The sequence below is a fragment of the Hyperoodon ampullatus genome (genome assembly GCF_949752795.1).
Source record: "Hyperoodon ampullatus genome assembly, chromosome: 4".
Lineage (NCBI taxonomy): Eukaryota > Metazoa > Chordata > Mammalia > Artiodactyla > Ziphiidae > Hyperoodon > Hyperoodon ampullatus.
Genome location: NC_136917.1, coordinates 7,819,092 through 7,891,180, shown reverse-complemented (window position 1 = coordinate 7,891,180; position 72,089 = coordinate 7,819,092).

Sequence of the window (72,089 nt, the reverse complement as noted above, 5' to 3'; positions counted from 1 at the left end):
TAATTAGCAATGGTATTTTTCACAGAAAAAGAACAAAAAATTTTTAAACTTGTATGAAAAAGCAAAAGACTTTAAATAACAAAAGCAATCCTGACAAAGAAAAACGGAGCTGAAGGAACCAGGCTCCCTGACTCCAGACTATACTGCAAAGCAACAGTCATCAAAACAATATGGTACTGGCACAAAAACAGAAATATAGATCAATGGAACAGGATAGAAAGCCCAGAAATAAACCCACACCCCTACGGTCAATTAGTCTACGACAAAGGAGGCAAGAATGTACAATGGAGAAAAGACACTCTCTTCAATAAATGGTGCTGGGAAAAGTGTAGAGCTACATGTAAAAGAATGAAATTAGAACATTCTTTAACACCATACAAAAAAATAAACTCAAAATGGATTAAAGACCTAAATGGTAAGACTGGATACTATAAAACTCTGAGAGGAAAACATAAGCAGAACACTCTTTGACATAAAGCACAGCAATATCTTTTTCAATCCATCTCCTAGAGTAATGGAAATAAAAACAAAAATAAACAAATAGGACCTAATTAAACTCAAAACTTTTTGCATAACAAAGGAAACCATGAGCATAACGAAAAGACAACCCTCAGAATGGGAGAAAATATTTGCAAATGAAGTGACCAATAGGGATTAATTTACAAACAGCTCATGCAGCTTAGTATCAAAAAAACAAACAACACAATCAGAAAATGGTCAGAAGGCCTAAGTAGTCATTTCTCTGAAGAAGACACACAAATGGCCAAGAGGAACATGAAAAGATGCTCAACATCACTAATTATTAGAGAAATGCGAATCAAAACTACAATGAGATATCACTTCACACCAGTCAGAATGGCCATCATCAAAAAGTCTACAAGCAATAAATGCTGGAGAGGGTGTGGAGAAAAGGGAACCCTCCTACACTGTTGGTGGGAATGTAAATTGATACAACCACTATGGAGAACAGTATGGAGGTTCCTTAAAAAACTAAAAATAGAGCTACCATATGATCCAGCAATCCCACCCCTGGGAATATATCCATAGAAAAACATGGTTCGAAAATGTACATGCACCCTAATGTTCATTGCAGCACTGTTAACAATAGCCAAGACATGGAAGCAAACTAAATGTCCATGAACAGATGAATGGATAACGAAGATGTTGTACATATATACAATGGAACATTACTCAGCCATTAAAATGAATGAAATAATGCCATTTGCAGCAACATGTATGGACTTGGAGATTATCATACTAAGTGAAGTAAGTCAGACAAAGACAAATATCATGTGACATTGCTTACATGTGAAACCTAAAACAAAAAGATACAAATAATGTTTTAATTGATACCTCTGTGTTCCTAAAGAAAGTATTTGTACAATTGCTCTATCAAATCAGAAAGGGCCATTGATACATTTGTGGACTGGGAAAAAATGTACAACCTAAAAGTTGAGAATTATGTTTAATTTGGTGGATTTTCTGAGGATTTCAAGCCCAGAGGCAGCCTCTCAGATAGTTCTGAGGGACTGCTCTGAAGGGGGAGAGGAAGAGCCAGGATATATAGGAGTTTTGCAACAGAGACCAAGTAGTCGGAACATCAAAAGATTATTGTTAATTAAAGAAAACCAGATATTTCAAGTTAAGGAATTTAGTGCTTTTCTAGGTATGGAAGGATGCAAGGGTCTGGGTGAATTGAAATCATTCCTTTGATATGCACCTTAGTTATCCAGGGCCAGTATCCTGTTCTTTTCCATCCTGAGTTCACTCACGGCTCAACGTTGGGGTTGACCATAGTGGCTTAATGGCTGCAACATCGTTTGTTTACAGATATGGCAGGCAACATTTTTCATTCATATATTCCACTTCTTCCACATGCATAATGGGGGAAAAGTCAATGAATCTACTAGATTTCTTATCTTTAACAAATATATAGTATTATTTTATTTAAATATTGAATCCAAGAAAGCTTTTTATGCTTAGGATAACATGCTCTGTTTTGGGAGTATGATAGGTTGAAAGGAGACACAGGAGATGAAATTGGAAAAGTATGTCGAGGCTTAATTATGAAAGGCTTTGAATGCTAAAGAGTGAGAAAGTAGCTTTATACATGTAATCTCATTTTTAATTTACTCTCTTTGAATAAAATATTAGAAAGTTAAAAAAAAAAAGCCACTGAGATCAACTAGGTTCGGAGTGTCAAAACTCTTCCACTAGGGCTTTCCTGGTGACGCAGTGGTTGAGAGTCCGCCTGCCGATGCAGGGGACATGGGTTCGTGCCCCGGTCCGGGAAGATCCCACATGGCCGTGGAGCGGCTGGGCCCGTGAGCCATGGCCACTGAGCCTGCGCGTCCGGAACCTGTGCTCCGCAACGGGAGAGGCCACAACAGTGAGAGGCCCGCGTACCGCAAAAAAAAACAAACAAAAAAACCCTCTCCCACTGTGCAGTGTTTTGCTGGAGCTCTTTGCCCCCTTTTTATAGAAGGAATACTCTTCAGAAAATGTACTAGAATGTGTAATTGTGTTACTGTGAGCCATGGATAGGGGAAGGCAATGGACCCTATGACAAGACTGAGCATTTCTTCAAAATAAGGGTACGGATCTGCATCTTTGAGGATGGAAAGATGAGGAAGGACTTACAGAGAAACAAAGATAGAGACTGTGGATCATCCTTTAAGAGAATCCCTGTAAATATTCAATAGCTAACTTTTTATTTAAAATTCTTTCCCTTAGACTCCGCAAAAAATTGTATTGAGTATCCATGTCTAAATTTCTTTTTCTTTACAGTGACTTACTTTAGTTGTCTCTGGAACTTCAGAAAAAACACACAGACTTGTGTTAGTTGTTGGGAATGTATCTGTGGTGGTGATGGGGATGTAGGGAGAGCCCATGGACCATCTAACATGATTAGTTCTACTATCATTTTTTGGCTTTTATGTTTTTGAAGTAAAATGCACCTCAGCAGTTAGGAAAAGAAAATCATAAACAGAGTTGTGCAGCAACATGTCAGACAAACTGACTTTCCTAAAACCTTTGAGTGTTAGGATTTTGGCTTTGACATTAATATTTTGGAGACATAAGGACATTTAATGGCCAATAAAAAGACAAACCCATGGGATTATTTCGCTGATATAATAATTTTATGTACCAACATTAATGACTGGTCTATAGGGTGCCCAGATATTTGGTCAAACATTATACTGGATGTTGCTGTGAGGATGTTTTTTGGGTGAGATTAACATTTAAATCAGTAGACTGAGTAAAGAAGATTGCACTCCATAATGTGAGTGGGCCTCATCTAATCAGTTGAAGGCCTGAATAGAACAAAAAGGCTGACTTTTTCCTGTTCAAGAGAGAATTTTTCCTGCCTGGAAGGAAGAATTTTGAACTTGGGCATTGGCTCCTCTGGTTCTTGGACCTTAAGACTTGGACTGGAACTAAACTACCAGCTCTCCTGGGTCTCCAGCTTGCCAGTTCATCCTACAGATCTTGGGACTTGCCAGCCTCTATCATCACATGAGCCAGTTCCTCAAAATAAATCTCCCTTTGTCTCTATCCTATCGGTTCTGTTTCTCTGGAGAACCTTAACTAATAGGGCTGCCATCATTAGTTGATCTTTTAATATACTTGCTTCCTTCATTAGTGAGTTTTCTAAAAATGCTGTATTTACTGTTTCTCTACAAAGTACATTCCAAGTAGTTTGCTAGCTGCAGAACATTCAGTAGATGACACTACAGACATTGCCTCTGCTTCTGTTGATGCTCACAGACTAATTAGGAAGCTCACAGCAGAGGCACACCTTGGAGGTACTGTAGGATCAGATGCAGACCACTGCAGTAAAGCGAGTTTTGCAGTAAAACAAGTCACGCATTTTTTGGTTTTCCAATGAAAATAAAAGCTAAGTTTACACTATACTGTAGTCTACTAAGTGTGCAATACCATTGTCTAATAAAACAATGTACATACCTTAATTAAAAAAATACTTTATTGCTTCTAAATGCTAACCGTCATCTGTGCCTAGATGTTGATAGCTGCTGACTGATCTGGGTGGTGGTTGCTAAGGCTGGGGTGGCTGTGGCAGTTTCTTAAAATAAGACAACAATGAAGTTTGCCACATCGATTGATTCTTCCTTTCATGAAGTAGAACTTCTTTCAAAATTGGAGTCAGCCCTCTCAATCCCTGCCACTGTTTTTTGGGTTTTTTTTTTTGCGGTACGTGGGCCTCTCACTGTTGTGGCCTCTCCCGTTGTGGAGCACAGGCTCCGGAGGCGCAGGCTCAGCGGCCATGGCTCACGGGCCCAGCCGCTCCGCGGCATGTGGGATCTTCCCGGACCGGGGCACGAACCCGTGTTCCCTGCATCGGCAGGCGGACTCTCAACCACTGTGCCACCAGGGAAGCCCTGCTGCCACTGTTTTATCAGCTAAGTTTATGTAATGTTCTAAATCCTCTGTTGTCATTTCAACAATCTTCAGAGTATCTTCACCAGGAGTAGATTCCATCTAAAGAAACCACTGTCTTTGTTCATCCATAAGAAGCAACTCTTCATCTGTTTAAGTTTTATCATGAGATTGCAGCAACTCAGTCATACCTTCAGGCTCCACTTCTAATTCTAGTTCTCTTGCTGTTTCCACCACACCTGTAGTTATTTTCTCCACTGTCTTGAACCCCTCAAAATCATCCATGGGGGTTGAAATCAACTTCTTCCAAACTCCTGCTAATATTGATACTTTGACCTCTTGCCATGAATCATGAATGTTCTTAATGGCATCGAGAATGTTGAATCCTTTCTAGAAGGTTTTCAATTTACTTTGCCCACATCCATCTGAGGAATCACTATCTATGACAGCTATAGCCTTATGAAATGCATTTCTTTTTTTTAAGATTTTTTTGATGTGGACCATTTTAAAAGTCTTTACTGAATTTGTTACAGTATTGCTTCTGTTTTATGTTTTGGTTTTTTGGCATGCGCTGTGAGGCATATGGGATCTTAGCTCCCTGACCCGGGATCGAACCCACACCCCCTGCACTGGAAGGCGAAGTCTCAACCACTGGACTGCCAGGGAAGTCCCATGAAATGCATTTCTTAACATTGAAATTCTTGTACTTTGAAATTACTCCTTGATCCACAGGCTGCAGAGTGGATGTTATGTTAGCAGGCATGAAAACATTAATCTTGTACATCTCCATCAGAGCTCTTGGGTGACCAGGTGCATTGTCAATGAGCAGTAATAATTTGAAAGGAATCTTTTTTTCTGAGTAACAGGTCTCAACAGTGGCTGAAAATATTCAGTAAACCATGTTGTAAACAGGTGTGCAGTCATCCAGGCTTTGTTGTTCCATTTATAGGCAGGATAGATTTAGCATAATTCCTAAGGGCCCTAGGATTTTTGGAATGGTAAGTGAGCATTGGTTTCAACTTAAAGTCACCAGCTGCATTAGCCCCTAACAAGAGAGTCAGCCTGCCCTTTCAACCTTTGAAGCCAGGCATTGACTTGTCCCCTCTAGCTGTGAAAGTCCCAGATGACATCTTCTACTATAAGGCTGTTTCATCTACATTGAAAATCTGTTGTTTAATGTAGCCACCTTCGTTAATGATCTTAGCTAGATCTGCATAACTTGCTGTGGTTTCTACCATGAGCACTTGCTGTTTCGCCTTGTACTTTTATGTTGTGGAGATGGTTCCTTTGCTTAAAGCTCATGAACCAACCTCTGCTAGCTTCAGACTTTTCTTCTGCAGCTTCCTACCTCCTCTCAGACTTCATAGAATTGAAGAGAGTTAGGGCCTTGCTTTGGATTAGACTTTGGCTTTGGGGAATGTTGCGGTTGGTTTGATCTTCTCTCCAGACCACTAAAACTTTCTCCATATTGGCAACAAATCTGTTTCACTTTTTAAAAATCATCTGTGTGTTCACTGGAGTAGCACCTTTAATTTCCTTCAAGAACATTTCCTTTGCATTCACAACTTAGCTAACTTGTTTGGCACAAGAGGACCAGCTTTCAGCCTGTCTCAGCTTTTGTCATGCCTTCCTCAATAAGCTTAATCATTTCTAGCTTTTGATTTAAAGTGAGTGAGAGATGTATGGCTCTTCCTTTCACTTGAACACTTAGAGGCCATTGTAGGGTTATTAATTAGCCTTATTTCGATATTGTTGTGTGTCAGGGAATAGGGAGGCCTGAGGAGAGGGAGAGATGGGGGAACGGCTGGTTGGTGGAGCTGTCAGAACACACACAACGTTTATCTATTAAGTTCATGGTCTTATATGGGTGAGGTTTGTAGCAATCCAAAACAATGTTGATGTTACAATAGTAACATCAAAGATCACTGATCACAGATCACCATAACAAATATAATAATAATAATATAATATATGGTATAATATAATATTAATGAAAAAGTTTGAAACAGAGGGAGAATTACCAAAATGTGACACAGACATGAAGTGGGCAAACGCCGTTGGAAAAATGGTGCTAATAGACTTGCTTAACACAGAGTTGCCACAAACCTTCAATTTGTAAAAAATGCAATATCTGCAAAGCTCAATAAAGCAAAGTACAATAAAACGATGTATGCCTGTACACAAAAATTGTATAAAGAATCTTATATTTACAGTATGGGAAAAGGAGAAGGAAGCTAAGCTCATACTTATCCTGGTCCAGAACATGGAGAGAGCTTCCCAGAGGCAGTGGCATTTAAATTAGGTCTTAAGAGATGAGTAGAAGTTACTCTGTAAAGGTGCTTGAGGGTTAAGGTGGAAAAAGAATGTTTGCAAAGGCCCTGCACTCAGGTGGGTCTTTGCATATTTAAGGCACTGGTATATCTGGAGTTTAAGAAAGGAGAGGAAAAGTGTTAATTGAAAGGGACCAGGTTGTTCTGGACCTATAGACTGCATTAAGAATTTGAGATTAGATTCTAAGAGCAAAGGTAAACCATGTAAAGCCTTTACTCAGGAATGTGACACTATCAAACACCACTGAAACACCTTGAAAGAAAAAAGAAGTCACTGTGGCAGCAGTATGGAAAATGGATGATGGGAGGACAAAGATGACTGTCAAAAGGAAGACCATTTCAGGTGACAGACACAGTTGTCCAGACAAGGTAGGACCGTTACTTCAACTTGGATGTTGTCAGGGAAAATAGAAGGAAGTAGATACTAGCATTATCTACTAAGTCAAGGAAAATTGAAGTGAAGAAGATTTTGCAGGATGATCAAGGTTCTGCACTAGAGCGGGTACAGTTAGGTGGCTGAGATATTCACATTGAAATGTTAAGTAGGCAGGTGGAGCTTAGAAGATAAACATTTGGAGTCATCAGGGTTTATAAATTAATTGAAGTCATGTGACTGGACAAGTTTTCTAAGGGCAGAAGGACTATAGAAGGGAGAGAAAAGAGGACCCAGGATTGAACCCAAGGGACTCCCAACACTGTCAGTTTAAGAATGCTGGAGCATCGGGCTTCCCTGGTGGCGCAGTGGTTGAGAGTCCGCCTGCCGATGCAGGGGACATGGGTTCGTGCCCCGGTCCGGGAGGATCCCACATGCCACGGAGCGGCTGGGCCCATGAGCCATGGCCGCTGAGCCTGCGCGTCTGGAGCCTGTGCTCCGCAACGGGAGAGGTCACAGCAGTGAGAGGCCCGCGTACCGCAAAAAAAAAAAAAAAAAAAAAAAAAAGAATGCTGGAGCGTGTTTTAAACAGGTGCACTGGCTCTGTCCAAAGCAGGAGCTTTTCTGGATTTGTAACTTGGAATAATTAGCAATGTTTGATTAGAACCCTTACACAAAGTGACCACTGATGACCTTCCCCTCTCTCTGTGCCCTTCACCTTAAGCTTCCTTCTCTTCCTCAGTATTGCAACCTCATCTTATCACCCACTTTTCTGCCCCTAGATCAGGATAAACACTTCTTCCTTACTCTCCAGGCAGGTGTTAGATTATCTGACTTTAGTCAACCTCTCCCTGCTCTGCAATTTAGCACACATCTTCAAGGTTTGCTGAATTTTATCTAGGCCGGATAAGTCCCCAAGGCACCTTTAGAAACAAGTGGGAGGTGTTCAAAGCTCTTAACTAGGATGCAGTTTCATTTGCTGATTTTTGGTCCTGGAGTTGAGTCAGGATCCCGAAGGAGAGAAGTGCTAACCCTTTCAGGACCCGCAAGTCAATGCAATCTATGAAATATCCATGAACATAACTTTAAAAGTAGTTCAGTGCATTCCCCCACACTGTAAAAGTACATTTTCAAGGGAAACAGAATTAAGCCTGTTTCTTACCACAATCAGTCCTATTATCAAGGTGAAAGCTGAATTTAAAATACAGGGATTTTTAGATGTAGTAACCCTGAGAAATTTTTTATTTTAAACCTTTCTGTTTCTCACCCTTCTGGCCCTGAAGATAACCTTCAGAATGTAAATTGATGGACTTCCCTGGTTACACAGTGGTTAAGAATCCGCCTGCCAAGGCAGGGGACATGGGTTCCATCCTTGGTCTGGGAAGATCCCACATGCCGCGGAGCAACTATTGAGCCTGTGCTCTAGAGCCCACGAACCACAACTACTGAGCCTGCGCTGTAGAGCCTTCGAGGCACAGCTCCTGAAGCCCACGTGCCTAGAGCCCGTTCTCTGCAACAAGAGAAGCCACCACAATGAGAAGCCCGCGTATCACAACGAAGAGTAGCCCCTGCTCGCTGCAACTAGAGAAAGCCCACGCGCAGCAACGAAGACCCAACGCAGCCAAAAATAAAACAAATAAATTAATTAACTTAAAAAAGAAGAAAATGAATGTAGGTTGATGCAGCAAGGTTTGGAGCCCAGAACCAAAAATTCTGATGCAATATCTCAAAAAATGTTGCAGCTTCTTTTTTCTATACCAACTACTAAGAACTTAAGATGTAATATCAGTTAGGTTTTGTTAGACATTTACTCAGTACTTGCCTTGAGATTTTAAAGCTCCTCTACCAGTTAAAAAACACTGCATAGCCTGTTTACAAATGCCTCTTTTTTTCTGGCATTTGACTAAAGGTTTCAGAGGGCAATATATCTTACGCACTTCAGCTACATAAAACAGAGTAAAGAGCTGCATAGTTCTACATCCTAGAAGGAATAATGGACTTGTAGGAATTTTTAGGTTCAATTCTATTTACAAGTAATTATTTAAGACCTAATATGTGCCAAGATCTGAATTAAGGATGAAAAGGTAAGACAAAATCACTACCCTCAAGGGGCTCACTGTCCAGTGAGGGTGGGTAGGACAGTTATGGAAAAATAATCACCATATATATTATAAAAGCTATATAATATATAAGCTCAGATGTAGGAATGGCCCTACTTTATTTATTACGTGATTATTTTTTACATAATGAATTCTTTCTCAACAATGGCTACCAAATTGACTGCATATTTTTTTGTGTAGGTACCATCTTTTTTTTAAAATTAAACTTTATTTATTTATCTTGGCCATGCCACGCGGCAGGTGGGATCTTAGTTCCCTGGCCAGGGGTTGAACCCATGCCCCCTGCGGTGGAAGCGCAGAGTCTTAACCACTGGACCACCAGGGAAGACCCTGTAGGTACCATCTTAAGTGCTTTACACACTTTATCTCAGTTAATCCCCACAACAACTCATAAGGTAGGTACCCATTTTATAGATGAGGAAACAGGCTGAGGGGAGTTAAGCAATTGGCTTCTCCACAGCCAATAAGTGGAGAAGGAGGAGTTCAACCTCTACTCTGTCTGATTTTACACTCCCTGCCTTAACTACTTTGCAAAAGTAGTTTTCCCCAGAAAGATGAATGTCGATATGGGACCTGGTAGATGTAAATTCCAGAAGGACAATCCCAGAAATCTCAGGGAACTGGATATAATGCATTTTCTGGGGGATTCTTAGGAATTTTTCTTTTTTACTTCATGCACTAGAGATTTCACATCAACAGGCTTATTATGAGCACAACTAATCACCCTAAACTGACAAAGTTAAGGAAAGATTTAAGATTTAAAAGAGGTATTATTTCATTGTATTCTATTGATAGCTACCCACCCCATGTAGGAATATAAACTTCTATATACACAGTCATAAAAACAAATAGAAAACATTTGGTAGATTTTCTATTGCTGGATGTTCTAAGTGTTGCTATATAAATCAGTTTTGTTTTTCCCTCTTCTGGAAGGTACTGTTGAAAATAGCATTGGGCTTTTCTTGGTGCTGGTTAATTTTAAATGGAATATTGAAAAGTAACATACACCAGAATCACACATTTCTGGGTGGTTGATTCAATTTACTCAAATCTAATGGGAAAAATGTGTTCGTTTCCATTTTTTTTTTAATATCAACAGACTCAGAGCAAAGGAAAATATAGCTAAAATGATAAAAAATAACCCTTCTTTTACTGTCAGTGAATTTTTAGAAGCTGAGACATAATACATACTGTATTGCTGTTTTTGAAACCACATATTTATTTAAATAGGTATTATCTACTGTTTTAGTATGAACTCCAATATGAATTTTAAATATATATCAATATTAATATTTTAATATTAGAGATTGTTAAATCTGGTGGGAGTCAAAAGTTCATTACTTTTATTATCCCTTAAAACTCCAACCTCTACCGAATAAAACCATTATTACATAATTCATAATATTAAGCATTTTTAGTAACCTTGCTTTAAGATAGATGAACGAAATCCTTATTTTATTCATAGATGATCTCATTCTTTATCATTTTCCTTAAATGAAAACTTGGTTTTGACATGACAAATAGAATGAAATTCTCATTATTAGAGTATTACTTTCTTATTTATTTCCACTTGTGTAATTCTCATATAGTTGGTGTAAAATTCAGAGTTAAATTTTGTATCAAATTGCATTAAAGATGTCAATAATTTCCTCTTTGCCTCCACAACTACCTTCAAGGATCCTGCCCAGCACCTAGCTCCAGAATGAGAGCTCCTTTGAACTATGTAGTCTTCATTTTCAATGCCCCCACTACTATTCCTACTTCAGACAACTCATCTAGGGGTCCCACAATGGATCTCTGACCTCTGCTGGCCCATCAGATCTGAACTAGAGAACTGATATTTTTGTGGGCAGCAGAGCTAGAAGTCCCTGTGCATTCTGTTGTTAAGTTCTCTATTTCTGGATGGCCTAGATGAGGCCATATGTAAACCTTGGAATAAATAATGTAAGTGACAAGCTGATTTATAGTGAAAAAGACATACAAATGCACAAAGACATATCTTATATAAAAGACATATCCTATCTTCTACCCAGTAGACCCTGCCCCAACACTCCCATACACATATGTAGTTGCCTGACAACCTTCAGGTTTTCTGGAGACCCTGCTGTAATTCTTACAGTGAGATTGCTTGAGAATGAAATAAAACCAATTTTTACTTGAACTATACTGATGAGTGCCTTGTAATCAAGTGGACCCTGTGTAAGACAGACACAAAATGGTTCTTTATCTTTAGTCTTGAATGAGAGAGGATGCTATATCAACCAAAGAGTGTTTGCTATGTACTTAAAGCTAGTAAACTCTATGTAGTAGATATATGTTTTTTTTCTCCTTTCCAGTTTCCTTCTCATAATTGCCATTCTTTTGATAATCACACTATGATCTTCCCTTGGGCAAGTATCTCTTATCAGTTCTTTTCTTTTTTTAAAAAAATATATTAAAGTATAGTTGACTTACAGTGTTGTAGGTTAGTTTCTGGTGAACAGCAAAGTGATTCAGATATATATATATATATATATATATATATATATATATATATATATATATAAAATATTCTTTTCTGTTATGGTTTATTACAGGATATTGAATATAGTTCCCTGTGCTACACAGAACTTGTTTATTTTATATATAGTAGTTTGTATCTATTAATCCCAAACTCCTAATTTATCCCTCCCCCTACCCCCTTTCCCCGTTGGTAACCATCAGTTTGTTTTCTATGTCTGCGAGTCTGTTTCTGTTTTGTAAATGAGTTCATTTGTATTATTTTTTTAGATTCCACAAATAAGTGATATCATATGGTATTTGTCTTTCTCTATCTGACTTACTTTACTTAGTATGAAAATCTCTAGGTCCATCCATGTTGCTGCAAATGGCACTATTTCATTCTTTTTTATGACTAAATAGTATTCCATTGTACCACATCTGTCCACATTTATCCATTCATCTGTCAGGACACAGGAGGTGTCCACCAGGAAATGTGCTGTGTGGTGTCATCTGTCACCACCCATTGTGTGGGATCACAAAGTACACTGTTGTTGGCACTGTCCTTGGACCTGCCTCAACTGTGGGAATGCTGGCAATCAGCCCAGGTGTCCCTCAGGTGCTGTGCTCAGAAAGCCACCAGTGCAGGTCCCCTGAAGTCAAGCACTGGGACCTGCTGTAGTCATGTGTAGTCACGTACCTGGCCCCGCAGTGGTAGTTATGATATCAGCCCAGATCCTGGCCCCGCCTCTGTCAGCCTGTGCCCACAAAGCCTGCAGCTACTGATGCCAGACCCTCCCCAGACATGGGAGCAACAGTAATTGGCTTGGATGTCCCTCAGATGCAGAGCTTACATAGCCACAGGTGGCAGCAGTGTAAATCCGTGGATCTCAGAGCTGCTGTGCTCAGATTTCAGCCCTGTTTCCTAAGTCACTCAGCCCCTGAGATTGGCTCAAATTTCAGCCCCGCCTTCACGTACAGGCAACCCCTGGTGCTTGCACACTCCCAGAGCTCACAGAGGCAGAGCCGTGCCCTCTGTGAGCACGTGAAGAATGAGGCTGCTATGGTGGGGCACCGCTCCTCCCTTCGCATGTGAGTTAACAACAGGGCTTCTATGGTGGACCCAGGTTCTGTCCTGCATATACCCCTGGTTGTGGGTTGGCCCACACTCCCTCCCCTTCAGGCTATCCCCACTCAGCCAACCACAGTCCTCTCCCCAGGTCTGTCCGCTGAAGTCCAATTTTCAGTACCCAGCCCACACGTGCTCTAGCAGATGCATTTCTTGGGCTTGGGAGTGCAGTGAGGTGGCCAGGACAGGCTGTGCTGGTCTCTCTCTGTTCTGCCTGCCACAATCCAGCTGCTGCACTCTTCTCTGAGCCTCTGAAGCTCCCTTTCTGTCCTGTCTGATCTCCCAGCTGGTGAAGGGGGTTCCCAGGGTAAGGGAACCTTTCCTCTTTCACAGCTCTCTCCCAGGGGGCAAAAGTCCCATCGCGATTCCTGTTTTTCCCTTTCGTCCTACCTGGTTATATGGTGATCTTGCAGTTTTCGTTGTCTGAGGTCTTCTGCCAGCATTCAGTAGGTGTTCTGTGAGACTTGTTCCACATGTAGATGTATTTTTGATATAGTTGTGGGAGGAGGAGAGCTCCATGTCCTTCTATTCTGCCATATTGATCTCTCCCTCTCTTCTCAGTTCCTACTCATTTAATTTGCATAGAATCAATCCCTATGTCCAGACTGGTTCAGAGATGAGTACATTAGTCAAGTTGGGTACATGGCACTGAATTCCAGAAATGTGCAGAAATGTATAATTGGGAAGTAGAATGCAAGGGCAATGTAAGCCTGGAGGTGCTGAGAGCCACCACATGGAAAGAACCCATCAAATGATGAAGCTAACACAGAGAAATACTGTGCAAACTATAGAAGGAGTGATCCTTGACATCATTGTTTGAACCCCTGGATCCAGCTGTGCCAGAAGGAAGAATCATCATTGACCTCCTCAGTTTTTGAAGACAATAGCACTCCCCTTCCTTTTTTTCCCTAAGGCGGTATAAGTTGTCACTGTCACATGCAACTCATAATGTTGACCAAAATATTTTGTGAAAATTACCTGGGAAATAGGAGACCTGAAACCTGCTCATAAGTAATTTGCTATAATAAGATAAAGAAGTTTAACAAGCATGTAGTTATTAGAAAGCAATATAAAATATATTGTTAAATGTCAGACTATGAAATAGTCTAAAAATTGTCTCATGAGATGCTGGTTGTAAAGACAGTTTAGAATCTCTATTCAATATGTAAAATCTATACTCTATTCAATCTTGAATTATCTATTTAATATTTCAAAGTGCTGCCGCATTTTCACAGTCAATAGATATGAAGACAAAGTACTTGGAATGTGGCAAGTAAGCACCTATATTTTGCATCAGAGATCACAAGGAAATCTGAAGAAAAATCATGAGAAAAGCATTTGCATTTTACATTAGATGAAATGAATATACTAAGTAATCATAAGAAAAATAAGCAAGCAAACACTTCCACCAACAGCAATAAAGAAAGCAAAAACTAAACCAAATAAAAATTAGAGAGAAGGAAGATGTTTTTAAAATTGGTTATGTTAAGGTTTTTCTTGATTCCTAATTACCACTGGGAACTCTCTCATTTATTTTATTGTCTACCATCTCCAACCTGAAAACTAAATAAATTTCAACTCTCACAAATGTCACTTTACTTTATCCATTTTTATGTACACAGGGAGGCTCGTGTAGCAGATGTGTGAAATAGAACCAAAACAAGCCTCATTGAGCCCAGGGATTTCTAAGAGGTCCATGAATGGGCTTCAGGAGAATCTGTGATTCTCCAGAAATTGTAAAAATTTGTGTGAATGTGCTTTTATTTTTTTTTTTGCCCCAAGGGAATCTTTAACTTTCATCAGTTTCTCAAAAAGATGTATGACCTAGAAAATGTTATAATTTTCTGTCATTTTAGGGTACTTTATAAGAAATTATTTATCTTCACTACATATTAATATATGCTATCATATTAAGGTATTATCGGCATTTTGAAGTAAACTGTGAACAACACTAAAGTCCTAAATAAATCTTAGAATTAAATACATTTTTCCTAATAAAATTTGTCCATGTAGTCCTCAGTCTACCAGTCATGTAATAATTCTTTCAGAATATTTAACTTAAAAATGTATGGTAGTTATCATCTGTATCAAAATTGTATTTTGGGGCTTCCCTGGTGGCGCAGTGGTTGAGAGTCCGCCTGCCGATGCAGGGTACACGGGTTTGTGCCCCGGTCTGGGAAGATCCCACATGCCGCGGAGCGGCTAAGCCCGTGAGCCATGGCCACTGAGCCTGCGCGTCCGGAGCCTGTGCTCCACAACGGGCGAGGCCACAACAGTGAGAGGCCCGCGTACCACAAAAAAAAAAAAAAAAAAATTATATTTTGGTCAATTCACATTTATTAACTATCTCTGCTCCTTTGTGAATGTTAGCTTTACTCTGTTTGACGGCCTTCCTCCATTTTCAAGGAACAAGTCTTTACATAGCTCCTGTCCTTTACATGTTTTTAGTCTTTTCACTAGTAAAGGTCTATCTCTTTTTAAAATTTCCAGTTTGAAAAATCCCAGGGAAAATGTTTTGTTGGTCTCACATACCTACTCCTATTTCCCTGCGGCTGGGGGAGTGGATACTGTGGTTAGCAGACCCTATGAAACATGTTTAGAATGAATGAGTGGGTATGAAAAGCATACCCCACCCCCCTCCTAAGAGCCTATTATTCCCAGGAGGTAAGATTATTCCAAGGATGATGGGAACATAAAATAATAAATATTGGCTAGAGACATGTATCCCAGGAAATAATGTGAAATATGGCATGCATTTATGAAATGGCATGGAAATTTGCAAGTTCCACTAGAGCAGTGACATTCACTCTGGGACGTAAGAAGTATAGATTATAGAAGTAGGCAAGGGCCAGATTAGGAGGACTGTGTATGCTGTGATAAGGGACTGATTTTATCTCACAGGCTAGTGTGTTATAAATATTGTGATGGCATCATAGGATGGAGGGGATTTGTTAAAAAGCAGATCCACAAACTCAACACTAGAGGTAAAGACTCCAAATCATTAGGGGCTTGAGGTCCTGCATTTTAGAAAAAGCATCCCAGGTGATACTTAAGCCAACTAAACTCTGAGAGTCACTGACAAGGAGAATAGAAAACTAGTGAAGAAGCAAAATGGCACAACTAAAACATCTGTTAATGTGGCTACATACTGCAGACTAATTAGGTTTTGTGCTGTATGGCCTTGTGTGTGTTTGGGGCATGAGACAGGTGTGTCTCCTATGTGTACATCTCAGAGTGATTTTGGTCTAGCTAAACACTTCAAGGAGAATACCATGCTCAATGGCATAGAGTTTCAAAAATGAAGACGATAGTGAAATATCCCTACTTTAAGCCACTCAAAGGAAGCTTTAAAACCCTAGAAAATGTTTTATTCCTGTAAGGATGGAAAGTCTCTCGTCCAAAGAAGATGCAGAGATTCTAAATGGAACATTAACGAAGGGGACTGTAACCTTTCTTTAATCCGGAAAATTCAAGTGTTAGGTAAGTATCCAGTTTGCCTATGTGTTCTGATCACCTTCATTAGTCAATTTTGTTTCTCAGAATCTATTAAATTAGAAAAAGTGTTTTGTTTCCGTGGTTTTTGCCTACCAGTGTAGAGAAGATGGATAGGGCCAGGACAAAGAATTGCATCAGGGTCTTTGGAAATTAGCTTCATTATTCTGTGGTGGATTTGGGACAGTTTCTTAACAAACTGTCCTCTCTTCCAATCAAGTCAGTGGGTCTCCTAACCTTTTCAGGCATTCGTCTCTGCCAGCTACAATCTTGCAGGAGGATAATATATTCCATGAGAGTAACACACACACACGCACACACGCAAAATGCATCCTTAGTTTGTCACCAGAATGACTGTATATGGTTTCATGGTTAAATAAGCTAAAGCTTGACCTCTGAAGGAAAGGTTAGATGTGTGGCTTCTTTAGTGTGGAAAAGGATAGCCAGTTGGGTGTTTTTAATTTAATTTTAAGTTTTGTTAATGTTGTTTTAATTTTTTCAGGATCTGATTTAAAGACTCATACAGCTCTCCAAGGCTATTTGGAAGAATATCTGTCCCCAGGTTCTTCTGCCCATTTTTTGCATTCCAGAGGGAACTATTTTCAACAGCCTCTTATGAAAAGTACCTCCACATTTCTGAACAATGGTTTATGGTACTTCTCTTTGATTTTTCCATTTTAGCCAACATCTATTTACTTCTCACTTTGGTAGAGGAAAATTTACCTCTCTTTCATCACCCCTCCTAGCACAGGCAAGCATAAAAACATAACTGCCCATCAGTGAACATAGTTAAATAATTATTTGGAGTAGATGAATATTCACCTTTTGTATTTACTATGATCACGTAAGTCATAGGCTCAGTGGAGACGTGGTATATTCCAAACACTATTCCTTTGTTGCATAACTTCCTTTTTCCCCCTTTAATTGCTAATTGTCCTTTTTAAAATTAAAACGTATATATACACACATATATGTAAAATGTATTTATACATATGTATAAATATATATAATGTATATATATATATACATATGTATAAATAAATAAATATATATTTAACCATTTCTTCTACATTTATCTAAATCTCCTTTCAATCAGTTCAAATGCATCAGGTATTCTGTTTTTTCCATCTTGACAGTATATCCCTCAGAACCTCTCTGACCTGCTTCAATCTGTTCAGCTATACAGCTGTCAGCCAGAGATTTCTCTTCATTCTCATCTTTGACAAGGGGATTCTGTTTATCTCCCGCTTGTTTCCTGGATCCTATGACTTTCTTGTTTGGGGGGAGTATCTCCTCTAGTAATTTTTTTGAGAAATGTTATGTAGGATATTTTTGGAGATCTTGAATGTCTGAAAATGTCTTCAGTCTACCTATGGATGATAATTCAGTTGGGAATAATATTCTAGGTTGGAAACAACTTTCTCTTAGAATTTTGAAGGTGTTGTCTTTTTGCTTTATGGTACTGATTTTGAGAAATCTGAAGTCCATCTTAAACATGAAGTTAATAAGTAACCTGTTTTTGTCCCATCTCTGGATGCTTTTAGTATCTTTTCTTTTCCCCTAGTATTCTGAAATTTCAAAGAAGTGTGCCTTGATTTTTTTCCTTTAGTTTTTTTTTCTGAACAACTGATTGGCTCTTTCAATTTGAAGTTCAAATTTTTCAGTTCTGGAAATTTTCTTGAATTATTTTGTTCATATATTGCTCTGTTCCATTTCTTTATTCTTCTTTCTCAATTTTCATTTCTTGAATATTGGATCTCATGAATTTATTTTCTAATTAAAAAAATTTTTTTTTCCTCAAATTTCTGCCTTTGGGAGATTTCATCAATATTACTGTCCAACTTTTTACTGGGCCTTTCATCACTTCTGTTACCATATTTTTGATTTCTAAGAGTTCTTTCTTGATCTTTGATTGCTCTTTTTAAAAATAGCATTCTATTCTTTTTTCATGAATGCAATATCTTTTTATCTCTCTGAGGATATTAATTATAGTTTTTTAAAGGGTTTAGTTCTCTGCAGAGTTTTGTTTCCTTCAACTAGCCCTTTTTCAGTTTATGTGTTTTGCTGTATATATTTTATATTTGAAATTTTCCTCAGATGTTTGGCTAAATGTGGGCTTCATTATAGGGTAGTATACCTGGGCCATTTAATTGGGGGAGTATGTCATATTGGTGAGTTTAGATCTTGTTTCTTCGGCTGGTTGTGTCACCCAGTGAAGAATCCTGTCTCCTCTCTTGATGGCTTCCAGTATTTTGAAAACTGAGCTGGGGAGGTGGCTCTACCTTTTAGCGTTTCCATGAAAACTTTTGGTTTTCCTTACTTCTGCCTTTTATTATGACCTATCCAGAAGCTCAATTTTACCCTTCATTAAAATGAACTTCCATTTTCTTTGTTAGACTGGGGAGGAATCTGAAGTTTAATAGCTTTCTAAAAAGATTTTATACCTATTCTCTAATTTTTAGCCTTATTTTTACATTCACTTCTAGAAGTAATGTGCACCAACAACATATGTGTCTTTTGATTGATTTTGTAGTAGAAATCAGGTTGCATCACAGCTTTCTTACTCTTGGCTTAGGACTCAGTTTTCTTGTGTATACTATTCATCCTTCTGCTCTCCAGTTTCTAGAATTTTATTACCATCCCTTTATTTTTAATCCTTCTGTGTTTATATTTTAGAAATTTTCTTTACTTTCTTTTTTATTTAATGGAAGAGGGGAAAGAAGAGGTAAATGCATGTTTTCAATTTATGGTCTTTATAGTTTTCTGATACATTTTATTAGTCAAGGTGTCACGAAATGAGTACTGCGTTTGGAATAAGAACAAGTAGGTTCACATTCTAGGTCTAGTACTGTTTAAGGGTATGACTTTAGACAGGTAACTCCTCTCAATCTCAGTCTTCATTGGTAAAATGGGCATAAGATCTAATTTATTAGTTGGAAGACTTTGGTTTCAAGGAACAGAAACTTTGAGTAACTCAAGGAAAAGGCATTAAATTAAAGTCTACCTAGAGTTCAGCAATCAAAGGGAAGATTGAAGGATGACTTGAAGCAAAGCCTCTTCTGAAGGCTAGAAAGGAAGAACCACAGGAATTTCTGGTAATAGGGACAGTCTAGTTAAGGTTACACGATCAGGGCGAATAACATCAATGATCTTTTCTTCTTCCATTTGTGCCCTAAATAGTAAAATTTCTGTCAGGAAACTTTGACAGGGTTCAGGTTATATGTTCAACTGCTTGATATACTAGGACAGTGCAGAATAATCCAGTCAATTTGGGTTCTGGTGGCAGACAGACACCTGGATTTATAATCTCACCCAGACTACAAGCAATGGGAGACAGATAACTCCCCAAAAGGAAATAGGGTATGGTTAGGAAGGTGTAAATGAAGCAGGGTATCCCCCAAATAATAAATATCTACTCTGCTTATCTACTAAGGTGTGAGGATTTAATGGGACAATGTATGTGAATGTAATCTCTAAAGTGTTAAATGACATTAAAATGTTCTCATATTATATCCCTGAGACAGTGAATTATAGTGCCTTTCAGTCATCAGAAAAGGTTAGGCTGAGGCAGCTGCAGGGAGCGGAAGAAGATAAGAATTTAGGTTAGAGATACAGGCAAATACCAGGCTATCTACATATACCTAGCCAGACTATTCTCTGTCAAATTAACTTGTCATAAAAAGGTATCATCCCTAGAAACATTCCTGTTCATTTGTTTACATTTTTCTCACCTATTTACCCCAACTGGATTGCAAGTTCTATTAGATCAAGGACCTTCTCTGTCTTGTTCATTTCTCTATTCTTTGTGTCAAGGACAATGCCTGGAACACTGTAAGTGTTCAGTTAATATTTTTTGAATAAATGTTGAATACTTTAATTATGACCAGATTTTGGCCCAGTGGGAAAAGAATGTCTCCCTAGGAAGGGCAGACATGGGATTTACCCCATCCTCTTTCTACTCAGCAGGGCCCAGTGATTTGTACTGACTTCATATTCACCTTGCCTTATTCCTGGTTGAATGACTGCACTGGCACTTCATTTAGACATTTACTAATTTATGTACATGTTGAGGTTCAAAGGATGCACAGAAAAATGTTTTGACTCGTCCATGCCTTTGGATTCTTGAATCTTGTGCTTATTATGTTTAGATACTTCTTATATTTTTTCCTTGGAAATACATTAATACTCTCACTATGTAAGCAGTGTGTTTAGGTATTATATCTCACTCAGTGTTTTCAAGATGGGTTTTTTTTTGAGGTGTTTACTTTTATTTTGGAGAATAATATGTAACATCCTATTGAACAGTGAATGGAACACTGAGGTAATCATCTAATGGACTTAACAAGTCAATATTACTTATACAATTTTTGATTGATTCAGTTGATAGATATTTTAACCTGTTTTGTAAAGTTCTTTACCTGGTGGCATTTTAGGAGCTATAACTTACTAAGAACAGGATTTTCAGTATAGTGCCTTTTAGAAGAATTAAGGACAAATCATTATTTGGGTTGCAGGGTCACAATCTCAAATGACAACAGAGGCCACTTGGTATAAGGAATTGGTGCTAAGCTGCTTGTCTATTATGGCCATGCATGACACCTGTCTTATAGTGTGACTGTCTCAGTCTGCTTGGGCTGCTATAACAGAATATCATAAACTGGGTGGCTAAAACAACAATTTTAGATATGAGAAACAATAATTGTTTCTCAAAAATATTTTGAGAAACAATTTATTTCTCACAGTTCTGGCACCTAGAAATCCAAGATCAGGGTGCTAACATGGTCAGTTTCTTGGTGAGGGTCCTCTTCCTGTTTATGTCTTCACGTGGCCTTCCTGGGTGTGTGCCCTAAGAGAGAGCTCTCATGTCTCATCCTCTTTGTATTGATATAAAGGCATTAATCCCATCATGAAGGTCCCACCTTCACAGCCTAATCTAACTCTAATTACCTTATTACCATATTCCTAATTACCAAAGACCCCATATCCAAATACTATCATGTTGGGGTTATGGTTTCAACATACGAATTTTGGGGGCACACAGACATTCAGTCCATAGCAATGACCTTTGCTTTATTTTATATTTAAGCTATTCAATAGACCATCATATTAATTAAAACTTCAACATACACCTAATCAAAATTAATTTCTTCCTCAAAGAAAATAGCTTACTCACATTTCTGCCAACTGCCTAAGCACTTTGTTATACTGCCCTTCATAACAATATCTGGGCTAAACAACAAGTTCTGAAGATTTTGCTCATGGGTTCCCAGAGTTTGACGCATGATTTAGGCTGAATACACTTAAGAGGATTACATGAAAATCATTGCTGCCTTTTCCTTCTTGGGAAAAGAAAAATAGATCTGAAAATTGGGTTCATTTATCCTTAGATCAGAAGATTCAGGTTCTTGCCTCAACTCTCTGGCTGAATAATTATGTGTTCTTGAGAAACTATTCTTTTAAAATTTAACTGCAAAATTGGGATAATGCCATCCTGCTCTTCCCCACAAGACAATGAGAGTCAAACAAAATGATATAATGGAAAAACTCTATTGAAATATATAATCTGCTTTATAAAGGCAATGAGTTATTATTTAAAAGAAAGTGCAGCCAGTTACATAAAAGTAAGTGTAAAACATATCATTGCCTCTAAGAGTTTAAGATCTAAGACAATATATAGGCAGGAAGATAAGAGCTCCCTGCAAATTCTATTGTAACTGGGAAAAATTGTGAAATCTGGACATAAAATAAGTGTCAAGATTCTGGAAATGTGCCCATTTACAGCACAGTTGTTGACATCAAGTAGAATAATGATTTCATTTAAGTTCTGATAACTGCTATTACCTGTCTTTTTTTTTATTGAGGATATTATTTCCTGCTCTTTCTGTTTTTCATACTAGGCAAATAGCAAAATTTGAAAGTAGGTGTGTAACTGTGTGAATTCGTAAATGAAATGAAGCCATCAGAAAGGGATCTGCTCTTTCAAAGCCTCTCTTGGAGTTTTTCTGATGTGACCTGATCTTAATGTTTAGAGCTTAGTCCCAATAAGCCACCTTTGGTTTACTGGCCTCAGCAGTGTAGCCCTCATTCTGCAATTCAGTCACTTATCCTGTTGCTTCATGCTGCCATTACATCCAACTTGTTTGGCAGCTTCATTATTCTTACCCTTGAGTTTTCTGGCTCCTTTGCATACAAAAATATCTGGATGGAACTATTGCTACTTTGGTGGAGTTGTTTGGCCAGCTTTTCCTCAAACCTAGTGAAATATTAAAGAAACAAGTAAAAGAGAGTCTTTGGTTTAAGGATTTCTTTTCAGCGGCCTCTGGTGCCCAGTTCAGTTCAGAGTGTTAGCCATGATGGATAGATTGTGAGTGTGTTTATTGCTGTCTTTTTAGCAGGATAGTGCACATTTATCTATGCACTTACAGGGGTGGTGTCCGTCCAGGTATCCAATATTTGATCTCCTTTAAGATAGCCTAACTATTTTGGGGGGAGGAATGGCCCATCCTCTCATAACTTTCTAGATATATAGGACTGCTGTCAGTTTGATGATAATAATGCTGCTGGTTGTGTGTGTGTGTGTGTGTGTGTATTTGTGTAACCTTTGCAGGAGTACCCCTTAACAGAGGAACAAATATGAGACACCTGTAAACCTCCATTCCCTAATATGTGCATCTAGCTTCAGATCCTCCAGAGAGCTGAGATTGGCAGTGGTTCTTCAGCAGGATTGGGTAATACTCAGTATAACTCCTGATCATTTTAAGTGTTGAGTTTCCTTTCAAAGCATAGCTTTGGCCATCTGTATGTCTTCTTTGGAAAAATGTCTATTTGGGTCCTTTGCCCATTTTAAAATCAGACTGTTTGTCTTTTTGATATTGAGTTGTATGAATTTTAAAATATATTTTGGATATTAACCCCTTATTGGAAATATGATTTACAAATATCTTTCTCCATCCAGTATGTTGCCTTTTCATTTTGTTGATGGTTTCCTTCACTGTGCAAGAGCTTTTTAGTTTGATATAGTCCTATTTGTTTATTTTTGCTTTTGTTCCCTTCGCCTTTTGAAACAGATCCAAAAAAAAAAAATTGTTAATACTGATGTCAAAGAGAGTACTCCCTATGTTTCTTTCCAGGAATTTAATAGTTTCAGGTCTTACATTTAAGTCTTTAATTTATTTTGAGTTTATTTTTATACGTGGTATAAGAAAGTGGTCTAGTTTCACTCTTTTGCATGTAGCTGTCCAGTTTTCCCAACACCATTTATTGAAGAGGCTGTCTTTTCCCTATTGTATATTCTTGCCTCCTTTGTCATAGATTAATATCACTAATCATCAGGGAAATGAAAATCAAAACTACAATGAGATATCACCTCACACCTGTCAGAAGGGGTGTTGTCTGAAAGACAAGTAATAAGTGTTGTTGAGGATGTAGATAAAAGGGAACCCTTGTACACCATTGGTTGGAATATAAATTGGTGCAGCCACTGTGGAAAAGAGTATGGAGGTTCCTCAGAAAATTAAAACTAGAACTACCATATGATCTAGCAATTCCACTTCTGGGTATTTATCTGAAAACAATGAAAACACTAATTTGAGAAGATATATGCACCCCAAGGTTCATTGCAGCATTATTTACAATCGTAAAGGTATGGAAGCAACCTGAGTGTCTGTCTGTAGATGAATGGATAAGGAAATGTGGCATGTATATATAATGGAATATTACTCAGACATAAAAAAAATGAAATCTTGCCATTTATGACAACATGGATGGGCCTAGAGGGTATTATGCTAAATGAAATAAGTCAGACAGAGAAAGACAAAAACCATATGATTTTACTTATTTGTGGACTCTAAAAAAATAAAATAAATGAACAAATATAACATAACAGAAACAGATTCATAGATACAGGAAGCAAACTAGTGGTTGCCAGAGAGGAGAGAAGTGGGAAGGATGGGCTAAATAGGGGAAGGGGATTAAGAATTACAAACTTTCGGTTAAAAAATAGATCATGAGAATGTAATGTACAGCATAGAGAATAGAGTCAATAATATTGTAATAACTTTGTACGGTGGCAGATGGTAACTAGACTCACCATGGTGAGCCTTTCATAATGTATAAAAATATTGAATCACTATGTTGTATACCTGAAACTAATATAATACTGTAAGTCAATTATAGTTATATGCATACATATATGTATATACACATATATGTATATAAGAGAAAAGCATAGTTTTGGAATCTTGGGTTCAAAACTGAGTGCCTCTTGCAGCTGTGACATGTTACACATGCTACTTAACCTCTCTGAGCCTTAGCTTCTGCACCTCTAAAGTGGGGACTTAAACTTGTCATAGATTTGCTATAAGGTTTAAATGTATAATATGTAAAAAGCCCAATATAGTACCTGACATTAGAAGGTATTCAGTAAATAATAGAGATCTATCTCTTTGTCAGTCATTTTTTTCCCACCTCGAGTTCATTTGTTGTGATGGCATGAGATACATCTTCATATTCTTCATTGGTCAATATTTTACTTTAGAGGATTTTGTAACTTCAGTTTCTTGAGAAGCTTTACATTTTATGCATCTTAGTTATGCATCTTGGAGAATGTCGAAATTGCTCTGATTAGTACATAAACAAAAAGCTAAACTAAACCAGCCAAACTCCTAGTTCTTTTAATAAATCTCTTTCAATAAGACTTTGTAGATTTTAAGAGTTACCTGAGGATAAAGTATTAATTTGTTTTTAATTCAGTGCACTGCAATGAAGTGTGCGGATACTGTTAAACTCAACTGTCCTCTGACGTGGGGGTGAAACTAAATCACTACATACTGAGGCCACATACCACAGCAACACATATGCTGAAGGGCTTTGCAAACACTACAAATTAGGATAAACTTTTATATAACCAATTGGAGCAATGCTAGATTAGATGCATTAGATGCAATGCATTAGAACGTCATCAGTGAGTGATATTAAGTTCAGAGTTTGTTTTGATTTGGATTGTTTAAGGCACTCAGCACAATGAAGTAATTTATCTTCTGTGGCTTTGTGGGGATGGGCTCCATGATTTGAAAATTATTTTACAAAAGGAGAGAAAAAGAAGGTTTTGGTAGTAAGAGTTGTATTTCAGAGGTCCATTTTACGTACTATTGAAAATTGCGTAGACAACAGTGAGTTTTAAACTATTAAAATGCTGGCATTAGTAGAATTTCTGTGATATCCCTTCTTTTTTTGCTCGCAGTGTTGAGCAGATAATGAATTCGATCTTATCGGTAATTCCTGTAAAACACTTTTGTTATCTTTCCATCACTGAGTGCTGGAGTGAAAAACTCACATGACTTCCAGGCTCTGGCAGGAAACAAAACAAGTGACATGCACTGGGCAGGGTCCGTAGCCCACTGGATCCCACGTGGCTCTAAGAGGGCCACGTGATCACCTCACCTCTGAGATTATCACCACATCTGAGTTTTCAAGAAAGAACAAAAATATGGAATTTTTTGTAAAGATGATTATGTAATCTACAGGAAATTGAAAAATGCCCTTTTGGGGAGCAAATTTGAGCTGCTTGGGCACATAGTTTGTCTGACCCTTTACTTATGCATAAAAAGCCATACCCAGTCTGGGCTTAACTTTCTGTCTCATTGCTTTCCTCACTCCTACCCCTACCACCCACTGCCCTCACCTCTCCCGCACATGGGAGCGCTTGCACTTCAGTTATGTCAAATTGTTTATCTTTCCCAGAGCACTTCAATCATTTTCTTACCTCCTGCTCTTCCGTTGGCATGCGTGCTCTCTCCTTGACTCCCCGCTTCCACACACCAGGTTCACAAAATTTCTATATCCTCCTCCAAGTATCACCAGGTGACAAGTCTTCTGAGCTTTCTGTGAGCATCTGATCCCAGGACTGAGGTGAGTTCATTGCTCACCAATCTGAACTTCCACATTACATTGTATTATAATTACTTGTTTGCATGTCAGTCTCACTACTACTCTACCACCTCTGTTCACTCAGCTGTTGTAGGGAACACAGTGACCATAGACAAAGTGTACCTGGTTGGGTTTGGTAACCAGGGAGGCTTCTGATTTGTCACCAGGACACAATTGCCACTATTTCTCCTTGGGAGAAGGTCACCTCATGGGGACACGAGCTGGGTTCACAGGCTGCCCACCTGGACTGTTGGGCAGAGTGGACATTTGGAATTTCTGAGTCAGGCTAGATGGGACACGTTATCCATAGTTCTTTGTTTTTCCTCAGGCTGGTTTCATAATCTTAGTTCAATCCAAGCCTGGGTCAACTTCTCTCCCTCGCTCCAGTCTCCTAGGTTTGGCGCTCACACAGAGAAGCTGGATCAGGGAGGCAGGGGAGGGGGAGACCTTTCACATTATAACTTTGATTAATAACTTGAGCCGCAGAGCTTTTATTTTCCACGTTCTCATTCTGCACTCACCTTGCTGCTCACCATGGTTGCTCCAGCAGTCAGATTTTATATTTTTTTAATTTTTTAATTAATTAATTAATTAATTAATTTTTGCGGTACGCGGGCCTCTCACTGTTGTGGCCTCTCTGGTTGCGGAGCACAGGCTCCGGACGCGCAGGCTCAGCGGCCATGACTCACGGGCCCAGCTGCTCCGCGGCATGTGGGATCTTCCCAGACCAGGGCACGAACCCGCGTCCCCTGCATCGGTAGGCAGACTCTCAACCACTGCGCCACCAGGGAAGCCCAGCAGTCAGACTTTAAAGGTTTCTCATTCTAACCACAGTGGGAGATCTCACGGGGGCAGGAACTGTATCTCATTAACCTTTGTATCCTCCGTGCCTAACAAACAGAAGGAGCTGAAATACTTGTCAGATGAACAGTCTTGAGGGAAGAATGGATAAAACGAGGGTATCGGATCTTGTTTTTTATTTATAGGTAACCTTTTGTGACCCACGCTGCCAGATGTACCATGGGCTCCTTGACCACTCTCACATTTACTAAACAAATAAAGAGAAGGCTAACAGGACACCCCATTTGCACTTTCTCCACATTTTAGGCAGGTGGAGCAAACAGTACTTGCTGTGGTTTTATTTCATTTTCACTCACTCCTCATGGAACTTGGAGTTTACCCAGTGTGTACTCAGCTCAGTCAGGGATCTCGTCATGATCAATGGCTGCTCTCACCACAGTTTTCTGGCCTCATACTTAAAGATTATAGGTTGTAAAAGAAGATTTAATTTTGAGGCCAGAAATTCATTTTGAGTAAGTGTGAAACTGGCTGAACATACTGTGATTTTTTTTCTAGCTTTGTCTAAAGATACTTAAAAATAAGATAATATATCAAAATGATAAGCTAATAAAAATAGCCGTCATTTATTGAACATTTAATATATGCCATAGTCTGTACCGACACTTTAAAAAATGGTATATTTAGTCTGCAACTTCTCTATGAGTTATAGATGAGACCCTAAAGCTCAAAGATGCTAAGTAAATCACCCCAGGTATGATTTACTGGTAAATGTTCATCTGGCTTTAAAGCCTGAACTCTTTCTATGATACCAAAGTCTGAGAGTGCAGTTATACTTCATTGTCCTCAGAATTCAAAATCCTCACTGAGTCATTCTAATAGTTCCAAAGTTCTTTAAATTAGGAGTAGTTTGAGGATTACTGCATCCTCAGAGATAAAGGGATGAATGCAAGGCCTGCTCCCAGGAAATACACTCTCTGAAAGTCATTCATTTTATACTTTAATGTCTGTTTTGGTCTCTGTTATTTTATATCCACCTTATGGCCAAATAAAAAGTAAATCTTTTGCTTATTCCATCTGCTAATTCTGCTTTTCTTGGTGATCATTGTACTAAAATCAGCAATCAATTGATTTCAGTTTATAACCAGCACCTTACATGCACTTGGAATCTAGGAAAAGATTGGTGTTGGGAAGTTTTGGAGAGATTGCTGATAGAATGTTTACTTCAATATTGAGTACAGAGAGAGGTAGTACTGAGCTTGCTTAAGAACATGGGATTTGATAACAAACAGAAATACAAAGCACCTTCCCAGACGTAAGGACTTAGGTATATGTGTGAAAAACAGACGAATGAATATAAAGTGTATCTTCTGCATTGGGTATTTTGCATGGATATTTAATTTTTTATTTAATTGTTTACATTTTTAAATCTATACTTTTAATATAGGATATTAAATAGTATAGGATATTTACTTGTTATTTTTCAATTATGACATCATAGCTTCTATTTGTTTCTAGCTAAGTATGAACACCTCTTTGCATATTTTGTGTATATTTTTGAATGAATGGGTATTCAAAATTAAGAGATTGCTTTAATGCTTGAAGTTACTAGGATACCTATGCACAGCCCAAGAGGTTGCTTTAATGCTTGAAGTTACTAGGGTATCCATGCACAGCCCAATTTCAATTTGTTGAATGTTAAACAAGGCAAAATTAAAACCTACCTGATATGTTTCATATTTAGATATTATATAAATTTTTAATGGAATATGTGGATTTATTTTGGACTTTAGCATTACTGGAGGTGAATTAAAGAAACTAATCTACAAATTGGCAAAAAGAAAAACATAAAACAAAAACAAACAAACATGGGATCTGAAATTTCTATTAGGAATGTTTACAAGTTGAAGTAGTGAAACTCTTGCCTAACAGTGACCTGAATAAGTAGAGGTTTATTTTCTCTTTCATGATGAGAAATCTGGAGGTAGAGGCTCTTGGGATTGGTTTAGTGGTTCAGTATTAACAGGGTTGGCATCTCTGTAATCCTCTAGGCCTTTTCCATGTGGTGACAAGATAGCTGCCACAGCTGTAGGCGTCAAATCTGCATTCAAGGCAGGAAGAAAGGGGGAAAAGTCATGTCATTCGTGACTGTCTCTTTTGATTAAGAAAACAAAAGTTTTCCCAGAAATCTCCTGAAACAACTTCTGCTTATATATACTTGGACAGAACATTATCTCATGGCCATCTCTTACTACAAGGAAAACTGGAAAACTGAATATTTCACTTTTCTAGCCAGAGTAGTAGAAGGTAGTATGAGAGAAGGGAGAGAGAAATGGCTCTTGGATCTGCCAACTACTTGTATTTGCCATTGAATCATATGGTTGTTGTAGCATTAAATTAAATGTTTGGAAAGCACTTAGCAGAGAGTCTGACTTAGAGTAAGAAGATATAGCAGTTTTTATCATTCTCAGTAACGTGTTTTATCATTATCAATAAGTGGCCATTAGCTTGGCAATCTTACATCTCTTTGTTTATTTCCTACACTTTCATCACATGCTATAAACCCACTAGAAATAAAGTATCTTACCTTTATTTTAAAACTTTAAAACCTATAACTTTCTCACATTAAATTTCCACACCTATGCCTTTATTTGGGTTGATGGATTTATGATAAAAACAAATCATTTCTGTTTTCTGGTTCTGTATTCTCTATTCCCACAGAAATATGGAGGAAAATAGTTATTTGAAGACAATCAAATTGCTCAAAATTTTCTGTGCCCAACAACTTCATTTGATTTGTGATAAAAGAAAAAAACAAGATTCTGAGAGGCTGAGCAAAAAGCAAGTGACCTCGCCTCTTCCATGGCCCAGGTTTCCTTTCTGTAAAGAAAAATCGATGATTTCCAATCCCTCAGTGCAAAGCCGTATGATAAGCATATCATACTAATGTTGATACAGTACTGTCCTTAGGAAAGGTATGGAAAACTTGTCAAGGAGTGGAGGGTCCCTTTAAAATGACCTGAACTTTGACTGATAACAACAAGAAATAAATAGATTGGTTCTTTTTTTTTTTTTTTTTTTTGTGGCACGCAGGCCTCTCACTGCTGTGGCCTCTCCCGTCGCGGAGCACAGGCCCCGGACACGCAGGCTCAGCGGCGATGGCTCACGGGCCCAGCCACTCCACGGCACGTGGGATCCTCCCAGACTGGGGCGCGAACCCGTGTCCCCTGCATCGGCAGGTGGACTCCCAACCACTGCGCCACCAGTTGTTACTAAGCTGACCTTTATTTAAAACTCAAAAGAGAAAAAAATGTAGCAGCAAGGAATTGCATATACTCCAAGTTTTTTGTTTTTTGTTTTTTTGATTTATTTCCTCAAAGACCTTTAGGAAATTTTTTTTCTCAGATTAAGCCTAATCTCTTTTAGAAGTGTCCCTTCAAGTTTTAAGACTTCTTTTAGGTAGAAGGCATATTGGAAAACTGCAGAAATTTGACCTGGAAGTTGAATAGTAATTTTAGATAACTGGTATACTGCACTGGAAATGCAAGTACTGGTAATAACAGAGAGACATTTCATTATGTAATGAAGCGTTTAATGTCAATTTATCGAGGGAAAGAGACAAATGGAGAAAATTACTGTGTTCAGCAAATGAACAGATTCAGGCAAAAAGGTGGATTTATAAGTTTTCAGAAAGATTTTCAGACTGTAACAAGGTGTATCAATAATCTATTGCCATAATAATACTGTGTAATAAATCACCTCAAAACAAAGATGTTTAAAACACACATTCATTATTTCTCATAAGTCTGTGGGTTGGCTGCTGGTTTTATTGATAGAGGCTGGGTTGATCTGAGGTGGGCTGGCTCATGCATCTCTGGTCAGCTGGCAGGTAAGCAGAGGGCTGTCTTAACTAGGATGACTTTAGCTTGGACAGTTTGGGTTTAGTCCATATGTTTCTCTTATCTTTTCATCAGACTAGCCTAGGAATGTTCATCTGGTAGTGGTAAGGGTCCAAGAGTAAGCCAGCCCCTCAGTCACACCAGAGAACAGCAGAAACATACATGTCCTCAAGTCTCTGCTTGCAGCATGTGGGCTAGTATCCCATTGGCTACAATAAGTTAGTTGGCCACAGCGGGAGACAGAGTGGGAGAGGATCACACAGTTAAGGGCCACAGTGTAGGGAGGCATTATTTGGGACCATTAATGTAACCAATCTACCATACTAGGCTTGGTTTTGTTTTGTTTGGAGAGTGTAACAAGAATAATCTCTGTTCTCTGAGTACTTCAAGTAACTTTGGCTGTATTGTTACTAATTGGCTGCAGAATTATCAAACTAGCTTATGTGTAAACTGGTTTGCTTGTATCTTGGGATGGTAATTATGATATTTTCAGACCTGCTACCAATCTTCTTTTTATTGTTTTGAGAACTTTTATGAATATTGCAATTAACTGACCACATCGCCGCAATATAAGCCTTTATGTTACTTCCCAACAGACCAAGACTCGGGTTTCTCTCATATAGCACTTATTATCCTTGATTAAAGGAAAGCTCTATCCATGAGATAAAAAAATTCTTTCAAGTATTTCTAGAACTAAATTAGGCTAGACAAGAGGAGAAGAAGTTTCAACTAATTGGGATAAATTCCATATTGCTGTAATGTGCCACTATGATACTTGCCAAATTGTCCTAGATTTAGGATGATGTGTATATTGCTTTCAGCCATTGGAAAACTTTGCCCTGTAAGCACTCAGAGATGTGACTTTGTCATAATTGCTTAAATATCTGTTTGTAGTTACAAAAAGTCACTGTCACTATTAGAAAAAGTCACCTTATTGCCTTAAACTTTCTCTAACTTTGAAAAATTGTCTTATATAGGCAGATGCTGACTGGCAAACACAGAATCTCTCATTTTGCAGCTGAAGAAATGGGTGGGGGTGTTTTCCTAAGGCAGCTTGAGTTTCCAAGGCATATGTCGAAAATTACATATGCCTCTGACCCACACTTAATTATTACTAACTTATTCTAACCTTGCCACTATAAAGTGGAAAAGCCCAGACCAAAATTTCAACATAAAAAATTCAACTTAAATGCATAAGGGAATAAAAGTGAAGCACCACAGCAACTGTTTTCTAAGATGTAAAGAAAATGCAGATGAGCACTCTTTGTGAGCTTATGAAAGAAGATAAAGCAGCCATCTGTTAAAATAACTCAAAAGCAAAAATTTGGTTAGTTATTGACTGGTCTTAATAAGCTTGAATGTTGTTAGTTCACCCGCAAAGAATTTCAATCTGAAGTCGACTCTTCATTATTTTTCAATCAGCATTCCATGATCAGTGTCAGATCACCATAGCCCATGCACAGCAACAGATGGACCAGATGCTGAACGTTAAATTAGCAAAATAACGAGGCAAAATTCTCCTTGCAAGCTTTGATTCCCTCCTGCCTTCCTCCTACACATAAAAATTGGAGACAAAAAAGAGAGAGAGAAGGATAGGGGCAAACTGCAGTTATACGGCACTGGGTCCTTGCTAATGTATTTAACCTTGTTTTGTTTATGTATTGACTTCTGTTCTAGCACGGTATGTGGTCAATAGCTGGTAGTAGATGTCTCTATCACTTCTCTAAAGGTTATTTGTACTTGCTCAAGGCGAGATCACTTGACAAATAACTCAATTCATAACTCAGATGCTGCTGCTTCTATTTAAAAGAGATTTTTCTGGATTCTCTCTTTTCTATTCTACCTTCTCCACAATATACATATCTGCCTCTTTTCAAAATGGCTGTTGACCTAGTTACAGACATGGTCAGGAAAGAAAGTTGTTAGTCTTTTTTAAAAAAAATAATTAATTAATTTACTTATTTTTGGCTGCGTTGGGTCTTTGTTTCTGTGTGCGGGCTTTCTCTAGTTGCGATGAACAGGAGCTACTCTTCATTGTGGTGCGCTGGCTTCTCATTGTGGTGGCTTCTCTTGTTGCGGAGCACGGGCTCTAGGCATGCAGGCTTCAGTAGCTGTAGCGTGCAGGCTCAGTAGTTGTGGTGCACGGGCTTAGTTGCTCCGCGGCATGTGGAATCTTCCCGGACCAGGGCTCAAACCCATGTCCCCTGCATTGGCAGGCAGATAATAACCATGCACCACCAGGGAAGCCCAGAAAGTTGTTAGTCTTTTATGAGTGGCAAATAGCTTATGTGTGCAGATACTGAGAAGTCAAGTCTTTCATTCCAACTCAGCCATCCTACCGTCAGAAGCTAATCAACCTAATCCTTATACTAAATGGTTGAAGTTCAGCTACTTTCCCATTGTTAATGAGTACACTCTGTTGAAAATAACAAAAGAGGGACAGAAATATACATGTTACGACTCCCAGAGCAGTTATAGCTTGTCCTAAAGAAAACAAGTCTGCTACACTTTCCTAGATCACTTAGCAGCAGGTGGACCCCAAGTCAGTTAAAATTCTATCTTGACTTGACAAATCTCACAAAAATTACAGCAATCAAAAGCCAACTTTTCCCAAGAAAGATTGTTGTGCATTTATTTATAGGCACTGCATTATTTATTATTTGTGGCAAATTATAAGAAAAGTTGTAGTTGCAGTTGAAGTAAATTTTATTGCTGCATTTTGAAACATAAACAATTAACTATTTAAAATAATAATAACACCACTGAATATATGTTTTTAGTGTTACATTAAGTGCAAAACAGATTACTTATAGTATTGTTACTGAGAATACATGTTACTATTTTAACTAAAATTTGATTAGTATCTTAAAAATGGAATACACATTGCTACTGTAAACTGGCCATGGAGATAAGACTGAGTTTATAGCACTCTTTAAAAAAATGCTAGGGTTGTTTCCCGTGCTACTGATGGCAACATGACACGTGGAAACTCTAGAAGATAAAACTTTCTAAAGTATAAAATATGAGACTATTTAAGAGGGCAATAAAGTACCTAATCTTTTTGAGCAGCCTAGATGAAGCCATAGCCTGAAGACACCTGTATTTGGAGCACTGCTTGTGTTGCATTAAGATGTGCTAGGTTCCCCACACAGGGGCTCTGTGGGTTGTGGGAGGTCCCCCCAATGCTGGAGCAAGAAGGATCTGCTTAACTGTTGGCTTGTAAGAAGAGTGCATGGGTTCAGTTTCATGATTATAATGGATAACTTTTTGCTATGGAAATAAAAATATGAAAATATGAATGTAATTGGCAGGAGTGTTATGCTTTTCTAAACAAAATTCTGAAAGCAATATTGAATGAATTTCTTTGAAGTCAGTGACATTCACAAAGACAACTTTATGAACTCCAAGTATTCTCTGATGATGTCTTCATTCTCTAGAACAGAGGGCAGCAAACTATAGCCCACAGGTCAAATCTGGCTCATTGCTTGTTTTTGTTTTGTTTTGTTTTATTAGAGCAGTTTTAGGTTCACAGAAAAATTGAACAGAAAGTAGAGAGTTCCCAACAGAAAGTGTGCTCTCACCCCACCCACAGTTTCCCCTATTATTAACATCTTGCATTAGTGTGGTACATTTGTTAAAATTGAATTACCAATATTGATACATTTGTATTAACTAAAGTCCGTAGTTTACATTAGGGTTCACTCTTCGCCTTGTACATTCTATGAGTTTTGCCAAATGCATAATGTCATGTATCCACCATTACCTATCATAGAGAAGAGTTAGTTCCACTGCCCTAAAAATCCCCTGTGAGTATTCTAATGAACAAAACACATAAATTTTCAATTCTTTTGAGTAAATTCCAAGGAGCATCATTGCTGGAACATGTGGCAAGAGTATGTTTACTTTTGTAAGAAACCACCAAACTGTCTTCCAAAGTGGCTACCATTTTGCATTCCCACCAACAATGAATGAGAGTTCTTATTGTTTCACACCCTTGCCAGAAGTTGGTGTTGCCAATGTGTTGGATTTTGGCCATTCTAATAGGTGTTGGTAGTTACCTGTTTTCATTAATAAAATTGTATTGGAACATAGATGTGCTTGTTCCTTTACCTGTGTTCTGTGGCTGCTTTCATGCTACATTGGCAGAGTTCAGTAGTTGTGACAGACACCATATGGCTCACAAAGCCTGAACTATTAACTCTCTGGCTTTTTATGGAAAAAGTTTGTGGAGACTTGCTTTAGAATATTTTTCTTCAGTGCATTCCCTGATGACTGTTTTAGAATTTATACAGGTCCATCCTACAAAGAACTTGGCAAAAATGAGACTTTTGTGTTCCTCTCTTTGTTGAACAAAACACCTTTTGGGGGACATTGTATAAACAGAGGTTGCCCCAGACCAATAAAATGTCATCACAAACTGTATAACTACAAAAAGAATAATCTTGAAACCATAGATGACCTTCGTAGGATGCATATATATGAAAGTGTATGTATATATGTGTACATATGTGTAAGTATTTACTAATTAAGAATAGTTTTCATGATTGAAAAATCCCACTTGTGGTCAGGTTGCTTCTCCTTCCCAACCTTCTTATTATACTTGGCAATAAAACGGAATGCACTACTTATACACACCATGACGTGGATTATCTTGAAAGATGCCAGATAGAAAAGAATGCATGGTTTTCATATGTGCTTAGTATCAATATTAATATAATTATCACAAAAGATAGAAATTGGTTGCTTGCAAAAGAATGTGGCTTGGAATGAATTTGAAGATGTAAGTTATCATGGCATGGAGAGAAAAACTAGTTTCTACTCATGGATTCAATGTGAGCTATCTATTGGTCACAGTGTCCCCTGGAGCAGTGTTTTCCAAATCTGGTTGCAACAGATTTCCAAACCTGACTCCATTCTGCCTGATTTATAATCTGAATTATGGGTCACCCAAGGTGACTCTGATAGAGTTGTCAGAGACTCCACAAAATAAGACCCTTATTTTTTAACTCTACCAAGTATCTAGGAAATGATTTACAAATTGAGAACCAGTGTTCTTCATGCAAGTGATGCTTGGGGTAGTTAGTCTATTTTGATTGGTAACTTGTCCAACATCATTAGATGAAATTTCTTTTGATGATGTGTGCATGCCTAATCTCCTTCAGAAATATTTTATCATTTGAAATAGGAATGTGGAATTCCAAATCACCCTAAACACAATTTTGCTAACAAAGTAGCCAAAATTCTGATTCACCTCTCATCCCATGTCACTCAGCCACCTGTCTTAGCTTTCTGATTACATGGCACAGGCTGGGCACAGAGATAATGCCTTTACAAACTGTCACTGCCACGAAAATTGTCAACAACTACGTAAGGTTGAACAGCTGAGTCGGTATAGCCATCTTTGTTTAGCAAAGCACTGCACCCTGTATGCTCACAGTGCTTTTAATATCTTTCAAGTTGAAACATCCAATTCATCCTAAAGCATTCATTCTGTAATTTCTGATCAGAGACCTATGAAAGGTAGGTGATGTGCTGAGAAGAGAACGGCAGATCTGCCCTCTGGGGTGGTCGAATCTATCTAGTGTTAAATTAATTAAACAACAAGGCCCTTAGACTGCGGAGGCGCTAATGCTGTGGCCTACGTGAGCAAACCAAAATGTAAGCCTACAAATGCTTTAGCGTTCCAAAATCAATACACTCAGGACAACCAATCACAAACAGCCAGCCAGGCTTTAAGCTATAGCCAAGTTATGCTTTCCTTTCTCAGCTTCTGCACTTTCTCCAGACACGTCTCCCCCTGTTCTTCTCGGCAGAGCCCTCTTAACCACTGAAGGTTTGAAACTGCCTGGTTCCAATTGATTTTTGCTCAAATAAACTTAAAATTTTTAATATGACTCAGTTTATCTCAACACGATATACAGTAAAAAAAAAAGTCATAAATTTTCTCTCTTGGCTTCTTCCTCTTTAAAATCTGAATAATTCTTTTGATGTCACATTATTACAGATTAATTACGAGCATGTGAGTAAAAGCACGCTAAAGGGAGAGAGACACATCCATCTCTCTTCAACTCACCTTTTCACCTCCCTTGTCTGGTTTGGCATATCTTGCCTGGAGTATTATGGAAGATTCCCTACTGCTCTTCCACTCTGCAGGCTAGCCTCCCTCCAGTTCACTGTGGATTTTTGTTTTGTTATTCTTCCTAAACAATGTGTGTTGTCTACTTTTGAAGCTTCCTAGCTTCTGACAAGGCAGTGTTTACAATCATTTATTTAGCATTTAAAACCCCTTACAACTGGGTCCAATATGAACCTCCTTCAGTCAATCTGAATGTATGGCTGCCCCTCCGTGCAAAGTAATTTTTACTCTGTACGTGCTATTTCATCTGCCTGGAATGCATTTCTTACCCACCATTTGTACTTGCCTGGAATTCCTTTTTTTTTTTTTTTACCCGTCATTTCCATTATAGACTTTCTGTTGCTTTTTTTAAAAGCCCAGCTGAAATGTTAACATCATCTGGATTTTGCTAACCTCTCTGACCCAGTGGTAATACTTTTTCCTTTGTGCGCCTATAACATCCTGTTATTTCAAAAACCATCTTTGACACTTATGCTTCTTCTTAGTGTAGATATTTATATACTTGATTTTATATATTAAGGTATGTATTTCTTTCAAACTTCAATGTTTTTGATATCGGGTTTATCTTAAAAACTATGTATATTTATTGATTTTCTTTTTTCCTATAAAATTATTATTTTAATTTAACTCCAATTGATGGTGTCTTATGTTCAGTGAAATAGACACTATGCCTTGTGTCCCTTTGTTATAACATGGGTTTCTTGGGTGACAAGGACCATGTGTTACACAATCTTCTATTTTCCACAGCTCCTTGCACATAATAGGTAATCAATAAATGCTTTTTAAAGGAATGAAATACACAAAATGATATAAAAATGAAAGATAACAATATACTGTTCCTTGGCTGTGTGTGAAATGAGGTTCTGCACTTTGAAGGTTCTCTGGGAGTTCAAATCATAAATCCTTCTCCAATATTTATATCATTTATGCCTGTTGTACACCTGTCATGATATACTGAGAGAGAGAAAATGTACTTTGCCTCTCATGACGTTTTAAGCATGATCTGTTTATTTTTTCTCCAGTCCAGCTACTGTAATAATTTTTATGCCAGACTGCTTAGGTAGGCAATAATACCTTTTGCTTTGCTTTATTTTGTTTCAGTAATCTTGCTCAGCCAGCAGGGAGGCCTATTAGTAGCTTTCTTGGAATCTATTTACAATAAATTCTTTCTATTTACTGTGTATAGCTCTTTGCCAAAAGTCATCCAGACAGTTTTGATGCTTCTTCCTGGCCCTAAGTTGGAAGAAACATCAATTCAAGTGGCTTCAAGTAGATTTCCAATTATTTCTGTGCTTAGAGCATTGAGAGATTTACCTGGAAAATTTAATATCCTTCTGTTTTGTACTTTAAGTTTTTTCTTCCATTTTTTAAAAAAGGCACTTAAATGTATCAGAAATTATCTTCACTTGATCTTTGAACCAAAGCATCTCTTCATTATTCTTCTTTCCCTCCTTGGATTGTTATTCGGAGTTTTTTAAGGATAAAGACAAAATAAAAAATAAGAAGCCTAACCCATGCAATGACTTTCATTTTTTATTATGTGTTCCTAATCCCTGTCTGAATAACAAAAATAATTATAGCAGCTAACATTTTATGTTTACCTTTTGCTATGTACTGTGGGAAGCATTTTATGTCAATTATCTTAGTTAATTTTTTAAAAAAATTTTTTGAGAAGAGGGCTTTTTTTAATTTTTAATTTTTATTTTTATAAGGGAGACTTTTTTTTTTTGGCTGCATTGGGTCTTCGTTGGTGTGCGCGGGCTTTCTGTAGTTGTGTTGTGGCTAGCAGGGCCTACTCTTCGTTGTGGTGTGCGGGCTTCTCATTGCGGTGGCTTCTCTTGTTGCGGAGCACGGGCTCTAGGTGCACAGGCTTCAGTAGTTGTGGCATGCAGGCTCAGTAGTTGTGGCTCGTGGGCTCAGTAGTTGTGGCTCGCGGGCTCTAGAGTGCAGACTCAGTAGTTGTGGCACATGGGCTTAGTTGCTCCACGGCATGTGGGCTCTTCCTGGACCAGGGCTTGAACCCATGTCCCCTGAATTGGCAGGCGGATTCTTAACCAGTGCGCCACCAGGGAAGTACCTATCTTAATTTTTACAGTAAACTTATGAGGAAGAATTATTATTCCTGTCAAATGTAAGGCAGATGATATAATTTCTTTTCTCAAAATCCTCTAATAGCTTTTTATTCTCTCTAGGGTCCTTGCTATAAACTAACAGGTCTGTTCTCCAGCTCTGACCCCCTTTACTTCTTGACTTCCTCTTCTGACACCCTACCCTTCATCTCTCTGCTTTTGCTGTCTTTTGCTCTCTTTTCTTGTCAGGCATAGTCTTGCCTCAGGGCCTTTGTACTTGCCACCCATGAAATGCTGTTTCTTTCCATGGATATCCACACTTGTTCCCTCACTTTCTTCAGATTATCATCAAGGTCATCTTCTTGGTGACATCTTACCTGTCCCTCTCTAAAATATCTATCAAATACCTATGTAATACCCCTCCAATAGTTCGTATCCCATTATTTTATTTTATTTTTCTTTCTAACATTGTCATGTTCTAATATATATTTGTCCTCAGTCTGTTTTGCTTCTCTCATTTCAAAGTGTGAAGGCAGAGATTGTAGCCTCTTTTGTGAACTTCGGTATTTTCAAACCCTAGAGCAGTGTCTGACACGTAACAGGAACACAGTAAATATGTGTTGAATGTATAAGTGTATGAATTAGAGACATTAAATAATTTAAATTCTTTTAACTAGTAATTAGTGGAGCCAAGGTTCCACACAGATCGTTTTATTTTTTCACATTCAGCTTTTGAGTATCCTTCAGGAATTTGTTGTATAAACAGTGGAAGTTTGTCTGTAGCTTCTCCATAAGTAATTCTTCTACATTATATTGTTTGACAAAATAGACCAAAACTCCCTGTTCAGAGTTGACTTAGATTCCTAAATGTCTTTTGGAAGCATTTTTAGATACATCATGCATACAAGTTGTCTTCTTTGAATTTATTTTTTAACTGAAATGTGTCCATAATCTTCTCATCTCTGAACTGCCAAATTATACCACAGTCTGTTGATCAAGATTGATTCTGAGCATGTGGGACACATTTTAAACAAGAAAGAATCTTGTTTGTCATTTGGAATGTGATAGTTAATGCACTGGAAACAGATCGCATGGCCATTAAACTTCTGTCCACACATCTATGTTCAACAACTCAAACAATACATATTGCTTGCTTTTGCTGCTTGATGATTGCTTTTGCTGGAGAGATGCAAACTGCCATGGCTTCAAATTTTTTTGTATTCCTGTTCTTTTCTAAAGAAACTTTGACTTGAATATAAACACTGGCAAGGAAAATGTATCATTTTTAATACACATTTTGGGAGACTAGTTTGGTGATATGCTTCTGGAACAAAAGCTAGAGTATAATCAGTCTACTAATAGGAGCAGAAAGTCATTTCTTAAAATGACTCTACAGCCACCTTGTTAATGTGGAGGATGATTTGAGCTGACTGATTATATTGCTGCTTTCTTCTTACAAGAGGTCTCAGTGCATGAAGTGGTTGCATATGTTATTTAGGTTTCCATGATTTCCAGCAACCTAATGATACACAGAAAGTTGAAATAAAATTCCCACTTTTTCCCAGATAAAATAGGCACATTTTCACTCTTTGAACATCTGTCTTTTAAAGACAGAAGGATATTGTGGTTGATGGAAAGATGATAGTTTAATGCCTCTTTGGTGATTTGCTTTTCTAATAACTTATTTCAAAGTTGTCCTGCTAGTGCTCTGGGGACCCAGCAACATTATTGTATATAGTTTCAGGATAGAAAGAGGGTAGGAGAGGCAACTTAGTCTAGAGGCAGCTTAGCCTAGAGGCAGCTTAAGCTATAGTATCTCAGACAATACTATACTATACTAAACTATACTCTACTGTACTATACCACACTATACTTTAAACTTATACTTCCAGACAAGTATTTTAGTGGTTTATATTTGAATCACAGCTCTGTAATTCAATAACACTTTATAAAACCCCCCTTCCTCTCTCATTTTTTAATATACCATAGTATCCCTGAATGTTTCATTCTCTCCCTTTATTTCCTGTCTTACCAAGCCCCAAACCATGTGTCCCTCGTTTTTGGAAGCATCCTCATTCCTCCAATCAGATACCACTATACCTGTTCTCCAAATTCAGGATGATAATATCCTGGGGACTGGGTTTTCAAGAGAGCAGAGAAGAAGGAAGAGAAAGAGAATGAGCAAATTCTTTATAACTGGAGGTGATGTAAGAAGGCTAGGATCAGTCAAATGTTAAATTTCTTTTGTCTCCATCAGAATATTTTTACCCAAGATCAGGTCTATAAATATGAAGGGCTCCACAATGGTCAGGTAAAAGTAGCATGCCTGTAACCTACAGTGTGTTCATGAGTGATTCAGAGATATGAAAATAGACATTTGGGAAGGTATAATTTTGACTTTAACACATGAGGACTAAGATATTACAACAGTAATTAATTCTTTAGTCATTCTGGATATAACATTTTAAGTTTGCCTTTGGTTTGGACTTTATAATGAAAACATAATTGGGATGATGGACGTTTCCCTTTCTTCCTTTTGGAGAATGTCCACCCCCCTTTCTATCATTATCTCCAAGCTCCTAAAAGACAGTACATGTGGAGTTTTTGATCATGCAGGCTTCCTTCCTAACTTGATGAGCTGAAGTGGGATGACGTTTTAGTTTTCCTTCTAACTAGTCTTGAGCTAGTTATAGGGGATTAACTTCCTCTTTCTTAGTCTTTAAGGCTTGCCTGATCCATCTTGGTTCTCACCATACATTTACAGATACATAGTAAACTCCTACTACATTCCAACTACTGTGTTAGGTACAGGTTATATCCATGATGTGTCCCTGCCACAATTTTGCTTTCAGACTCAGAACTAGTGTTCAGCAGAATGAACCCTTAACTCATGTCTACCCTGCTAAAATATGCTTGTGTAAATCTTTATCATCAAAATTCTCCTGAGAGTAGGGAAAACAGTCATCAAAGGGCTAATCCTCTTCCTTCCATTTCCCCATCCTATGATATCTTCATTTGAGCAAAAGGTTTCTGTCATGTTCTTTGCTCCCGGGGTGGGTATCAAGTTGTGCCTCCGTATGTGTTTTTCTTTTGGAAGTGGGTATTGCTTTCTTGATTGCATATACAGGACTGCTGCCCAGTTTGTTCCTAATTTGGGGCAAAGAGCATGACTGTATATTTAAGTGGGGTGGTGAAGGACAAAATCATAACTGACTTGAAGATTTACTTGCACAATGAGAGCAATCTGCTTCTGGTAGTCAGTCTTAGTTTGGGTCCCCCCAGGAGCAGATCTTGAGACAATAGAAGGACTTGAGTGCAAGTAGTTAGCTTGGCAGGTGCAGGAAACATGAGGAGGGGAGTGGGGAAGAGACACAAGGAAGGTGGGGTAGCCAGTGTGCTAAGAACTATCAATGCAGCCACTGCTATTGGTAACTAGATCTTAACACCTCTGGGAAGTTCTGAAAAAAATGGTGTAAAACACACACCTTGCCTGTGGGATGAGCAAGCTGGGCATTTACCAAGCAACTCCATTCAGCCCTTGGTTTAGACTGCTCCCTGGGGTAGAGATGTTAGTTCCCTCCACCACAGGTCTGCTGGGTGCAAGGTGTGGCAGCCTTCCAAGTCTTCAAAGGCTCCTGGGCAAAGAGATGCAGATTTTGGCCTTTGGTATTTGTACAGGAGCAAACTGAAGTAACAAGACCAGAGGGATATGGGCAGGGAACCAGCAACATCTGCTCTAGACTGATAGTCCACAATTTTTATTTTCATGATTTCCAGTTATTTGGCACACGTAAAACTCTTAGCACGTATTTCTCAGCCCATTTAAAGTACTCAAAAGTTTACTTTCTTCTTATTCTTTTGGGTAAATAAAATTTCTGCATCATGAAATAACTTGACATGACTAATCTTCATACCTGAACACTTAATTTATCAATGACAGGATTAGTGCAAAACTAGTCTTATCAAGTAATACTTCAGGGTGTTGTATATTTGATCAAAGCTATTTTAGTAAGTTCTATTATAGCCCTGCTATTTGTGATTGGATTTCTTCATACATTTTTAATGCTTAGAATAGACACATGTTAACCTGCCTGTACAATTTAAAAATGCTAGAGCTAAAAATAAACATACAGATTATATAATCAGGGCTCTTGCCACCTGATAGCTATTCGGCAGATGAGGAAACTAAGGGTCAGCGAGAACCACTTGCCTAAAGCTGTGAAAATAGTCTTTTCTTTCTATAACCCTGCATAAAACTGGAGAGAACTCTAGATCCAGGGTAAAATGTTTTGTTTTCCTGGGACTGAGGATTAGATTATAAACTTCTAGAACTAATGTGGAAGTCTCTGCATTTAGAGTTGTTGGCTATGTCTTGGAATTTAAACCACTTGTTCCTGGGGTTTCTTTTCTCCTTGAGGTGGAGCTACAGCAGTGATAAGGTTTCCTTATCTTTGTGGATCATACATATGGCTCAGATGGGGTACTTATTATTTTTTTAAACATAGGCTTGACTTTGATCATCTATATACTCCTTGCACCCAGTCTGTTGGCTTCATTTTATGTTTAACACTGTGCTTTGATGCTTGACTTCTTATTAATTTTACTTCCAGAAAATTCCCTGGACTGGCTTCTATTATAAAGGCTTTTTATTAAAACTGAGAAGAGTAAAGTGTATAAGCAAGTGGGAATACTTTAAATTCTCTCCATCTTGATTCCTACTAGATATTTAAGATTTATAATAAAGCAAACTACATTGAATGCCCAGACATTTAAATATGGACTTTCTTTTGCTTTTACTCATTGTTGCATGCTTCTCAGTATTGAGGCTACAGAAACTGTGAAATTTTTCTTGGGAATTTTTAAAGGGCTATCAAAATTATTAAATAAAAACAGATTCCCTTAGATGATAATGAAATTTTAACTAACTGTTAGGACAGAAATCTCTTTTTTGTAAAGATGATTCTAAATTAAAAGGTATTATCAAATAGAGTAATCCAAAAATTAAAAGATGATCAAAAAGAATCTCAACTACATGGAAACTAAGAAATTCACTCCCAGATTATTCTCGAATCCAAGAGAAGACAGTGAATATTGCAAATTCTTTAGAAAGCAATTTAATGAGACACATCACATACAAACCTACAGGCTATAGTACAAGTTGTAATCAGAGTCCTAATGCTTACCTTAGGAGAGAAAGCAAAAAATAAAAGATTTAAGAAGTTAGAAAAAAGAAAATATAAAGCAAGAAGAGGGACTTCCCTGGTGGCACAGTGGTTGAGAATCCGCCTGCCAATGCAGGGGACACGGGTTCGATCCCTGCTTCAGGAAGATCCCACATGCCGCAGAGCAACTAAGCCCGTGCACCACAACTATTGAGCCTGTGCTCTAGAGCCCTTGAGCCACAACTACTGAGCTCACGGACCACAACTACTGAAACCCATGCACCCTAGAGCCCACGTGCCACAACTACAGAGCCCACGTGCTGCAGCTACTGAAGCCCGTGCGCCTAGAGCCCGTGCTCCACAACAAGAGAAGCCACTGCAATGAGAAGCCTGCACACTGCAGTGAAGAATATCTCCCGCTCACTGCGATGAGAGAAAGTCTGCATGCAGCAACGAAGACCCAACACAGCTAAAATAAATAAAATTAAAAAAAAAACTTAAAAGAAAAAGCAAGAAGAGACAAATAGAAATAAAAGATGTTATTTATGAAAAAGAAGGCAAAAAATTTAAAAATTCTAGAGAAGATAAATAAATACTAATCTGGTTCTTTGAAAATGACAGTAACATCATTACCCCTTAAAGTCTATTAAGGAAAATAATAGAGAGTAAAACTATTGAAAATGACCAAAGAGTAGCACATATTTATTTGTTGAATCATGAATTTATAGAGTGGGAACTATGTGCAGGGCATTGTACTGATAAACACCTTATTACATTTAATCTTCACAAAGACCCTTTTGTGATGGGCACTACTTTTATCCTCATTTTACCTCTGAAGAATCTGAGGCTTAGCAAGATTAGAGAAAGTAATGTGTGCAAGATTACACAGCTGGAAATCAAACCCAGGATATCAAATCCAGCACCTTCATTCCTCACCGTTTTGGTTGGAGATGGCAGTTCTTATTTACTTATCTTTAGTTACAGTTCTAATGGAAAACCCCAGTGTGGGTTCTATAAGTAAGTCACCCTTCTAAGAATTTTATTGTGAAGTTTAAAGTACTTTTTGGTTAAAGAAAATTTCCAGGAAAAGTCCTACAGAATAGCATCAAACTTTTTTTTTTTTTTAAGATGTTGGGGGTAGGCGTTTATTAATTAATTTATTTATTTTTGTTGTGTTGGGTCTTCATTTCTGTGCGAGGGCTTTCTCTAGTTGTGGCAAGCGGGGTCCACTCTTCATCGCGGTGTGCGGGCCTCTCACTATCGCGGCCTCTCTTGTTGCAGAGCACAGGCTCCAGATGCGCAGGCTCAGTAGTTGTGGCATACAGTCTTAGTTGCTCCGTGGCATGTGGGATCCTCCCAGACCAGGGCTCAAACCCATGTCCCCTGCATTAGAAGGCAGATTCTCAACCACTGTGCCACCAGGGAAGCCCCAGCATCAAACTTTTAAAAGTTTGTTTTGCAAATGCATAGAAGTATCTTTTGGATAATCCCCTACTACAAATGTGGGAAATTTAGTATCAGTTGTGGGTAGTGAATCTGAACTCTTTCAGCCCCAAGGTTCTGTCCTTCCTCTGGTTAACAGGACGAACTTTGTAGGAGGGACTACATTCTCTCACCTGTAGAGTCTGACCATGGCGATTAAAGTAACATGAGTTCTTCAAAACTGGATTTCTTCCACTCTCTACTGAAAAGTCTTTTTAGGACTAAGAAAAAACTAAGATTTAATGAGAACAGAAATCCCATGGCCATGGTTGAGACTTTAAAGTAGAAAGACTATTTACTAAAACTACATTATTTTTCTCTTCACACTTAAAATGCTCATTGCTTTAAACATGTACAGTTTCTGAATCTGTTCAACTGTCTGCTTATTTTCTTGTTAATGCAAACCATGAATATGTTATCTGAATCTAATTTAACAATTTGAACTTCCGTTAACACCACAAATAAAATTGATTCACTGTCTCAGCACAACGTATAAATCCTTTCAGGGTAAGGTATGGTGCTTTAAGTTACACAGGTACAAATTTCTAATATTTAAATAAAAATATTCTCCTCAGGGCTTCCCTGGTGGCGCAGTGGTTGAGAGTCCGCCTGCCGATGCAGGGGACACGGGTTCGTGCCCCGATCCCGGAAGATCCCACATGCCGCGGAGCGGCTGGGCCCGCGAGCCATGGCCGCGGAGCCTGTGTGTCCGGAGCCTGTGCTCCGCAACGGGAGAGGCCACAGCAGTGAGAGGCCCGCGTACAGCAAAAAAAAAAAAAAAAAAAAAATATTCTCCTCAGTTCCAGCATTTCATACACTCTTTGATAAAAGAAAGGATGTTATATTATGGAAATAAAGTCAAATAATTTTGGAAGGAACATAGGGTCTGTTCCTTTGTTGGGTGCCAGTGATAATCTGGCCTCAGTGAAGGGAAATGTCCAAATATTTCCCTTGGAGGGTAGTAAAACATTTAGAGGAAAATAGTAAAATGCATTAATCAGTATTAATAGGGTAGCAAATAGCATGGGTGTTAAATCAAGCATCTGATTAAGTAATAAATACTGAGTTAGCAAAAAATATTTAAGGAATCCTTTTAGAGAGAGACCTTCACTGTAATGTAAGCTACTTATGTCAAATCCTTGTCTTGATTTTCCTTATGCACTTGAAGTGCTTGGCAAGCACTGGCACATAGTAGGTTCTTGAATACTTGGTTGAAGGAAAAAAAAGCTTATTTACTTATACTAGTGAAATATGTTAATGCAGAACAAACGTTTTAGATAAAAGACAGAAAGGATTTTCTCTATTTGGGATCTGTTGAGAACCAAAGCATGTAATCAAATTAGTTGGGTATTTCTCAGGATGCTGAATGGCTCTGCAGAAAGGCACGGATGTAATTGTGGGTTAGAAATTCTTTGCAACAGTAATGAAGCCAATAAACTTGGAAGATTAAAAGAGATTCACTTCCAAGGAATTACAATGGACTTTGTTAACTTAATTAAATTGTATGTCTAATCTTTTTTAAGTCTAGTGGCAAAAGGCTTCTTTTTATGAGACTGAGTTGGAAAATTCTCATTTAGACCACCATAACATATTAGATTATGAAATTATTTCTTTCAGGCTTGTGAGAATTTTAAATCTAGGTTCCTTTCAGTGGAATATAGGTTTTTAAAGGGCAAGTAAACATTCTTCTTAATTTTGCAGCAATGTGCAAAAATCAAATCACTGGGGCATTAGTCATTAGAGATTCATTTCAGTTATAACCCTAAAGTTGTCCCATGGAAGAAGAATGGGTGGATAGGAGAACTAAAATCATAGAATTTTAAATGTCACATTGCAGGTGATTATAATTCAGTATATTTTTAGCTGAGTTCTCCATAATCAGAGCTCATCAAACTATTGACTATATTGAAGAGCTAAGTAATTAAAAGGAAGAAGTCAACATCACAAGTTAAATTTACCTAATCTCCATGATTATTCTGGCCCATGTTGTTAACTTTTGTGACTTCCTGGGATGTAACTTTTGGACCCTACCATCATGTACTTATGACTTGCTGGAGCTTTGCAAATACATGTATTTTCTAACAAACTTCAGATGTAGATAAAACCAATCTCAAATGATAGTATTGGAGTATTTTGTCCTTGAAGGGAAAATCTTAGCCAAAAAATGTAATAATTCAACATTTAACTTAATTTGACTTTAAAAATGGTATTTCAATAAATGATTAAGGCTTTAAAGAAGAAACCATTGTTTCTCCACACTTAAAATTTAAAACACAGTGGAAAGAAGGATTGGAATAAACTACCAGTCGACAATTTTTTTTTTTTTTACATCTTTATTGGAGTATAATTGGTTTACAATGGTGTGTTAGTTTCTGCTTTATAAGACAAAATTTTTAAATTCAGTAAACTGTGCATAGACTTGTATTATAGCTGTTGACATCTATATAGTTTGCTTACAGTGACTGTAACCTTTTCAGAGGGTCCAATGGATAGGTCTTAACTTTAACTATAAAGGCAGTTTGGAGAATCCAGAGAAATTGTGCTTTTGAGCCCCTTCATGCAAAATGCAAGAATCCGTGCTCTGATCCACCTACCTATTTAATAGTTTGCTTAGTAAAGGATTATGCCAGAGCCATCACTAGCTAGGTCTTAAGACCAATTAAGGCTTGGTGAAAGGAAGATCTAACCAATTGATGTCCACATAGCTTAGAGTCTATTTGATCTAGGTCAGGTGAAAATCTAGGCTCAATGACCATTTTTTCTTTAACTTATTATTTAAATGTCTTTTTTTTTTTAATTAGGAAAGTAATATATGCTCACTGTTTCCAGTGAAAAAGGAAGCAAAGATACATGAAGAGAGAGGTTATTTCTCTTTCCCTACTCCTTTCCTACCTTAAAAAATGTTATTGGCACAACTTTATGCTTTCACATACAAAAGTATGAGTACATATCAAAAAAGTGTATGCTTTATAGTTGTTTATTTTTATAAAAATGCGTCACATTAAATATATTACTCAGAAATTTAATTTTCCCATTTAACAATATGAATAGACTTCTCAAGACAAGTGATATAGATCTAACCATGTATCAGAAACACATGGATAACTTAAGACACAGATTACTGGGCCCCATCCTCACAGATTCCAATTCAGCAGGCCTGGCGTGGGACCAGAGAACATGCTTTTCTATCAAGTTCCTGGGTGCTGCTGAGGCTGCTGGTCCAAGGGCCACACTTGGAGAGTCATTGGCCTAATCTATTCTTTTTGATAGCTATGGACTGTTGCATGGAGTAGATGTACTGTGATTTATCCAACCATTTCCCTTGTTGGTGTCCCTTTATTTTTTCTTTTATTCTGCTACTATAAAATAGTGTTGCAATAGACATCTTTGTTCATAGAACACAGGGTTTTTATTTCTAATGGATAGATTTCCAAATCGAGATTAATAGGTCAATCCAAGAGGTCATTGCAATTCACAAATTATTTCCTATCAGAGGTTATGTCTCCCTGTTTTTTCATCAGTGCTTTATTCTCACTATATTATTATTTCTATATGAGATTAATGAAAAAATGACATCTTATTGCTTTTACTTGCATTCCTTTAAACCCTAGCAAGGTTAAGAGAATTTTTGTGTATTTATTGGCCATTAGAATTTGTTCTTCTGTCTTTGCCTTTTCATCCATTTTTCCTTCAGTTACTTCCCTTTTTCTTAATTATTTCTGGAGATCTTTTATTTTATTTTTTTTTATTTTTTTATTTTTTTTTATTTTTTGCGGTACGTGGGCCTCTCACTGTTGTGGTCTCTCCTGTTGCAGAGCACAGGCTCTGGACGCGCAGGCCCAGCGGCCATGGCTCACGGGCCCAGCCGCTCTGCGGCATGTGGGATCTTCCCGGACCGGGGCACAAACCCGTGTCCCCTGCATCGGCAGGCGGACTCTCAACCACTGCGCCACCAGGGAAGCCCTGGAGATCTTTTAATACAAGGAATATTAACCCTTTATCTAACATAGGCTTTGAAAATATTTTCCTCAGTTTCTCATTTCTCTTTAATTCTGCTTATGGTATATTTGCCATGAAAGGTGTTTAATTTTTATATAATGAAATATTACATAAGGCTTTTAGGTCTCCTCTCTTGCCTAGGAATAATCTTGTATAATGCAACGTTATACAAATACTCTTCTTAAATTTCTTGTTATGTTTTAACCATTATGTATTTTGCATTTAAAAACTTATTTCATCTGGAATTAATTTTAAGATAGCATGTGAAATTGGGGTACAAGTGGCAGGCCTTTCCCCATTTCAGGGACAGGGCATTTTTCTCCTCTGTGTAATTTCTTCCAGGCCTCTGGGTCAGTGGGACCACATGCAGCAAATGGACAGGTGCAGTCTTTCTGGAAGAGAAGCCCAGGCTTCTGCTTGCTGACTTCCTTCAAGAAACAAAGAAACCTGAGTCATCATTGGAGACCCCAAACACAGGTAAGCCCTTTCCCTTGGGTCTGATCCCTTGGCTTAGATCACAAAAGAGAATAGTTTACAGCTGATTCTTGGTCCCTAAAGACACCTTTGGAGTGTTATATGTCCTGCTCACCAGCCTCCCATCCCAATATGGTATTATTTAGAAAGAGTATTTAGAGTGAATCAGGAATCTGTGTTCAAGCTGCTCTCTTCTCAGAACACAAACATTACACAGTTAATACGTGTTTATACTCATTGGGGGAAAATTAGTAAATAGAGGTTAGCAAAAAGAAGGCAGGAAAAATCACCCATATTTCATCCATCCTGATATTCCTAGTCTTTTGGTATATATCTTTTCAGATTATATAAATAAATAAATAACAGACAAATAAACACATAAATTTTAAAATAGTACTTTGCATGCTTTTTTTTAATCTCCGCTATTTTTTGACATTTAGGTTGCTGCCAGTTCTTTGTTGTCATATATACAATGAGAGAAACATCACTTTGGTCACATTTTTGTGATGATTTATTATTGTTCCTTTAGTATAAATTTCTAGAATGGTGTATATTCATATTTAAGATGTATATTCATATTTAAAATGTTTCCAATTTGCTCTTCAGGAAAATTCTAAAGTTTACACTCCCACCAGCCATGTACGAGAATGCCCATCAGTCCATATAACTCTACAGAAAAAAGTTTGTATGACCAAATGCAAACCCAGTTTCTCTTTAAAAATCATTTGTTCCTTCTATGGTAGATAAATAGTTTATTTTTATTGTTTGGTTGCTCAGGATTGATTTTTCCTTTTATGTGTAAAAAAGCACCACAATATCCCACTCTTGTATATTTCACATTTGGGTGAACTACTTCCCCCTGCTCCAGGTCTGGGCTCGTATGAACACATCAATATACATATCCTCATCCTCTAAGACTGAGTAAGTAGTCCAAGCCAGGTTTGTATCAATTTTGGGATTTACTACAATGAGACAAAAGAAGTTCTCTCTCTTAATCTCTCTCTCTCTGTGTTATTCTCCAGGATTTTGAAAACAACAGAGAAAATTATAGCAAAGAAATGGAGGGAGAAGGGGGAAATGGTAAAGAGAGGAAGAGAGGGGGACAGGAGGAGCAAGACAGAGTTAGCTGTGCCTAAAGCAAGAGCTTCTGCTGGACTTTATATCAACATGAGCCAATCACTTCCATTGGTGAGTCTACCTTTCCTCTTACTCCTTTTTAAAGCACTGATCCAGCGATTTCTTTTCTATTGTATAGTCATTATTCAATCATCTAGAATGGATTCTTAATCTTTAAAGGCAAAATAATTATTTTTCAGTCATCACAAATAATTTGGAACCAAATAAACATGTTTTTCATTTTCTTAGCATTTACTATTACAAAACGTTTACTATTACAAAAAGGTTCACACAAGGTAGGTTGTTTGTCTCCTTGATAAAGTAGAGAACAGAGATAAGAGAAGACTTTTTTTCTCATTCCTTCCTCACCTTTGAGCTTTGGCTATTATATTAGCAATCTAATGGTGACAAGTGACTTTGGTTCCCTGGTCACCTCATTAATCACATTAATGATGTCAGACACCAAAAGGAAGGTAGAGAAATCACTTGCCTTATCATCTAATGTCTTTCCATTAGGGACCCATTCAAGGAGTTTTAAAGACATTGACATTGACAGCAAATAGGCAGTTGATATTAAATCGGCTGAGAGCAATAATAAAGCATCCAGATTCCAAACAAGCTAGCAGTAACCTAGTGGGACTAGGTTAATCATTTCATTTATCAATGTTTAAATTATTTTCCAAGAAAACTCTTTAGGAGGTTGGAGAATAATATTATTTTTGAAAAGATAATCATAAACTCTGGTATTTATTTGCACAACTCATTCCTAGGCTTGATGGAGCTCCCAAATTTATTACCGGATCTAGTATGAAAAAAGGGTCATGTCTTTTGTAGGAATGGCCAAGGGTTACATCTTGGAATAAGAATAACAGGTTAATACTGAAGAGAAGTTGAAAACCATGCTGAAACATAGACCACCTTCCCAGAGAGATTCCAACGGGAATTTAAACTTCGGGTCAGTGTAGCATTTAGCTGATAAGGTATAGACTTGGCTCAATTTGATTAGAAATAGATGAGTACAAAAATGCTAAAACATACCTCAGTATAGCATTAAATTAAGTGCTGGGAGCCAGTTGTCAAAAAAGATACACAACCCCCACTGAAAAATGTAAAAATATACTACATATGCCTTTGGTTTTATTCATGCTACGTGAATAGCAATAATGCACTAAAGACAGTGGAGGTACTTTAACATCTTTTTCATTATAGTGATCAGCATTTGATTAAATTGTCTTTTGCATCCTGTTCTAAGAAAATGTTCATGATATGTTCCAAGTATGAGGCACATACCAATACTGAAGAAACAACATCTTTCTTTAATTTTTCTTCCTTGGAAAACCACTATACTCTGCATTCAGTAATTCCTTAACAAATATTCTAGACATTCTTGTAGAAAATAGGAATCTAACAATAAACATGATATACAAGTTTCCTATCCCCAATCCAATCTATATTGTTATAGTGACAAAAAGACAATAAGCAACTAATCTAGATAATTTCGGATAGGAGTAAGAAGCATGAAGAACATAAAGCTTTACCTGGGGTATAAAGTTACCTTAGATTGGTCAGTTAAGAACATTTCAAAAGCTAACATTTGAGCTGAAACCCGGGTAAGAACGAGTTACCTCTGTGATGACTGGGTGAAGGAAGAAAATTTCTTGTAGAGGAAAGTGAGCAAAGTCAGAAGAGACTTAAGTTTTGGGGCTATGGTCATAGGATAAGGGACTCGACAGATAGGCAAGTCCAGTTCATGTAGAATCTTCCAAAAGAGGATAAGGAGATTATACTTGATTCTTAGCATAATTTATCTTCTTCATTATAGTCCTCTCCTTTCGTAAAAATGGAGATAACAGAACAAAGGGCCTATATTGTTCCTAGAAGGGTTGCGTCAGGTTGTATTTTCAACTGAGAGAGTTAGGAACACTCACATATTTGGTACATCACTCGTCCTAGCTACCGTGGCTGCATCTTGTTACAACCTATATCACATCACAGAGTAATATGCCATTATAGTATCGATGACACAACTTAATCATCAGTCAACAGCCATCAGTTGTTTACATTGATTGGCAATATTTATCTCTTTCAGATTTTTAACCATTTATCCAAAGTTGCTTAAGACTGGCAAATAAAGGCTAACTCATGGAACATTGGGAGAACTTTCTGCTCCATTAAAATTTTGAGAAAGAAATTTTTGGATTCTGGAAATTTCTAGAAAATTCCTCGGAATTATTTTCATTTCCATACTTCACCTCAGGGTTCTTTCCTAACTTTCTCAGATGGACTGAGAAATAAAAGAGGGAATCCTGAGACCTTTTCTCAGAAGTCTGCAGAAAGCCACTTCAAGCCCTCTTTCTTTCTGAATGCCATGTTTTCCAACATCTAGTCCCAGCATAGAGCTGTGTACAGATAGTATCAGTAAATGACAAATTCTAATATCTTGGACACCCCTTTAAAAGGATAGATTACCTCTGGCAAAACCAACCAATCAACATACTTTGTAATGCTTCCTTAGCTGCTTAGTATGGGGAAGTCAAGTCATTGTTAACATGTTCTTTTGAAGTGATGATTTATGTGGTGTATTGTCAGGGTTTGAATGCTCACAGGTAATGAGTTTTGTTTCTTTTGTTGCCTTTGCTTGAAGTAATGCAAAAACTAGTTGGTGTTGGCTGCACAGCTTGAACTGCCCACCCAGTAGAAAAAAATTAAATGTTTAAAGTATTGGGTTGGTCAGTAGTGCTTTTAAAATATGTGTAAGTGATTGGCTCTGCCTTTATCCAAGGGAATAACACCTGACTTTACATGAAAAGTCCAGTGGTATTTTTGTTTTTTTTTTTTTTTTTGTGGTACGCGGGCCTCTCACTGTTGTGGCCTCTCCCGTTGCGGAGCACAGGCTCCGGATGCACAGGCTCAGCAGCCATGGCTCACGGGCCCAGCCGCTCCGCGGTATATGGGATCCTCCCAGACCGGGGCACGAACCCGTATCCCCTGCATCGGCAGGCGGACTCTCAACCACTGCGCCACCAGGGAGGCCCCAGTGGTATTTTTGGCTAAGGCTATAGCACCGCATGGAAATCCTTACTAGTGCCTTTGACAGAAATTTGCATGCCATTCAGTGTGGTCTGTTCCCCTATTATCCAGACTAGAAAGATGACCTATCCTGCATTTGGGAGCCATACAGTGTTTCTAAATCCTCTTCAACTGGTATCAGATAGCAGGAGGATAAAGATGGAGCTACGTGCTAAAACACTTGCTTCCCTGAGTGGGTGGGGCTTAGAGGTTGTAGATGCTGACAGAGGCAGTATCTGTACTTGAATATGCATTACTCGACATGAACCATGACCCAGTAATGCTGGCATGTAGAAGGAGAACCTAAGGGATTACATGCAGGGAATTATACCTTGATAATTCTCTTTGGAGGGAAACCTAATATATGGGATTCCTTGCTGTCTTTGCCCAAGAAGGGATGCCAGGCTTATAGGAAAGCTAGTTTTACTAGTAGAAGTAGGTAGTTTCCCAGTAGCCCAACCTAGTAGCTTGGGCAAACCAAGTTATGCCCTCAACATTCCTAGGCTCTTTAAGTAATATCTATGTAATTATATCTGTAGTTAGAGGGAGAGAGATAGAAAGGCAACAGCCCATCTCTCTTTAGTCCTCCAATTTGAACACACTGCTTCTAGGTATGTGGCTAGTAAGGAAAGCAGTAATTCCCCTGTTGGAATAGCTGAGATTTTGTTCCAGGGAAAATGAAGAAGTAGAGTTGTGTCTAGATGAGTAATGGAAATATGTTTTCTTAATTTTTTTTGTATATATTTCTTTTGCAGTTTTCCTAAAATGAGCACGAATTATGATTCAAATGAGACAAACGTTATATTTAAAATTATGTTCAGCATTTTCCAGCAACAAATTTCAGCACTTGTTTCTTACACTACTCCCTTTCCCAAAGGATTGAGCCCAGGCAGAATGCAAGAATTTTAGTACCTTATCTACTCATTTCAAAAGCATTCTTGAAATCTATCACAAGTAGCAGCTATTATAAGAACTTTCTACTCCCTTAAACACCTAATCCCCTGTGACACATTCCATTTATCCTTCTTTTGTGGAGACTACAACTTTAGCTGCCCCATGTGGCAAGACGTGCTGATTTTATTTCATTGCTCTGGATTGCTGCTTTCAAACTGCTGGAAAAATGAACTTATTCTATGATGATCAGTTTGTCGTATTCCTCCTTTCCCAAGTTACTGTTCTAAAGTATCATCCAGTGTCTGAGATAATTCTTTATCTACTCAATATAGTTCTTGTCTTTTACCTTGTACCTGCCAACCACTTTATATTGGTAATTTGTGCAGGTCTATGCTAAGAGCTTCTTTGAAGAGCAAGTAAATTATGACTGCTTTGAACTCCTTCTAATCAAAACCTGCTGTTTGAAATTCTGACTGTGATTTTGCTTCTGCTAAACCGTGGACAGTTTCGGCATAGTTATTTTTATTCTTTCCAGCTAATGAAAATCTGAGAATAAAGAAATGATCTTTTGGTTTTACATTTCTAAAGGTGCATTTGTTTAACTGGCAAAATTATCACAGAGTTTTGGAAAGTCAGATTTGGAAGGGACCTCAAAGACCCAACCTTCTCATTTGTCAGGTTGAGAAAAACCAGCATCAGACCTCAAACATACAGTAACCAAACTGAAACTAGAATCCATATCTCAGGTCTCCAAGCTCAGTACCTTTTTCCCCCCACTATATCTGATCTGTTATAATTTACTCTCAGTGGAAAATGTAATTTCAGTTCCTAATTTCCAAAAAAGAGAAACATAAGGAATGCAATCTTGATTCATCAGAGGGGCTTTAATTGCAAAGGACAGAAACTAACTCTGGCCAATTTAGGAATTTTCTGAAAGGTCATAAGAGGCTCACTTAATTCCTTAGCACAGGTTTTCGGAGTGGGGAGTGATTAGGGTAACTGAGGGAGAAGCAGCATGTTCACTGACAAAGATGGCTTCAGTGTTCTTCTCACCATCACTAAACATAGACAGTTTTCTTTCTGACTATAGGCCCCTGAGATTGCTTTCCTTAGAGTATTTACTTTAGAAACCTTGCAACTATAAAATCTCTCTCAGCCCCTTAGAGATATAAATCTTTTCCCAATCTCCTGCCGGTTTTACAACCCAAGAATGTCTTCCTTAAGAACCTAGGAGCCATTCCTTTGAATAGTAACCATCAAAAAAGATAGAGCCTCTATCTCGCCGTCTCTGTGGAACAGACGGAGCCTTACTTCAATAAATGTCAATTATTAAATACAGATGGTCTTCAAGATTTGTTCAGTGCCTGAGTAATGTCCAGAAGCCAGCCACTTTCTATCCTTTTGCTCTACTATCCTTGACCTGTTTTTTTTTTTTTTCATCCTGAAACAACTAATGGCTGCGGAATGGCTGCCGAACGTCCATGTATCACATTTCTGTTCAAAAGTAGGAAGCAGGAGAGAACTAGAGCAGCTTGAGAACCACTTCGTTCCTTTTATCTGGGAGGATAGATTGTTGTTCCAGAAGCCCCCAGCGTATCTCCCCTCATGCTTTATTCACTAGACATAGTTCACATACTGCTGATTAGTGGCAAAGGCAATGGAATTAGAAAAAAAAAAAAGAGATTTATCCCCTAGCGATGGATGAGAAAAATAAATATTCATCCCCCACCCTCAGGGTTGGAAGAGAAGCCTACTTTCCTCAAGTACCTTGCTAGCAATCTGATACCCAGACAAGAGCATGTCACTATTAGCCAGGGAGAACGGTGGAAAGGCAGTTATGTAGGGAGTCAACGATGTGTGCTACGACCAACCTTGGGAGGCTCTCAGTGTGTAGACTTATGTGGGGTTAGATCTGGATGAAGAGCAGAAGTCTGGAGCAAGGACTCCCAAGAGGAGCAGACAGAGATAGAAAGTGCGGTAGATACAAGAAGCCCTGTAAGATTAGTGATAAAGAGGACTGTAGAGATTTCAAAAAAGCCCTAGAAGACTCAAAAATATTACTGGTCTAAAGGGTAATTGGAATAAGTTTCTGGCGGGAAATTTGGCAGCATATGTTAAATGCATTAAATTTTCATACAGGTTTTGACTGTTGAGAAACTACTTTTAAGAGTTTACACTAGGGAAACAACCAGCTCTGCATGCAAAGGTTTACATATTAGCATGTTTATCATAGCGTCATTTATAGTTATGTAGGCCTGGAAACAGGTAAAATGTACCATGGTAGGGACTTATGCAAATAAATCAAAAGTTCATATTTTTGAAGAATATTTAATGATTTGAAGTATAGTAAATGCTTCTGAGGAAAAAAGTAGTTTTCCAAAAAGGTTATGTGTGGGTGGGGGAAAACGCAATATAATCAGGATCATCATTCTTACATGGTAGACTTGCTGCAGATTTTTTATGTTATTCTTTATATTTGGGGATCGTTTCCAAAATTTATACAGTACATATGAAATAAATTCTGTGAAAGATAGCCCTTAGTTTTGCCTAGGGTAGAACTGGAACCTGATGTTTATTTCAGATGCAGAATCTGTGGTCAGCCAGCCAAGCTTGTTTCACTTTCCATGCAGAATTTAAGTTACATGTAAAAACAGCTCCCTTATAGCTCACAGTCTGTGGGTGAGGGAGCTGAAGCCAGAGAGGCCAAGTAACATGTTCACAGTGCTGAGAAGGAGCATCATCACTTCTCACCGGGAAGAGCAGTGCTAAGCTAGGCCTCCGTGTTCATTCTGTCCCACCTACTGTTAGCTCCCCATCCAGCAGTGAGTTTGAACTTAAAAATCGAAGTCAGATGATGACACACACACTTACTCAAACTTCCCAGAGGCTTCCGATCACACTCAGTAACACCCATATCCCGTGAGCCTATCTCTTGCTATCTTGCCTACCTCATCTTCTGCATGGCTAATTTAGTCTAGTTACAATGGTTATCTCTTGTCCCTTAGACCCACCAAGCCTGACCCTCTTGAGAACATTTGTGCTGGCTGCTCCCTCTTCTGGGAATACTCTTCTGTTAGGTCTTTAAATGGCTTACTTCCTCATCGTCATTCATTTCTGTCGTTCGAATGCTTTCTCCTTGAAGAAGCCTTCCCTAATCACTACATAGTATAGTCCCTCCTCTCTCCATCACCCCCCACTTTTTATTTTGGATCTAGGTAATTCTTCTTTATAAAAGGAAATACTCTATTTTGTTTGTTTGCCATTTGTTTGTCTGTCTTCCCTACTAGAATGTAAGCCCCATAAGGGTAGAGACTTTGTCTTGCTTCCTGCTGTATGCCTAGTGCCTCGAAAAATGACTGGCACACAGTATGAGCTTAATAAAATCTGTTGAATAAATGTATCAATAACAGCCCATGCTATCTCACCTCAAATCACATGCTATTTTTTTTTTTTTTTTTTGCGGTACGCGGGCCTCTCACTGTTGTGGCCTCTCCCGTTGCGGAGCACAGGCTCCGGACGCGCAGGCTCAGCGGCCATGGCTCACGGCCCTAGTTGCTCCGCGGCATGTGGGATCTTCCTGGACCGGGGCACGAACCCGTGTCCCCTGCGTCGGCAGACGGACTCTCAACCGCTGCGCCACCAGGGAAGCCCCATGCTATTTTTATTATAACTTTAATCAGAGTATTTGTATGGTTATAGATCATTTTAGACATGTATCAACTAATTAGTGCTTAGAACATGTTTTTCATAATTCTTTCATAATTCTTCATTAAAAACTAGAACATCAAACTGTATTTCTTAAGCAGCTGTACATCTGGAAAGAAGAAAGTAAAGATTGATGTACGTTAATATTCTAATTATTTTCGGAGTTTACTTCAAGAGGAGGGAACATTATACTGACCAGAAAGTCAGTTTAACTTGTCTATGAAGATTTATCACAATTTTTTCCTACTGCTTAAGCCCTGCTATTAATTAAAACAGGTGATTATGTTATAAACTATTTATAATGTGTTATAGCTATTACTAAGCTGTAAGTATTTAAAGCATCATTAGTATGAAAGTGCATAGAGATAGAAAAGTTTACTGTGTCATTACAGTAAATTATGCAGTCCTTTAAAGGACTGCATAATTTCAGTGATGTGTTAGTGATTCCTGGGTATAATGTCAAGTGACTGAAATGTTGGTAGGTGGGCAATGAGAAATGAGTTTGAAGCTGATGAGTTATTATCACTTCATCTTTTGCCCTTTTATTGGTCTTAATATTCAAAATTCAATTTGAGTTACCTCCTTAGATAACTGATAAATTTTATCTCCTTTCTCAGTGGTATATATTCCATTTTCATTATTCTTAAGTTTCAATTCCTAGACTTAATAATTAAAAAATGATATCTACCATCTAGAGAGCATTTATAATGTGCCAGATATTGTGCCAAGTTCTTTGCACACTCTCACATGCAATTCTCTTAGCAAGCTTTTTTTTCCTTTGTTTTTCTTTAGACTTTTAATTTTGAAATAGTTTGACTCATTAGAAGTTGTAAAATAATATAGTGAGTTCTTGTGTATCCATCACCCAGTGTCCCTCAGTATAATTGCTTACATAACCATAGTACATTGTCAAAACCAGGAAACTGACATTAATAAACTATTAACTTGAATCCAGACCATATTCAGATTACATTGGTTTTACATGCATTTTTTGGTATACAGTTTTATGAAATTTTACCATATGCATCTATTCATGTAACCATTATCACAATCAAGATACAGAGTTCCATCATTGCAAAGAAATTTCTTCAAGTTATCCCATAATAGTCACACATCCCAACTAAACAATCTGATAATCACTGATCTCTTTTCAATTGCTATAACTTTATTACTTTAAGCATGTTATATAATTAGAACTGTCAGCAACCTGTTAAAGCAGGTACTATTGTTTTCTTCATTTTAACCTAGGACACAAAGATGCCAAGAGTCTGGGAGGATGCTGTGTTAAAAATCAGCTGGCCGGTAAGAAATGGGCTGGGATTCTAACACAGGCTTATTTGACTCCAAAGCCTATGCTCTTATCTATGCTGCTCATTTTTCTTCACCTACTTTGTAACTGATAAATGCCTAGGTCCTAATGATATTAAAATTATTATTTACAGGAGTTATAGATAAGTTTCCCTTTGAAAATTTTTGTTATTTTTCCAAGTGACATAGTCTTTAATGAGTTAGTTTAGATATCTCTATTTGAGTAGAATAGAACATTATAGAACGTATGGCAGTAAATGGATCTTTCAATGGAATGGAGCTTATCTTGGAGGACATCTACTGTAGCACGTTACTTGGCCCTTTCTTAATGTTATATGCAAAGGAAATTTTGACCATTTTGATGTTACTTATACCTTCCAGTTGAAAGATTTACCAAATTGGAGGATTCACAGGGGACCATAAAGGAAAGTAAATCAAAGATGGTTACAAATGCAGCAGCATTAGGTGAGTCACTAAATACAAATTTTGAAAAACGGAATAGACAAGTATCTATACTAGGTAGCTTAAATAAAATTGAAAATTGATGTATTGTGTATTAAATATGGCCTACAGGTATTTTTATTTAGTCTGTGTAGTGTTTGAAAAACATCATTTTGAAATAGTTACAAATATCTAAAAATGGAAAGTTTTTTTGTTTGTTTGTTTTTGCGGTACGCTGGCCTCTCACTGCTATGGCCTCTCCTGTTGCGGAGCACAGGCTCCGGACGCGCAGGCTCAGCGGCCATGGCTCACGGGCCCAGCTGCTTTGCAGCATGTGGGATCTGAGCCTGCACTCTGGAGCCCGTGAGCCACAACTACTGAGCCTGGGTGCCACAACTACTGAAACCTGCACACCTAGAGCCCGTGCTCCGCAACAAGAGAAGCCACTGCAATGAAAAGCCCGCGCACCACAACGAAGAGTAGCCCCCTGCTCACTGCAACTAGAGAAAGCCTGCGCACAGCAACAAAGATGCAATGCAGCCCAAAATAAATAAATAAATTTATTTTAAAAAAAGATTAGAAATGTTTGAGCCTTCAGTTTCTAATAACATCCAAAATAATTGAGTTTTTGGAAATAAAAGTCTTAAATTTTCATTCCACTTCTCTGAAATCAGCATGGCATACCCATTAATGCTCACTGAAACAAACACTCAGTTGAAAATGGGAAAAAGGTTAAAAATAAAATCCAAGATCTTTGAAGACTTGTGAAATTGGAGACATCAATGGAATACTCTATGGTTAACATATTTCAAATGAGAGAGGAAATAGCATCCTTTTGCAGAAAAAAACTGCCAGATTGTGGTTTCAGTTTTTGCTTTATTTACTGTTAGTAGGTTCTGAATTCAGTAGATTATTAGTGGTGATTTGCAAACTGGCCCTCATACATGGAGGGCAAGGAGAGACCAGAGAAAGAGGCAGACCACTCCAGATTGGTAGGTGGCAGTTTCAGTGAGCAAGGGAACTTACATACAAAGCTTGTCTTGAGCAACTGCAAAATGAGACCTCCGCACCCACCCACCAGAATCTTAAGTTTATGTAGAAGCCCTAACGGGATTCATTCATGTATATCATCCAGATGGTCTCAACAACACATTGCTCTCATAAGGCTGCGTCCTTGAAAACAGTTCCTACTTGGGAAGAGTGGGCAAAATATACATTCCAAGGACACAGGAGGGGGTGAGGAGCCTCCAATTTCCTGGGTCCAGACCAAGGATCAACTGGAGGTCACATCCTCTTGATGATTTCCTTCAAAAATCAGCCAGGCTGATGTTTTGAAGATGCATGCATGATTCTCCAAGGAGGAGCATTTATCACTTCACTGCATCATTCACTCTTTCAGCAAGTATATATCTACAAAGTTCGAGATGCTAGGTGTAAATTAGTGAGTAAAACAAAGCCCAGCCCTCACAGAGGTCACAATGTTATAGGGAAAATGAGAAATAAGCCAGTAAAAACAAGGCAATCAACATCTAATTACCTTTTGCCCCAAGTACTGTGAAGAAAGCAAAGACCAGGCTGCTGAGTAGAGAATAAGGGTATGGGGAGAAGATGTTTCTCTTCCAGTTGAGCGACTCTGGAAGGACTCTTTGAGAAGATGTTATTTATGCTGAGTCCAGAATATGAAAAGGAACAAAAAAAGGATAAGCAGAAAGAATAAAATTCCAAGTGAAAGGGACAGCACATGAAAAATCCCAAAGTGGGAAAGACCTCAGCGTATTTGACCAGCTCCTGACATGGCCCTGTGCCTGGGTGACAGTGAGTACATGACAGTGAGTACATGGTGAGTGATGATGTGGGGTAGGTGGGAGAAGTAGGCAGAGCTCAGCCTGCAGGGATTCACCTTTGACCATGAAAAGGGGTTTGGGTTTAATTCGAAGTTCATCTGGAAGCTAGTAAAAGGTTTTAATCAGGTAAATGACACGATCATGTTTATGTTTTTCTAATATTGCTATGGCTACTATTAATTTGGGTAGGGGATGAATTTAGACGCAGGGAGATTAGACAGGGGGCTAAAGTAGTTATGCAGAAGAGGATTGATGGTGATTTTGACAGTGCTAGTGGTAGCAGAGTTGGAGACTACTGTATGGATTCCGTTCATATTTTAGATATGATAGCAATAGGATTTGCTGATAAATTCTATGTGAGATGTAAAGGAGTAGGATGACTCTTATGTTTCTGACTTAAGCAGCTGGGTAGCTTGAACACAGTTTAATGTCGTAGGGAAACCTAAAGGGTGGACAGCTTTGGAGGGAGAAGGTAGCAATCCATAATCAAATTTTAGAGCATTCTGCGGAATAGCCTAGTGGAAGAGTCAACATGGAGTGGGTATGAATCTGGAAGTCAGAGGAGAGGTAGAAGCTAGAGTTTATCATTTGGGGCACCTCTACATTTGTTTCAATGTTTGAGAAACTAAGAAACAGAATCTAATCACATATAGGAACCGTTTCCTGCGAAGTTTTGGTTTCCTGGAGGCAAGTCCATTTATACATCTAATTTTACTTATATGTCAGATTTTAAAAACTGTATTTTTCTCATTCATGTCTAGTAGTATTTCCAAAATCTAAAATTTAGTGAGTCTGATTCTTGACATTTCATGGGTATAGTCCCAGAAGCAGGGGGAAGAGCCAGTTAATGGTACTCACAACTGGGCAGTTCGCCACCCACTCTTGGTTGAAGTCAAGTCACCCTGAATAACTAAAGGCTGATATCGCCTATCAAAGAGATTCACCCTTGGATGTAACTCTGGGAGCCCATTTTTTCTTAGTTTCCTTTTTCAATCCATTGATGGGCGGGTGGTGATGACTCAACAATATTAAAATGTAAGCTTCATCTTTCACTTCTCTTGCTTATTTAGAATAATGACCCTTGGGTTAATCTACATGATAGAGAAGAGACTCATTTTAATAGAGACTCACGGGAGGTAAAAATGAAAAGTGTGGTTTGAGGAAGAGAGTCCTGGGTCTAAGGCACACTGTGATCCAAATGCCAGAACTGCTATTAACTGTTTATGATTTGGGGATATATTTATTTTCTCCCTTTAGTGTGTGGGGCTTAAACAAACATTTGAGGAAAATCTAAACTGAAGTAAGTTTTAAAATAAGTAGAATTACCTGAAGTTCCAGTTTATATGGCTCTGTTTCCAGTGCTGTAAATATCATTTAGCTACTGTTTTTCTGGTTGGTGTATGGTTACAAGATCCCAAAGATCAAATGCTTTTTTGTATATTTATGGCATTGTTAGATGTAAGATAAAAACTATTAATTTGATGTGTATGTTTTGTTTCTGTAGAAAAATTAGAAAGAGGTCTTTTTCTCTTTGCTTTATCAACCTACAAGTAAGCAGTTGTCTTATTTCTGGGATTCTACTGACAACTCTGTGCCTTCTTTCCATTTAATTTTATTTGCCATTATGCCCCACTAAGTAATTAACTCTGCATTTTAGAAAATTTAGAGGGTAAAGAGAGCTATTTCAGAACACTGTTGAATAGTTTTCTTATTTATAATAGTTCAAGCTGTGTTAAGCTTTATCACAGGCTTTTAAAATGTGAGATCCACTTGCGTGTTTGTGTCTGGATGGAAATTAACGTCTGAGAGAAAAACAAAATTATCTCTAAGAGATTGAGAAATCAAGGCAATGTAAAATACAAAACAAAGCAAAAAAGCAACACCAAAAGCTACTGTCTTGACAACTTATTTATATCAAAATGACATGAATATTGACATAAACTTTCAAAGGAGAAATTGTTTTGCAGTTACACATTAGGTTTAATATATGGAAAATCAAGTTCCTCATGGGTCTCTTCTAACACTAACTTCTCTCCCCAAGCAATCCCAAGTATGGCCAGGGCCTCAGGTAACAAATATATGTGACTATTCCAGTTTGCATATCCACACCAGACCCTTCTGTGAGCTATTGGCTTCCTTTTCCAAATGTTTACTGAGCAGCTCCACTTGAATGTCTCAAATTCATGTCCAAAGTGAAATAACCTTCCCTTATCTATATTTGGTCCTCCAATATTTATCTAAAATGTATCCAAATATAATTCTATATAACTCTCTCTCTCTTTATATATATATATATATATATATATATATTTGTTTGTTTGTTTGTTTGTTTTTTAACATGTTCTATGGTCCAGAAGTGGAAGGGACAATATCTGCATGGATACTCCCTCTTCTGTAGTCATCATCAAATCCTGCCAATTTAAATCAGTTCATCTATTTTTTAACTCTGTGTCTAGTGCAAGCTACCATTTTTGCTCCAGTGTGCTATACATGGCCTCAAGGGTACTTCTTATACCTACTCTGGACTTTTCTAAACTAATCTCTACAAAATAGGCATAGTAGTCTTTTCAAAACACACAAAGTTTTCTTGCCACAGATACACTCCTTTCTTAAAACCTTTCAATGGATTTTTCTTGATCTTATTTATTTATTGAATAAATTCAACATATAACATTGTGTAAATTTAAGGCATACAATGTGCTACTTTGATACATGTATATATATTATAATATGATTGCCATTGTGATATTTCTAACATTATATAATTATAGTATAATAATTGTCTGTATTTATTACACTGTGCATTAGGTCTCCATGGCTTATTTACTACTGGTTGCAAATTTGTACCCTTGAACAACATCAATCTTATTTTAAGGACTACAGGTTATAATATGGCCTTTAAGGCCCAGAATGACCCAGCCCCTACTTGCCTTTTCAGACTTACCTCCTACTAGTTTTCCCATTTTATCTCTACACTTCATCTGTATTTCCTTTTTTTAATTCATTGAAAGTATTTCTTAGTACATTCTTATTTACCTTTCATTCCTCATCTCAACCTCACTTTTTCTATGAAGCTTATGACCAATCTCCCAGATAAGACCAGATCATCATTTATATCCACTTCTTCTTCCTGAACTTCTTGAAACATGCTCCATGTAGTTGTATTGGGTTGGCCAAAAAGTTCGTTCAGTTTTAAGTAAAAATAAAGGATACATTTTTCATTTTCACCAAGAACTTTATTGAACAATGTATTCATGAACTGAACGAACTTTTTGGCCAACCCAATATAATCTTTTAGTTAATATCCTTTAACTACACTAGTCTACAAGTTTCAAAATGGGAGAGATTTTAATCTGTTATTTTCAATTTTGTATCTTTTACATCTAGAACAATGCCTAGCACATAGCAGACACATAGTAGGTAAGTATTGGCACTCTAACAGCATATCATGGACCCATATTGGGATCTGTAGTAGATTCTGTCAGTTGTGTCACCTCAGCATACCCTAGGACAACTGTACATAGATCCCTTATATGCCCAGAGCCTTCTGTGCTTCTTTGCCCAAGGACTTTCTCTGGCTGCAGGAGTATGGCAACCAAGGGGAAGGCCAGAAGTGCTAGAGAGTTAATGTCCTGGAGTGACTTTCAACCCAGTGAGGAATGGGAATCTTAGTGTGTGTTCCACAAAGACTCTCAGAGGGTCTTTAGCAGGATTGATATCCAATTGTCTACAGTAGTAACTTGCTTATTTGTGAACCCTGTATTAACTTTTCCTCCCTTCCCTCTCTCGTTTTTCTGTTCCTTCAAAGTGCTTCCTGGTATCACCTTCTAAATAAACTACTTGCACCCATATCATCGTAAATAAACTAAATAAACTACTTGCACCCATATCATTGTTTACAGAGACACTCAAGCTAAGACAGGGCCAGTGCATTGCAAAACTCCAGAGGCACTCTTCATGTTGTATTCTGTCCTTCAGTGGGTGCCATTTACATTAGAGTATCTAAACAACAACTGTGGAAGAAATATATAAGGAATAGACTTTGATAATAACTAAATCTTAGTTTAAAACTTTCAACTAGTGTTTATTGGATGCTTTCTGTGTTCTAGGAGTAGAAGAGAGGGAAAGATGGAAGAAAATTAAATGGTATGTCTTTGACTTCATTGAATTTATTGTTTATTGAATACAAAACAGTTTGGAATACACAATATGAGACTTTCTATATCCAAGTGCTGATTTTGCCTAAAAGATTTTGATCTGTTCCTAATCACAACATTTGTGACACCAAACGTTTCGGGTTTTTTTCCCCACACCAACCAATTCTCCAACTTTCCAGACACCAACTGAGTGTCTTACAATTCAATTCAATTCTGACACTAACTACCTTGTGTTAACACAGACCCCAGAGGTTAAAGGCTCAGTGCTACAAGACTACCTCTTATTTCACATGTCCATTGCAAGTTCTGGGCCTCCCATCCTTCTGGCCAACTGACTATGTGTTGAGGGTTCCCATGAACCCCTCCTCATGTTCAATAATTTGCTAGAATGGATCACAGAACTCAGGAAGACACTCCATTTATTATCACTGGTTTACTATAATATATTAAAAGGATCAGTCATTTTGTTTCAAGGAAAATTATACTCAGAGACTGAGGTTGTTTTTGCCAATAGTTTATTTAACACAGGTTCACTGCGGGAATTGTAATAATTTCACAAGCCAACAGCATACAGGATAATGTCTCTTAATAAGCCAGTAAAGATGTAACATACTCCAAACTAATGACAGATTAATCACACTATTGTTCCAGACAAGGGGAGATGAAAGAAATAAAGTTCAGATTTAGTTGAGGTGAACCGTTTCTACAAATTGCTTCTTGGGAGAGTGGGCTTAACCAACCATGAGCTGACATCCAGCTGCCAGTGAAACAGAGGTCCTCTGTTGCTAGAGCACGTTGCTAGGGAACAATGGCCTTGATGCCGGTGGGCAAGATGATTCTCTTCTTGCAGCTACCGCACTGCCAGTAAAAGAGTTGCCTTTACTCCAGCGGGAGCTGGTGCCCCACGGTCTTCGGAGAGCTAATTTAGACCATCAAAGGTTAGCCTTGCCTAGATGAACGATCTCGGTTAGTGCTCATAAACTTCTGCTATTTATAGTCTAAATGTTCCTCCCCATAGTTGCTTCTCCCTATGTTCTTACTAATAAGGCCCCAGCAGGGCCTCTCAGGAGCTGAGCTTCTGAGTGTTTATTGGAAACCACAGATGTGGATAATGACATCCTAACACACAATTTTACTTTTATATCAAGACAAAAACTTCGTTTTTAAAAACAACTTTACTCTTAAAAACAACTTCATTTTTGTCATAAACAAGTGGATTTGAAATCATATCAAAACAATCCACAACAATCCACATGAACAGGTGTACAGAGTGAAGTCTGGAAGGGTCCTGAGTACAGGAGCTTCTTCCCTGTAGAATTGGGGTGCACCACGACTGTCCCGGCACTGGATGCATTCCCCAGCCAAGAAGCTCTCTGAAACCTGTAGTTTAAGGACTATACAGAAGTCTCTTGACACAGACATGTTTGATTAAATCACTGGCCGTTGGTGATTAACTCAAATTCTAGCCTTTCTCCCTATCCCAGAGATGGGGAAGGTATGGAATGTTCCAACCTTCTAATCATGATTGGTCTTTCTGGTGATCAGCCCCCATCCTGAAGGTATCTAGGGGCCCTCAGCACCAGTCATGTCACTAGCACACAAAAGACACATCACTCTGGAAATTCTAAGGCTTCTAGGAGCTTTGTGCCAGGAATCTGGGACAAAGACCAAGCGTATATTCCCTGTTGTACCACAGAGCTGAATACCTGTGACTTGAGAGACTCAGACCAGAGGTTGGTAGAGTTTGTCTCTTTGAAGCATTGTCTGATGGAACCTGTGAGTAAAGGTGAGGGAGGATTTTGATCAGGTAGGATGTGGAACACCTTAATTCCATTTCATCTTAAGCGACATAAGTAGGAGTATATAATGCAACTTAAAAAAAAATCGAGGTAACATTGGTTTATAACATTGTATAAGTTTCATAGCCTGCCCATACACATGAATTTTGTTCTTACCAAAGCAGTGGAGATGCTTCATCAAACTAACTTCACTTCTTGTTATGTGCTCATTCTATCAACACTCTCCATCTTTCAGATTACTGTTGAGTAAGGAAGGACCAAGAGGAAAAGGAACTATGAGTTACCCCATAGTTCTCTTTTCTTCTGTGTCATTATTTTCAGCATAAGTGGTTGCCTAATACAGGAAAGTAACAGTAAAAAATGAATACAATTGGGTTTTCTGGTCATTTGTGTTTCTTAGAATGCTGTTGCTTTTTTCTCCATTGAAGCAAACCTGATTCAAGTGGAAAGTGTGGTCTTCAGGGGCCTCAATTACTCAGTTTTAGGTAAAAATTCTTAGTTAGTGTTTGCTTTGAATCTTCATAACTCTACAGACTGGAATGCTGTATTCATGGGGCCTCCAGAATGTGATATACAAATTTTATATGTGAGTGGAGTGACCAGGAATGGTGCATATTGTATGTATTTTCTCTGCGCACATGTATATTCTATGGTCTCATTGGGCTTTATTTACAAAACACAAATTCAAAGAGAAAATTATTAGCACGTTGAAACAGAGACTGAAGAGCATTAAACCCAGTGTGAGGCCCTTATAAGTGCAGGGCCCTGTACACCTTCACAGCTCACATGCCTGTAAATAAAGCTGGCCCTGCAAGGGCACGGGAAATACTCTGTTTCAATCTCAGTCACTTGCTTACCACTGGAGTTGTGAGTCATAATCAAAGTAACAGACTCAGAGTGGAAAAGGAAATGATTCTTTAAGAGAAGGGGAGAATGGACTGTGGAAAGACAAATGCAGCAGATGTTCACTATGGGAATAGAAGACAAGGGGGAATTGTCTGTGCTATTTTCTGCGTCCATAAAATACCAAAGGGTTGTCCAGCGCAAGGGTAAGTGGAGAGTTTTTTCTCGAGTACCTTTTTATTTCTTGCTTTGCTTTATGTGAAATTTATCTCTACTAGGAACACAGAATCTAATCTGTTTACATCTATTTTTAGAACCTATGCTATCCAGTACTTGTGAATAATGTTAAATTGGTAATCCCAGGATTGTCTGTAAATGAAGATTACCGTGGCTATAATGTGAGACTCCAAAGGAAATTGTCTTCAGAATGTTCCTGATGGCACTTGGTGGGATGGAAAGTTGATTCCATGTGCATGAATTGTTTTATCACATGATTCTGTGAATGTGTCCCTTTTATCTGTCCAAGTCCAGGATGAGAGGAAATGGTCTACTTATTTGTATTCCTAATAATAATATAAAGAATAATATCTGAAACATAATTCATGCTTACCAAGTATTTGCTGACTATTGAATGAGTGCCATTATTACATGGTTGCTATTCTTTAGTTTTTATTCACAGGGCTTGTATTTTCCAGAGTTGAGAGACTGTGATATGATATTCATTTGGACATGCTTCTTTTTTTTTTAACATCTTTATTGGAGTAAAATTGCTTTACAATGGTGTGTTAGTTTCTGCTTTATAACAAAGTGAATCAGCTATACATATACATATATCCCCATATCTCCTCCCTCTTGAGTCTCCCTCCCACCCTCCCTATCCCACCCCTCCAGGTGGTCACAAAGCACTGAGCTGACCTCCCTGTGCACTGCTTCCCACTAGCTATCTATTTTACATTTGGTAGTGTATATATGTCCATGCCACTCTCTCACTTCATCCCAGTTTACCCTTCCCCCTCCCTGTGTCCTGTCTTATAACTTGGTAGGATCCCTGTGTTTATTATGCTATTAATTCCCCTTGCTTTTCCTAGAGTTGTTATTGGTAAAATAACAGGGAAAACCTTTAAAGAATCTGTCTAAAGAAGGGGCAGGGAAAGGAAGGGAAGAAGTCTTAAAACTGTATCTCAGTCCATGGCAAACTGTGTAGGAAAGTAACCCAAATAGAGAAATCAGGGTGGCTCTGGAGGGAGATGGTGGCTCAGTCCTTGGAGTTCTTATGAGATAAAGTTAGGGAAGTGCCTTGAAGCATATACCAGCACAAAATGAATCTTCATTGGACATGCTTCTTTTTTAATTGCATCGTGTTGTTCTGAGTAATTTGCCCAGGTCTCCGCTGTACAGGGCTCAACTTGCAGCGGTGCCTCAGAGGACTTTCCTGATTTGGGGGAGGTTGTTTTGGGAAGGTCAAAATATTCCATGGTGCACTTAACTGCATTGAGTGAAAAAGGGAGTTAGAAGAAAGGTTGGCCACACTGGCTTCCTTATACTTCCTCAGCCCAGTGTCTTTGCCTTGTTCTTCCCTCTGACTGGAATTCTCTTTCCCCAAATATGCAAACGGCTTACAACTCACCTTACGGAGATCTTTACTTAAATGTTATCATCTTGGTGAGCCTTTCCCTGACTATTCTATTTAAAATTGAAACGTGCTCCCCACCATGGCAATTCTATGTACCTTCACTGTTTATTATTCTCCAAAGCACTTATCATCGTCTGACACAGAATATATATTACTTATTAATTTTTATGTGTCTGTCTCTGGACACTAGAAAGTAAACCCAGGAGAGCAAGGGCTTGTTCTATATTATTTACTGCTGTATCCTCAGCGTCTAGAATAGTTAATAGCACATATTACATCTAAGGAATATTTGTTAGTGATATTGCCACTGAATTGGAGAAGTTCATGGCCCACTGTAAAGTGTGTGACAGCCCATAAAGGGCCATGGGCCACACTTTGAGAATAACTGCCTATTAATATATTGAGAAATATTTTTCTGAGACCCCTTGGATTTGTATCTTTTCCCTCTTTCCTTTAGATTTTGCAAAATCCTCTGTCACTGAAGGTTATCTGATCAGTCATGCTCATGTGGAAGTGCCAGCACATGTGTTGGTCTTTTCAGGTGCACAGTCATTTAATTAGGACTGAATGGGTAAGCATCTGCTGAAAATAAAAGCAGATTAAAAGATTGAGTTGTGACTGAATAGAGTATTCCGAATCACTTAAAAAGATCATACTTTTCCTTTATAATTCAACTTCAGCATCAACTTAGTGAGTTTAATTTACTTTCTGATTTGTTCTGGTTTTTCCTTTCAGCATATCTTCACATGTTCCAAATGGGGTAGGCTGAAATCAATTTAGCCCTACAGAGCTGGACTTAGAATAATGACATTGCTGCAAAAGGCACCAATGGGTTAGCTAAGGATAGTTCATGAAGTGAAACAACTCAGGCGGGAGGGGCAATTTCTACCAATAACTAGCAGGTATGGAGCATTTACTCTATACTAAATACCTTGATAAGTGTGTGTGTAGACATGTATTTTGTCAGTTAATCCACACAACAATCCTATGATATTACTGTTATTCTCATGTTAC